This window comes from Mangifera indica, chromosome 6 (genome assembly GCF_011075055.1).
Source record: "Mangifera indica cultivar Alphonso chromosome 6, CATAS_Mindica_2.1, whole genome shotgun sequence".
Classification (NCBI taxonomy): Eukaryota; Viridiplantae; Streptophyta; class Magnoliopsida; order Sapindales; family Anacardiaceae; genus Mangifera; species Mangifera indica.
The window spans coordinates 15,244,703-15,316,791 of NC_058142.1; the positions used below are offsets into that span (position 1 = coordinate 15,244,703).

The window sequence follows — 72,089 nt, forward strand, 5'->3', positions numbered from 1 at the left end:
TTGTACAAAGAATTGCCCAAGCCCAAAAGAAATCCAAGTTTGGCCCAATTTCCTAATCCGAAATTAAAAAGAATATATATATATATATATATATATACACACACACACAAATTCATTAATTATCTATATAAATAAAAGTATAAATATTAACATATTATTATACAATTAAATGTTATTTTATATCTAATTTAAAATTAATAAATCAAATTATAATATCCTAATATTTATTGATATATTTATATTTATTATTAGTGTATAAATTATTATTATTATTATTATTATTAAAACTTGTGTCACCTTTGCTCTTATTTTAGAAACAATTCATTTAACGAGAAAATACATATAAAACAGTATTATTGAATAGACATATTGGTAATTTGATATGCCAATTTCTCTGTAAAATATGAATAGATTGCATTTCTTGTATATAAAACTATATGAATGAAATATGAATTTATACATACTTTAAATCTTATGTAAGAAAATAAAAATTAATATATAATAATGTATAACAGAAATACATATATTTAGAATACATGCTAATATAAAAATTATATATTTAAAATTACTAGGAAGTAGATGAGATTATTACGTGCAGTTCATTGTTAAATACATTGAATAATTTTTTTTAAAAATAAAACCAATAACTCAGATGTAAAAATAAAACAATATTTTTAAGACTATATGTTCCTTTTGAATTTTGACATTAATCAACATTTCAATATTGCTTTTCCTACATGTTTTATGGTATATGACAAGAGTAGAGTCTCACCAAAATCACCCAAAAAAAGTAATTCCCTACCTGTGGGCTTCTTCTTAATAAGTGATCATATGCATAAGTAACAATTTATATCTTCACTAGTAGGTAGGTAGATATTCTTAAAAAAGAGAATATAATTCACTAATTGACATCTCTTTCATGTCATCCGCTCAGGATGGGAAAAAAATAATTTTTTTTCTTATTTGTATTGATTGTAATTTTATCTCTAAAATAATCATTTCGAAAGTTAATAAAGGGAAAAAGAGGAGACACAAAAAAACACAAATAGATTCAGACATCTTATTTATATTAGGATCAATTCTACTTCATCATCGACGATAAGTCTCTCAAATCCAACAATTCCTTTAAATGTTTCATTTGAAATCAAGTCCTTCTCATGACATTACTCTATAATCTTTGTGCTCACCTTGTTGAAGCATTCTTCCAAAGTCATTAACACCATAAACATTGACATCGGCTCTCAAATAGTAAGTCGAACTATGTTAAAAAACTATTCTATGTAACATCTCTCTCCAGAAGTATTACCTACCGAAGGAGAAATGTTATGAATGAATATCCGAAGCGTCTATTTTAAAAAAAAAAGAACTACATTGAACTAAACTCATTACTGAAAGTGTTTAGAAATTATTCTAAGAAAATTGAAAATCTAGAAGCAAACAAAATATGTATATATCTCATATGAAAACTCATCTGAAAGCATCTGAAAACATGGAGTAATCATATACAACTATATAATCATCTTCAAAAGGTCAAAAGTCTTCAAGAACATGCAGTTGTATGCATGTAATATAAACCAGAGATAACCTGCTTCAGCCAAATCTATCTTCGCTAATTTGACCTTGCCTCACAGCTATCACGATCACCTGTACCTGCAATCATGAAAGAAAAGGAAGTGAGAGATAAAAATACTCAACAAGGGAAAAAAATTAAGTAAACTATCTCTTTTCCTGTTTTAACTCACTCTTGGGACTCAATCTCACATTATAACCTCCATAAGAAATCGATGGGATAATCTAGTTTATTCTTTACTGTTTGGGTTATACTTTGTCTCATCTGGTGTCTATTTGATACTTTCTGAAAGTTGACTATAAGGATTTGATACTTTTCTAAGCTTGAGCTCTCTTCCTTTCTCTTACTATACCATTTTTGAATCTGAATTGTGTTCTACTACGAGTATACTCTACTGCGAACGAACCCTATTGTTAGTCTATATCCTACTACGAATGTGCCCTATTATAGACGGTATAGTGTAAAATGCCCCTCATAGTTCATAGCATGTATGCGTGCATTATATCTTACTAATCTTGCTTCCATCTAAAACTATTCATAACTCATCAAACTATACTCTTGGGATGACCCCTGAATCTTGAGCCTCAAATTCCTTTTCTTGCTTTTCTTCTTCTTCTTTTCTTTTTTTCTCTCCTTTATTTCCTTTCATTTTTCTTCCCCTTTTCTTTCTTTCTTTCTTTCCAAAAACTGTGAAATACTGTTCACGGGACTGTTCATTTGGTAGGATAGTCTTTTTGTTCATACAATTTAACAATCTAAACGGTCTCTAATTCATATAAACTATATATCGTTGGAAAGAAGATTCAAAGAGATTTCCAACAAGCTATAATAGCACTTATGATTAATTAGATAAGACAGTCAAAACGTGAGATGAAATCAGTGGCAACAACTTGTATTTCCTGTTTATTTGGGTAAAATAGTCTTTTTGGTTCATACAATATTTAATAGTTCAAACGATCTCTAATTCATACAAACTATATATCATTAAAAAGAGAATTCAAAGAGCTTTTCAACAAGCTATAATAACACCCATGATTTATTAGATAAGACAACCAAAACATGGGATGAAGTCAGCGGCAAAAAACTATTTTCATTGTTTATTTTGTAAGATAGTTTTTTTGTTCATGCAATTTAGTAGTCCAAACAGTCTTTAATTCATACAAGCTATATATCATTGAAAATAAGATTCAAAAAGATTTACAAAAAGCTATAATAGCATTTATGATTCATCAGATAAAACAACCAAAACATAGGATGAAGTCAGTGGTAAAACTATAAATATTATCAAATTCTCTGTCATGAACAAAATCACACATATAGATACCACAAATGGCAAAACAATATTTCTCAACTTCAAAATCATCATTCATAATATAGAGCCAAGGAACCAAAAATATAAAACATGAAATATATCAAAGATAATACCTCTTACCTTATTTTAAGTCAATCTTTGCTAAATTGACTGCCTCTTTTTTGTCTTCCTTCTTTAATCTCCAAACCCACCTTAAATCAACACCAAAACACGCTAACATCTTATATAACATACATCCAATATATATAAAAATAGGAAAAGGAAAAAAGAAAGAGATATTTTGGTTACTAAGGCTCCAAAAGTATTTCCTCTTCTTTTCTTTCAAACCTTTCAAATCATCCATTTTTCTTCTAAAAACAAAGAAAAAAAGTATGAAGAAAGCTGCTTTTTCTTAAAGAGACGGAGAAGATGATGGAAGAAGGTAGAAGTTGCTTTATTTTTACTTTTCTCTCTTTATATATATATATATATATATATATATATATATATATATCTTTGTTTTTCTTTTATAATTGTTTTGTATATAACACACACATACATTTCAACATATACATTTATAACTGGAAATGTCTCAAAGTAGGACAAAAAAACACAAACACCCCTGAAACTTACCTGAGGGTATCACACTCTCTGTGTAACTTCTCTTTACATTTACTTTATACAATTGTAGTGGATGCATTACAAAAAAAAAAAAGCAATAGTAAGAGGAAAAAAAATTATCTGGTCGTTATAAGTGTTATTTTCATGATTTTAGCGATCAATTTTTTATATTCTTGTTAAAAATAAGTAAATTTATAATTTTAACAAGGAAAAAATAGTTGTTAAAATTTATTTCTTGTCATTAAAAAATTTTAGCAATAAGAAAAATTTCATCATCTCTAATCGTTATGGTTAATAATTTTATCAGGAAAATTATAATGACAAACAATAACTAGAGTTTTTTCGTCATTAAGACTTTTTAACGGTAAAAAATAAACTTTTAACAATAATTTTTTTATTGTTAAAGTCGTAAATTTATTTAGTTTTAATAAAAATATAAATAATTGACCACTAAAATCATGAAAATATAACTTATAACGACAAAATATTTCTCTACTCGTTATTTTCTTTTCACTATTATCAATTTTTTTCCTAAATGAAATTTGGTTTTGTATAAGAAATTGATTTATGCATTTTGATCGATAACAAAAAGAAACTAATCAACAGTAAGCACAAACATGAACAATGTATTGAAGCCAGACATAAATCATGGCGAATGGAAAATTTTTATGAGAATAATTAATCGTTTACACCACTAGTCTTGGCCATATGACTTTAAATATAACTAAAACAAAAGAAAGCAATCATTACACTAAGCATGCATTTTAGGTTGTTGTGTACCGATTGTTGTGAAACTAAAATTCGGACTTTGAATTCTTGTATGTAATATTTAATTTTTGCACATGAGAGTTGATTATATAAGTCAATTGTGTTAATTTCATTAGTTAGTTTTACTTTTAAATAAGTTGGTCTAATCGGTTTGTCATTTCATTATAATTTATTATTATTCATCACGAATAAAATAAATAATAAAGATGTAAAATCTTAAAGACAGATTCAAAAGTATTCAAGTTTTACTTCACATTCTTATGAATAAATTTGAATGCATTTATCTACATCTTCTAATAAACTTGAATTGAAGTAAGAGATAGTAAATATAGATTATTAAGCTAATCTTCTTAGGATTTACTAATTTGATGGTCAAATTCTACTAACAAGGTTCCTTGTCACAAAAAAAAATTATTTATAGGGTTTTCTTTCTTCTAAAATAATAGTTTTTTTTTTTAAGTAACTAAGGACTTAGTCTGTATTTGTTAGATAGATTAATCTGAGATACAGTGATTGAATCCATAATTATTATATTAAATAAATTAAGGTTTCACAAGCATAAAAAAGACTTGAATTTAAGTTTTTTTTTTAATTATAATATTTTACAGTTTTATTAACTCTTGGATTAAAAAAAAAAAGATAGTTCTTGTGGTGGGTTTAATCCATTTTTTTTCATAATTCTATGATTATCTTTTTGTGGATTCGGTAGTTATCATTCATAGATTCAAACCACTATATTAAAGTATATTTAGTGCTAATATAAATTCTATGGCATAATTGATTATTAGCCAACAATAATTCACAAGATCTTTTTTCTTTTTTTTTTGGGGGTAAATACATATTGTAGAGACAAAATCAAACAGGACTTAAAGAAAAGTATTCAAAAATAACCTTAAACTCGGTACGCCTGTCTACCAGAGAGACGAATTTTATATTTTTATATGTGATAATCATATATTTTTTAATAAGAAGTTAAATAATATGTATTTAATATTATGTTATCTTGTGACATTAAAGAATCTTATTAGGGCTGAAACATCATTCTTACCATTAGAATATGAAATATTGTAAAGATAAAAATGGCTTTATAAGATTTTAGTAAATAAAATTTTATTAAAAAATGTTAAGAGTAATTTATTGAAATGATTTTTAGATCGTAATTTTTTATTCGGAATAAACATATACCATTATATTTGATAAATAAACTTGGTAATTTTCATCACAAATGAAAGAGAATGTGGACATTATCAAAAACACTTGACACACTAACTATAAATACAAATATTAACGTGTCATTATATAATTGAATGATTTTAAATTAGTGATAAAATAATATCTAATTATATAATAACACGTTAACGTTTGAACTATATTTGTACTTACTATTAATGCATGTAGTATTACTCTAAAATTAATACCAATCAAATATGAAGGTGATGAAGGTAGAAGAAAAGCAAAAGGGAAAAAAAATTACAGATAAAATGGTGTGGTTAGAATTATGAGTAATACTTCCTATATTAATGGGTAAATTTTAATTGATATTAAAAAATATAGTGTTATTATTTGATAAAAATTTTAAATTAAGATATATGTAATTAAATAATTTAATAATATTATGATATGTCTCAATTCTTATTATAGATTTCATGTTTATAGAAGCCTCAAGCTCAAACAACACAGGGATGCTGTGTGAGTCCCTTTCTCAGCCAAAATGATGGCCAGTTTTTTGTTTTTTCCTTTCTTTTGCTTCATTTAAAACATTTTAAACCAAAAATTCATTATTATTGAATTTTATTTCCATGCAAAAGGGCCATGCAATTTCAGTCTCGAAAACCGAGGAGCTAATAAATATGGGGTCCTCTTGAAACTATTGGAAGTGTTCATTGACCTCATTCTGCTTTCATATTTCTCCCTCAGTGCTTGTCGTTGTCTCATCATTTGAGCTTTCACATTGATCAAAAGTCCTTTCAATCATTATTGTAGTAGATTTAGAGATCAATGAAAGCAATAATTTTTAGGGTTTATAAGGAAAACTCTTTCATTATGAGACAATGTGTTTCATTTATAATTACTCGTCCACTATCCCATGTTACAATGTCATGATAATATGTTCATATTTCTCATAATTATACAAGACAAATTGTTAAGCAAGTCTCATCATTTGTGGCTCAAATTCATTTGCAACACCCCCTTTTATGTCTTTTGAATGAATTTATGCAAAGCCAATCCTCTAGGGTTTGACCTTTGCTTACCAAAAATATTCAATTTTTCATAGAAATTATACTGCACACAGTGAGCCTATTGCCTTCTCAATTTCCTCCTCATTCGGCATAATTTTTCATCAGAAAAAGAAAAACAATTAAGATTACCTAGATATGAGCAAGGACCTATAACGATTTAGTCGACTGATTGAATCTATGATTACTCCTATAAGTTTGAGATTTATATTTATTCATATTGTCAAATGTTGAAGGGTTATGTTGTACCGTCACACTTAATTCCTTCAAAAAATACATAACAATGATTAGATATATCACTTATATAGAAATCAATTTGAAGTGTGGCTAAAACCTCTTTATCTAGATATAACTGAAAAAATAACTCTTAATAATTTTAATCATTTTCATGATCTCAATACAATTGTTGTGTTTTATAGATAATTAGGTTCATTGTAAATCAAAGTGTATGTCCTTAGGTATATACATCATTATTCTTCAATTCTATCCTATTATAAGGATAATATTGTACAAAAGTAAAAAAAATAGCAAATTATATTTCCATATTATCACTCTATAGTGGATATAAGTTTTTAAGTAATAGGTCGAACTACTTTAAAAATTCTTTTTTGTTTATGATTACTTGTATAAGATTACTCTATTGGTATTGTATACTTTCCTTCTTAAGTAAAATTTTTCTTGTCAATATGTTCAATATAGTACAAGAAAATAAAAGTCTGTAGACATTGTAATGTTTATTGTTAAGTCATCTTTCACAACATATATCATATGTATATCTTGTGAAATCTTAATTTTTCTTGTACATGACCTTAAGTTCCGAACTCAAACTTGTGAGCAATTACCAATGTTAAATCTTGTTATTATATTAATCAATCAACAAATTGACCATGTATCCTTCCTCCTAAATAATCCAATACGCATGAGATCAATAACATAAGACCCAATCAGCAAATAATTAAAATAGGGAAATTTTAAAAATTAGGCAAAATTAAAGGGGTCTAAGCGAAATTGCCCAAAAAATTCAGGTTTAAGCAAAAATGCCCAGGTTTTGTGAAATGACGAAAATGCCCCCATATATAAACACAGCAAATTTTCACTGTGCAATTCAAAGAAAATTCGAATTTTTAACGCATCCCACGGCGAACGTCATTTTCGCCGATTTGCTTGCTTTCCGGCAACCGAAAATGGAAAATAATGTTATCACATCTCCCGTAATCTTGTTTGGATCAAGTTATTGCTCATATTATTGAGATTTGATTGAGATTTTTCGGTTTGAAATTTTAGGGTTTACGGTTTGAACAATGCTTAAAATGTTTTGATTCTTGGTTGTTTTTGTTGAATTAATTGAGGGGTTTTGTGTTATACAACGTGTAGATTCGATTTATGTGAAAATCGGTGGCTAAAACGACCAAAATTTGGCCAGAAATGACTGCCGAAGAGATCGGCAGTCCGACTGGGAACAGTGTTTCCCACGTCAAAATCAATAATCTCACGTTCAGCCTAATTTAGGGGGGGAACTTAGCTTTTTAAAACAATTGGGGTGACGTGGGAAGTTCTTAGCCCACGTGGGGTTTTTTTGAAATTTATTACGTCAACGCGAGTTTTGCGAAATTACGAAAATGTCCATATATATAACACAGAAAAAAATTGCTATTTCCCACGTTAATATTAGCGAATTTACTGTGCATTTCTCTCAAATTTCAAAACATTTTCACGTCACCACGTTCATCCCACGGGCGATCTGATTTCCGTCGATTTTCTTGATTTCCGGCACCCACAAATGGCAAAGAAGGTTAGTATATCTCCCTTAATCTTGTTTGGATCAAATTATTGCTCATATTATTGAGATTTGATTGAGATTTTTCGGTTTGAAATTTTAGGATTTACGGTTTGAATAATGCTTAAAATGTTTTGATTCTTGGTTGTTTTTGTTGAATTGATTGAGGGGTTTTGTGTTAGATAACGTGTAGATTTGATTTATGTGAAAATCGGAGGCTGAAACGACCAAAATTTGGCCGAAAATGACTGCCGAAGAGATCGGCAGTCCGACGTGGGAACAGTGTTTCCCACGTCAAAATCGTGCATCCCACGTTCAGCCAAGATTGGCTGTTTTTGGGGGGGAAAAGTAGCTTTTTTAAAATATTGGGAAGCTGGGGAAATTCCTTAGAACACAGTGGACCTTTCAGAGTTTCAGTTTTCATGAGGGGGTAAATTGATATTTTTCTTATCTAGGGTTTTTGATTGTGTATTTTTTGAATTTTATATCCGTTTTTTCTGTTCTAGGGTTTTTCAACTTTTAGAATTCGAATTTCAATTTCGTTTTTTCGAATTTTATCGTTTTACGAGATATGGACTCGTATTTTTCAGATTTCTGAAGGATTTTTCGATTGTTCCCATTATAGGGTTTTTCAACTTTTAGAATTCGAATTTCAATTCCGTTTTTTCGGATTTCATCTTTTTACGAGGTATGGACTCGTATTTTTCAGATTTCCGAAGGATTTTTTGATTGTTTCCATTCTAGGGTTTTTCAACTTTTAGAATTCGAATTTTAATTCCGTTTTTTTGGATTTCATCGTTTTACGAGATATGGACTCGTATTTTTCAGATTTTGGAACGATTTTTCGATTGTTCCCATTCTAGGGTTTTTCAACTTTTAGAATTCGAATTTTAATTCCGTTTTTTTGGATTTCATCGTTTTACGAGATATGGACTCATATTTTTCAGATTTCTGAAGGATTTTTTGATTGTTTCCATTCTAGGGTTTTTCAACATTTAGAATTCGAATTTCAATTCTGTTTTTTCAGATTTCATCGTTTTACGAGATATGGACTCTTATCTTTTAGATTTTCGAAGGATTTTCTGATTGTTTTCGTTCTAGGGTTTTTCAACTTTTAGAATTCGAATTTCAATTCTATTTTTTCAGATTTCATCGTTTTATGAGATATGAACTCGTATTTTTCAGATTTCTGAAGGATTTTTTGATTGTTTCCATTCTAGGGTTTTTCAACTTTTAAAATTCGAATTTCAATTTCGTTTCTTCAGATTTCACCGTTTTATGAGATATGGACTCTTATCTTTCAGATTTCTGAAGGATTTTTCGATTGTTGCCATTCTAGGTTATTTCAACTTTTAAAATTGGAATTTCAATTTCATTTTTTTCGAATTTCACCGTTTTACAAGATATGGACTCGTATTTCCCAAATTTTTGAAGGATTTTTCGATTGCTTTCATTCTAGGGTTTTTCAACTTTTAGAATTCGAATTTCAGTTTCATTTTTTAAGATTTCACTGTTTTTAGATATATCGACTCGTATTTTTCAGATTTTTGAAAGATTTTTTGATTGTTCTCATTTTAGGGTTTTTCAATTTTCAGAATTCAAATTTCAATTCCGTTATCAGGTAGTTAAATCTTGTTTTTTAAGTTTTGTCATTTCCTTTTTGATTATTTGGTATTTTTCATCTTTTTATGTTTTTTTCACGTATTCATTTGTTTACATATTTGTTTTTCCTCATGTCTAACGAATTTTTTACATTGTCTCAAGATATTTCTCGCAAAAGAAGACGGGTTGACAGCGAGCTGCGAATCCCCGACGAGACCAGACACTTCCGGGCAGAGGCGATATGTCGTGCACAACGTGCCGCATTATCTCGGATTACTGCTACATTGACCCCAAATCAGCTACGACTATTTGAGAGGACATGTTTCGGGTATCTTCTTCGTTTACCCGAAACCAAATTCTCCGGGATGTTGGTTCATGCGTTTCTACTCTGATAGTTACATCGACCCTCTGCCAGAGACGAGTTTTGGTTCAGGGTTAGTGGGGTTGATGTCAGATTTAGTCCGTTCGAGTTTGCACTAGTCATAGGTCTATCGTTTAGTCGACGGACTGATGTCTCTTCATATATGCCTCGCTCTTCCGGACATCGAATCAGAGATACTTACTTTCGAGGTTTTTCGACAGTGCAGTATCACGACTTAGAGCGTATTTTCTTGTCGAGGCCATGAAGGGCTGACGATATTGACGCTGTCAAGATGGCCTTGTTGTATATTCTTCACATTGTTTTGTTGGGGAATGATCGACGAAAGAAGGTGTCCACGGATTACTTCCAGTTAGTTGATCATTTGGACGAGTTTAATTCCTACCTGTGGGGCGTTGTTGTGTGGCAGATGACATACGATTCTATGTCACAGGCGAGTGAGAGAGTCTGTTCTGGACGGATGCCGAAATTCCGTAAATACGACCTTTACAGATTTTCGTTCGCATTTCAGGTAAGTTTTATATTATCATTTATATATATTAATTGACAAAAATATAAATTGATTTATTTACATCGTAAATGATTATATTACAGTTTTGGATATACGAGACTCTAGAGACGTTACACGATTGGATTGACCTTGTCGATCTCTATTCGTCCCCCCGGATGTTGAGGTGGCGTACGCGAGACGTCCCTAGTTGGACTCATATAGGGCGTATTTTCAGTGGTGATCCGGTATGTACTAGTTAATTAATAAGTCGATTAATTCATTATATGTTACAATTATTTTGACTTATATATCTTCATCATTAGGAGGATGTTACATTCCCTCTTGAGCCATCATCGATCGAGGAGCGTTTACCGTGGTACGCTGAGATTCGTGAGTACATCGGTTTACCCAATGCTAATTCTTCCTCATCTTCTTCGGTTTCGATCGCTACTACCGACGGGGCTTCTCCATCCTCAAGCCCTTCAGATGTACCCGTGGAGACTTCTGAGACACATGAGGAGCCCATTCAGCATCCTGTTATGGATCAGTCGATATGTTCCCCTGTTGTTCAGAGTCCACAGACAGACCATCCTGCAGTGGAGGACCACCCTGGACTACAGGACGATTCCACCCATCATGCCACCGAGCAATGTCCCTCATTCGTATCACCCAGTTTTGCTACATTAGATGCTACATTAGCACACTGGAGTGCTACGATTTTACGTGAGATATCGAGTTTTCGTGACGATATCTCTTCCCAGATGACCCGATTACGTGACGATGTCTCTTCCCAGATGACTCGATTAGAGGATCGTATGACTCGTTTGGAGGACATCATCACGCGTACATATCCAGCCTCCATCGCTCAGGTTGTAAAACCACTTTTAATTTATTACTTACATAAAATGTCTACAGTGTTATTATTCTGATAACTATTATTACATTCGCACAGGAGAGGGACGAGGATATCCTACCGACATCCCCTGTTGATACCGCAATACCATCCCGTCACCCACACGAGGTCCGTATGATATTTTAAATTTATATTTATTGTTAAATGTCATTATTATATTATAGTATTGTTATATATGAAATATCACTAATTAAGTTATTATTACTAATATCTTAGGGTAGTGACCCAGAGGACGCACCGGTTAGTCCTTCTGTTGCATCGATCGAGGGTTCTGTCCGAACACCTTCCCCAGAAGTTCAGGTTAACTTTATTTTTAAATTGTCATTGATTGATCTGTCTTTTCAATTATATTATTTATTTAATGATGTTTTGACTGTTTTTTCAGGACGAGCGATTATGGTTACTTGCTGATATCCTGAGCTCGACCAAAAAAATTGTGGATATTGGTTCACAGGAGGAGGACTTCCAGGAGGACGATTTTGAGGCCATCCCTATTGAGGTATATCAATTATACTTAGTATATAAATAGTTGTATATACTGATCATTGAGATGTTCAAAATTTGTATTTTCTAGTCTGCCGAGGGAGCACGCGTGGTGGACTTGACTGTGTTTCAAGATTCTCCAGCTAAACCTCCTCCCGCATACGTGGAGAAGGTAAGATAAATCGATTAATGCTAATTGTTGCGTAAGATGAATGATGAATTAATTATTTTTTTGGGATCATGCAGATGATTCGTACAGCACGTGGCCGGATCATCCGGAAGGGTCCGTTGGTTCACACCCCGTATACGAATCCACTCAAAGGGAGGGCGAAACGGCGACCTACGGCCATTCCATCCTCTGCCTCTGAGCGTGAGGAATCTTTCCTCACGTGGTACACCAGCGCCGTGGCTTCCGACTCACATGATGTCTACTTCATCGGGTCGAAGTCAAAGGACAGCTTCTGGAGGCTTGTTGTAGAGTTGCGCGAATGGTTGACCGACGATGTGAGTTGTCTATACTATATAATTTGATAAAAAGCTAGATATATTTATTAATAACTAACACGTGAACTTGTTTATACTATTTTAGCATGTGGATTCCTTTTTGGCTTTATTACGTCGACAGCAGGATGATCACCAGTCGACTATCTCACAGCGTTGGACGACTGCCCACACATTCTTCGGAGGCCATATTGAGATGGCCTGGAAGAGTTGGCAGACCACACCGATTGGAGAGTTTGAGTTTTCGGGGCTCTTCACGAGGATGGTTGATGCATCGTACACCCCGGGATTGTTGTACAAACCATGGGGGATGGTCGATCAGGTAGAATTTATATATATTTCTATTATATTCAATTGGTTAACGACAACGATAAGTAACTAAAATGTCTCATTGTTTATAGGTTTTCATCTCTATAAACTTCGAGAACGCACATTGGGTCGCCGGAGTTATAGATTTCCGTGAGTAGTCGATTACGGTGTACGATTCAAATGTTTCATATTCGGGGAATATAGGGACTCTGGAGCAGCGCATGCGACCGTACATGACCTTTATTCCCGCGTTATTAGAGGCGACGACTTTTTGGACAGCTTCTAGGAGGACTCCACGATGTGATCCCCTCACTTTACATCGAGCGTCGGATGTCCCTCAGCAGGGGTTGGGCTCCGGTGACTGTGGCGTCTTTATGTTGTGATTTTTTGAGTGTTTGGCGTTGGCACGGAGCTACGTTTTTCCCCGAGAGTCGTCTACCTCTATGCGTCGACAATTAGCGACACAATTGTATTTTCATTGTATCGAGTAGCTCACGGATGTATATTTATAGTTATTCCTATGTTTAGATGTATATATTTAGTGTATTTCATATGTATATGATATACTTTATTTGTGGTTATATATGGATGTGTATCGTATTTGAGTTCATTTTTTAAATAATCTTGTCATGAAAAAACAATAAAAACGTATAATTACTCAAACATTTACACAATTGAAACAATTAGAGAAAATAAAGTAATACTGAAATAAAGTAACACTAAATTTATTACATCAAATGACAATACAATTACACATTTGAAACATAATAAAAATACATCGGTTACATAAACCTGAAGTACAACAATGAAGAATCATATAAAAAATAAAATTTAGTAGCAGCATGTCAAGATCTCGTCCTTTGCCTTTTGTATGTGAACGCTGGGGAGCAAAGCTCGGGACCGGTGATGGGGATTTACATTGGGTTCGTGTATGCCCCGGTTCATGGCAACGACTACAAATCCTCGGTGTAACAATTTTTCCTTGTGATGGACGTCGATTTCTATTGGCTGGACGACCTGGATGACGACTATCGAGGACGGGGGGCAATATAACTCTGTCTTCCGGTGAGTGTAACCAATCATATTGATTTCCAAGAGGATTGATTGGTTCCTGGTATATTGCACGATAAATATCGATGCGGAAGAATGGATGAACCCATGCGTGCACATTCGTCAGTCTCATATGTCATGCAACGACAATGGCATGCTTGCATGGAATACGTGAAAGCTGAAACTTTCTACACGTGCATGACATATCACCAAAGTCCACAATACCCATGATCCACCAAATCCAACAACCTGATACCGAGTAGGTGTAATCGGTCGAACATCAAGACTTGCAGACTTTGAAAGACGATTACTGATTTTATCTTCCGCCCAAGGGGTGAGGAAGTTATGACATTCACCTGTAATTCAGAAAAAATATTAAGAACACATTTGGTAATATGATTAACAAAGTGGAAAAAAATATATGAGACAACTTTTAATTAATATCGATTTGATACTTACTTGCATGGGTTCTCCTCTCGTAAAACCATCGTTACATTGTACCACGAATAAACTCCAAGAGCATGGTTATAGGTAGGCCCCGTGCATGCCTGACAAGGGCATTAAATGACTCAGCAATATTTATGGTCATGATATTGTATCGATGCCCTGGAAAGTACGCTCTACTCCAATGGGAAAAGCCGACATCCCGTAGATAAGCTCCAGCTTGGGGGTTCATTGAGTCAATGGATTGCATCATCTGCCCAAATTCAGACTCTGTGTATGATTTAGCGGCTTTCCAATATGCACCGGCGACCTGTAAGAGGAAAAAAAATATGAAAACTCATTGTAAGCAAAATGTTTGAAAATGATAAACTGTTATAAATGTAATAACTTGTTTACAATATACCTTTGAGTCTCGTTTATAATTTGTCCGCATGTTACACAGAAGGTGATGACAATAGCATCCATGGTGGACATCTGGAAAGACTTCAGCCATTGTCGAGTAGATAGCATGATGTCGATCGGAGATTATTGCAAGCTCAGAGAGGTCAGGGATGCATTCTTTAATTCTCATAAGAAACCAACACCACGTGTCGTGATCTTCTTTTTTGCCGACACCGAAACCAATAGGGTATATTTGATTATTACCATCAAGAGCCACCGCAATAAATAAATGCCCCAGATATCGACCTTTAAGGAAAGCAACGTCAATGCAAATAACGGGGCGAAGATATTGACTAAACGCACGAACGGAACATCTTAACGCCATGAAAAAAATTGTAAATCGATGCTCATCGTCTATTTCAATAGCAGTAATGGTGCCCGGATTAGTACGTTGTAAATTTTAGCAATAATCTGGTAACAACATAAAAGATTCCTTCGGTGAACCCCTCAATGAATTGATAGCCCAATTTCTTGCCCGCCAAGCCTGTGAGTAGGAAATATCAATTTTATATCGGTCGACGATGTCTACAATTATTTCTTTAGGTCGATAAATTCGATCAATCATCACAAACTTTGATCTCATTAATTGACCTAAAGCTCGGGCCCCAGCTTGTCTGTGATGTGGCATGATTTGATCAACTAAACATGTGTGGGTAGGATTCATAGAGTTGATCCCCCACACATCACCGACAGTGGACTTGGTTGCATGTATATACCACTTACAATTTTCAGCCTTGCATTTAATTTCCCACCGTTTCTTGTCAGACTTTTTGACACCAAATTGAAATCCTTTTAGTAAGGCGAATTGTCTCATGGCGTCAATCAATTGGACTTTACTGTGAAAAATATCATCAATCTTGACCCCATTCTCCTCTCGGATTGATCTGGAACCACTTGATGATGCTGATGGTTGTGGAGAAAAATCAGGAAGCCACCTAAATGGATCAGTGGGGACATTGTCAAAAAACGGCCCAGAATAATTTCCACCACCTGAAGTAGGATCTTCAAGCCGTAAACTATCTATACCCTCGGTTACTGATGCCATATACTCAGGCTCTACATCGTCTGAAAGAATGTCGGGCATATCATTTTCATCGAAGTCACCCCAATAGGGAACTATATCTTTTTCTCCATGAGCCCATGAGTTTGCAATATATAATGGGTCATTACTGAAATCAATCAACTTTTCCAAATCGTATTCTTTTTTGACCCAACTGCTTTCTTTTTCATCTTCATCCTCATCTTCATCTTCATCTTCATCTTCTTCCTTTTGCCCTTCAATTGGGGTACATGTAACAAAAACAGGAATACATTCCTGAAAGTACTGGGGCATATCAAGAAGACCTTGCACATCTTCATCATTTTGGATCTGGATGGGACAGTTGAGCTCAATTTTTCTTGGCTTCATTGATACTTGAATGTAGTTTTTCATTGGATCAATACTGCAATACTCCGGAAAAGCTCAATAAATCTCTCGAATGTTGTTCCATAAGGGATTTTAATCAATTGTTTGGCTCCTCCAACATATTTCATTGTATTGTTGCGACCTTGAATCCATTCTCCCTGGTAACGAACCGATGCATAACCCTCCATTTTAAATATCAATCCTGCAATGACAAGTTTTTGAAGATAATTATTTAGGTATAAAAAAAAATCAATAATAACTATGTAAATCAGTCGTACAATTATTAATAATTAAAAAAAACTCTTCATATTTTTCTAATATGTTGTTTATCCCCCTATAATTATTTAACAATTTATATAACACTTTCGTATGTTATCTTATATCAAAATGCATCTATCTGTTTGTAACGTTCTATTTAAAACGTTTTTATAATATCTATACTTTGAAATAGATATTCAAATTCTATACTTTGAATTACTTTAAAATGTCAATAATAAATAATTTCTGCAGAAATCTGAAAAATACTAGTGGATATATCCTAAAACGATAAATTTAAAAAAAAACTGAGCTTAAATTCGAATTCTAAAAATTGAAATACCCTAAAATGGTAATAATCGAACAATTCTAAAAAAATCTGAAAAATACGAGTTGATATATGCTAAAACGGTGAAATTCAAAAAAACAAAACTGAAATTTGTATCCTAAAAGTTGAAATACCATAGAATGACAACAATCGAAAAATTCTTCAGAAATAAGAAAAATGTGCATTGATATATCCTAAAGCGGTGAAACTCAAAAAAACCTATAATTTTAATTATAATGCGCCTACAATGTTTAATATGAAAATACGCCCTAATTTTAATAACATTTCATTTGACACTCTTGTATGTCGTCTTGTATCAAAGCAATCCCTATATATTTTTAACATGTTATATAAATCCTGTATATATTGTAAAATATCTAAAACCCCCATAACAATCTAAAATATCTAAAAACCCCATATATTTATCCTAAATTACATTTAACCCCCCATACTTGTCAAATATTACATTTAACCCCCTAATTACGACATAAAAACTTTACTTAACAAATAAAATAAAGTTTTAAGGTAAGATTGGCATAAATACCTTTTTTTGATGAATAGTATTTTTCGAATCGAATTCAGAAATACGAACTTCCTTCATCCGAACGAATCCCTACTAATTGATGTTAACAAAAAAAATGAAAGTGAGAGTGAGTGTTTGAGTGATATGAGAAGTGTGTGGAAATAAAATGAGTGAGGAGGGTTTATATAGATGAGGGGAAGGGTAATTTTGGCATTTTAGAAAAAGTAATGAAATATATAAATAAATATGAAAATGCCTTTACAATGTAAAATATCCAAAAACCCCACATATTTATCCTAAATTACATTTAACCCCCAATACTTGTCAAATATTACATTTAACCCCCATATTACGACATAAAAACTATACTTAACAAATAAAATGAAGTTTTAGGATAAGATTGACATAAATACCTTTTTTTGATGAATAGTATTTTTTCGAGTCGAATTCAAAAATACGAACTTCCTTCGTCCGAACGAATCCCTACTAATTGATGTTAACAAAAAAAAATGAAAGTGAGAGTGAGTGTTTGAGTGATATGAGAAGTGTGTGGAAATAAAATGAGTGAGGTGGATTTATATAGATGAAGGGAAGGGTATTTTTGATATTTTAGAAAAAGTAATGAAATATATAAATAAATATGAAAATGCCTTTACAATGTAAAATATCCAAAAACCCCCCATATTTATCCTAAATTACATTTAACCCCCAATACTTGTCACATATTGTATTTAACCCCCATATTACGACATAAAAACTATACTTAACAAATAAAATGAAGTTTTAGGATAAGATTGACATAAATACCTTTTTTTGATGAATAGTATTTTTTCGAATCGAATTCAAAAATACGAACTTCCTTCGTCCGAACGAATCCCTATTAATTGATATTGAAAAAAAATGAAAATGAGAGTGAATGTTTGAGTGATATGAGAAGTGTGTGGAAATAAAATGAGTGAGGAGAGTTTATATAGATGAGGGGAAGGTATTTTTGACATTTTAAAAAAAGTAATAAAATATATAAATAAATATGAAAATGTCTTTACAATGTAAAATATCTAAAAACCCCCCATATTTATCCTAAATTACATTTAACCTTATAGTGAGTGAGGAGAGTTATATAAATGAAGGGAGGGGTAATTTTGTCATTTTAGAAAAAGTTTTAAATAAATAAATAAATATCAAAATCTTTTATAATATAAAATATCTAAAAACCCCCCATATTTATCTAAAATTTTATTAAAACCCCTATAGTGAGTGGGAGAGTTATATAAATATGAGGGAAAGGGTAATTTCGGTATTTAAAAAAAGTCATAGGCATTTTTTTTTGGAACAGTGATTTTGGGCATTTTGGCTTGGAAATAGTGATTTTGGGCATTTTGGCTTAATGGAAGGGCATTTTGGCTATTTTTTAAAATTTCCCATTAAAATACAACAATATGGGAGACAGAAATTCTGCATGCAGGTGGTTACAACAATGCCTGATGAGGTCTAGTTCCTTTTTGCCTTGGAAATGATAACCAAAAACAATGACTGAGACTCTATAAAACCTTAGGTTTTCATTGTAAGGGTGTAATTATCAAGTTTTCACTCCTACAAGAAGCTTGTAGGAATCTCTGCACATGTTTTTTAAATTACGGGGAAAGGTTTGAAATAAGCCTGACCTTAAAAATTTTTAATGAATAAGTCTTAAATAAAAAACTAAACCTGGTTATAAAAAAAATCTAAACCCCTAAAAACTAGTTTGAATGACAAAAGACGAAACATCATATATAAAAATGTATGAGTTCAAGTCTCTTATGATAATATTTTAATATCAAATTTTTTATTTATCTAATTTAGTAGTTATAAAGTTGGTGACTTGAAATTTTTTCACAAACCTGGTTGACAACCCTACTCAGAGCAAACATTGATCCAATCTAATGACCGCTCTAGAGGGCTTAATTGGTCCGAGCAGTTCAACCACGACAGTTCAGTCCAGAGTTAATAAAACTGGTGAGGTGTATTTTTTTATTAAATTAATTTTATTTTGTAAGAACTAATTATAAATTTGTTTTATTAAGACAAAAGCTCAAGTGAGGAGAGACATTGAAACAAACAAGCCCATTTGGGCTCATGCAGCAACAATCTGGCAGCAAACTCTTGAGGATAAATGGATCAGAAGATTCATTGTGGGCTCAAAGGGAATCAAAGCCCAAATGAAAATTAACCTATTGGCTGAACTTTCATCTTTCACCATTTATATGTATATAGTAATTTTGAATATTTAATTAAATATTTAAATAATTTATCTTTATGTAAATCATTTAATACTATCATATCATATAAAAACATATTATATGAATATCAAATTGAGTTTTCAAAACTAAATGTATATAACATTGATATATTTTATGTTGTTTATTCACTGAATTATTCAAATTAATTTTTTAAAGTTTCAAGAATCATAGATTTTGTCTTAAAATTTTAAAAATATGGGAAGTAAATTCTTATTTTATAATTTAAATAACTTATTTTCTTTTCAAAGTGGTTTGATGTCCCAAAGGTTTAAGATTTTTTTCTTGCAATTTAGTTTGGATTTTAAATCTAAACTTTGATATTGGAAAGTTGCTTATATAAGACATTTAAAATATATAAAAAAAAAAAATCATATTATTATTATTATATCTTGAGTCACCAGATTTTTTTTTGAGTGAACTTACCACTTTCGAAAATTCTTTGATGTTTTTAATCTTTATCAAACCTCAATGAGGAAATAATAGTTCTTGTTTTTTGATTAAAAAAAAAAACCCCAATTCATTATATCATGCTTGTTTTAAATATGATTTTGAAATTTAAACTAGATCAATTAGTTCAATCAGTTTAATAGAGATCTAATAATCAATCCAATCTAAATCAAGTTTTATTTAAACAATTATCATTTGACTGAATTGACTTGGTGGTTAAACTATAACACTAAAATGCGGTCAAATTTTTTAATTATTGAAATTCAAGTCAACACAACTAAATTCAATTTTGATAAATGTAAATTGGATTTCATAATTAAGAATTATATAGTTAAAATTGTTTCAAATATTATTATAATAATTATTTAAATGATTCACTAATTCAACATTCAGTAGAAGTGGTTTAGGGTCATGTTAACGTGTAGACTAGTGTTTCTTAAAAATTTACGAATAATGTCAATATTTGTGAATAAAACAGATGATGTCAAAACCTCTTAAAAAATGTTATAGGTCTACATAGTACAACCCACAAAATTTAAATTTTTTTTTAAAATTATAATATTTTGATAGATTAACTTATAAAAACACATATGATAGCATGACTCGTCATTTCATGAGTCTTGAGGTTTGGTGGGTGGACACAAACTATCAAAACTTTAATTTTTATAGGTCTTAACAAGATATGATCTATGATATATTAGACTTTGTCATTTTAAACTTGATACAGCACAATTCAACCAATTACCACCTTTAACCGTCAATCAAACCAAGATAGACCAGATTGACCCCTGAACATTGGTGTAATTTTTCAAATGAAGTTTCATTTTCTTATGAATTTTGAATAAAAAGTTATTTATATAATTAGTTGCTCAGATTTTCTAATATCCTGTCTTTTGCTTCCCTCCCCGCCATTTACCGTTTAAACTTTAAAATTGCTAGCTTCTTGCACAACAAACTCGCAAATACTCGACAGTTCCTTCAATCAAGATGCTCTGTAATTTCTGCAAGTCATAATGTACCAAAGAATCAGAATTATCATTCCATCACACGATTTTATTTTTTCATTTAAACCCAAATTCATACACGCAATCACGAACTCTAAACCCTTGTGTCAAAACACCAAAACTCCACTGGCAACTCATTTAGGGTCAATCTTGGAGGCTTTTTCTGATTACCCTTTTGCTCTTCAACGAGCTAATAAACAAGTCCATGCTCAGTTCATTGTCAATAAAATCAGCACCAATGCTTCACTGGGTGCAAAGATTTTGGGTATGTATGTTCTTTGTGGGAGTTTTGTTGATGCCATTAACTTGTTTTATTGTCTTGAATTGAGGACTAGTTTGCCTTGGAATAGGATGATCAGAGTGCTTGTTCAAATGGGTTGGTTTGATTTTGCCTTGTTGTTTTATTTTAAGATGTTGAGTTTTGGAGTTGTTCCTGATAATCATACTTTTCCTTCTGTGATTAAAGCTTGTGGTTCTTTGGATGATGTTAGATTAGGGAGAATCGTTCATGAAACGATTCGTGAACTGGGTTGTGAGTTTGATGTGTTTGTGGGGAGTTCTTTGGTTAAGTTCTATGCAGAGAAAGGCTGCATTGATGAGGCGCATTGTTTGTTTGATGAAATGTCTGAGAGAGATTGCGTTTTGTGGAATGTGATGCTTAATGGGTATGTAAAATCTGGGGAACTAGGTAATGCTATTAAGTTGTTTAAAGAAATGAGAAGAAGTGAGATTAAACCGAATTCTGTGACATTTGCTTGTGTTTTGTCCATCTGTGCTGTGGAAGGAATGATTGAGTTTGGTATGCAACTTCATGGTTTTGCAATAGGTTGTGGACTGGAGTTTGACTCGCCTGTGTCTAATTCACTGTTGACTATGTATTCGAAGTGTGAGCAGCTGTCTGATGCATGTAAATTGTTTGAACTGATGCCTCTGATTGATTTGGTGACGTGGAATGGGATGATTGCTGGACATGTACAAAATGGGTTTATGGGTGAGGCTTTGGATTTGTTTTCTAAGATGATATCTTCTGGTGTCAAACCAGACCCGATCACCTTTTCAAGTTTTCTTCCTTCAGTTGCTAAATTAGCAAGTCTTAGGCAAGGTAAGGAAATTCATGGTTATATAATACGAAATGGTGTGCCTTTGGATGCATTCTTGAAGAGTGCACTTATTGATTTATACTTAAAGTGCAGGGATGTGAAAATGGCGTGCAAGATTTTTAACTTGAGCTCCACAAGTGATGTTGCAATGTGCACAGCAATGATTTCTGGCTTTGTACTTAATGGGATGAACAGTGATGCTTTAAAGAAATTTCGGTTTTTAATTCATGAAAACATGACTCCAAATGCTGTAACCCTAGCAAGTATATTACCAGCAATAGCCGGTTTGGCTGCTCTGAAATTGGGAAAGGAATTACATGGTAATGTCTTGAAGAACGGGCTTGATAGGAAATGCCAAGTAGGAAGTGCAATTGCAGTCACGTATGCAAAGTGTGGAAGACTGGATCTTGCTCATAAAATTTTTGGAGGAATGTTAGAAAAGGATGTTATTTGTTGGAATTCAATGATCACAAGTTGTTCCCAAAATGGCAAATCAGAGGAGGCCATTGATCTTTTTCGTCAAATGGGGTTGGAAGGAATGAAATATGACCATGTGAGCATATCAGCTGCTCTTTCTGCTTGTGCAAACTTACCTGCGCTGCATTTTGGGAAAGAAATTCATGGTTTCATGATCAAAGGTTCTTGCCGCTTTGATCTCTTTGTAGAGGGTGCACTGATAGACATGTATGCTAAATGTGGAAAGTTGGATTTTTCCCGTGCCGTGTTTGACATGATGAGGGGAAAGAATGAAGTGGCATGGAATAGCATCATTGCTGCTTATGGAAGCCATGGACACCTTAAGGAATCTCTTGCTCTTTTCCATGAAATGTTGGAAAATAAAATTCAGCCTGATCATGTCACCTTTCTTGCAATAATCTCTGCTTGTGCTCATGCTGGCCAAGTTGATGATGGAATTCACTACTTCCATTGCATGACCCAAGAATATGGTATCCCAGCTCATCTGGAGCATTATGCATGCATGGTAGATTTGTTTGGGCGTGCGGGTTGTTTGGATAAAGCATTTGAAACTATAAATAGTATGCCATTTTCACCAGATGCAGGTGTATGGGGAACATTGCTTGGAGCATGTCGGGTCCATGGCAATGTTGAGCTAGCTGAATTTGCTTCAAAACATCTTTTTGATTTGGACCCACAGAACTCTGGCTACTATGTGTTGCTTTCAAATATACACGCTGATGCCGGACAGTGGGGAAATGTGCTTAAGATAAGATGTATGATGAAAGAAAGAGGAGTTGAAAAGGTTCCAGGGTATAGCTGGATTGAGGTTAACAATACAACTCATATTTTCGTCGCTGCCGATGAAAGTCACCTTGAGTCTGCTCAGATTTATAAATTGCTAAAGAGTCTTCTTATTGAGCTGAGAAAAGAGGGTTATGTTCCTCAACCCTATCTTCCAATGCATCCACAAACCTTGAAGTTGTGATTACTGGAGAATGACCACTTCTTCTTCTCTTTTGGTCACCAAAGCAATGTTCTTCCATCAAACTAAGGTACTGCACATCCATCTACTCAAACCATTTTTTTTATTTATAAACTTGTAAATTCTATGTTCTACTGTAATATTATGTTGAAAATATATATCAATTCTATTAAGATTCTTTTATCTTAGCAAACATGAGATCTGGTCTTTTTAATAGAAAGTTAATTTTTAGGAACATGACAAGAACTACCAAAAATTGATAATAACTGAGATCACATGTAATCAGATTTTTCAAGCCAGGTTAATGGATTAAACTTATAAACAGATTTTCTAGGTACATAAGAATAATTGTGTTGTCAATAATTAGATTAAAGATAGATTTGAGTTGAGTCTAACTCAAAAAAGGGCCAATTTCAGCTTGACTCACTTGATTTGGTGAATAATAATGCTAGAGAAGGTGAACATTAATGCTAGAGAAGAAAAAAAGAATTGTTAGTGAAACGAGAGTTGACACAAGTGTCAATTGTAAGTTGAGCTCGAGCTTAACTAGAGAAAGTCTTTTAGTTTGAGTTTGACTTGTTTGAGCCAAATTGCGAGCCGAGCCTAGGCCAACTTGGCTCAAATCTACTTTTAAGTTAAATACTCAGGTTTCTTTTCTAACAGGATAATCTTAACTCAAACAAATCTAAGGAAAACTTCTAGTGAATGATACAAACATTCATACACCTAAACTCTTTCCTCTTAAACTTAATCTAATACTTTACAGAACAGAGATGTTTGAAGTCAATAGAAAAGCATTTAATTTTGCCAACTGAATTATTGAACAACTTACTTGGCTGCTGGATTAAATTAGAAGAACAATAAGCATTTGTAACACATTTTGAATCTAATACTTGAGCTTGCGTACTATGACCTCACTCATTCTTAATTGAGGTTTCTTCAGGAATCTTTGTGCATATTTCTTCTGGAATTTCATTTACTGTGTGATGAATTTGATTATTGCAGTAAGAAATAATTGTTGATTTGTTGGCATTAATTCTGCATCTTCCTGTTGTTAACATATCTTGAGCTATAATACTTGTTTGTGATTCGATTTGTATGCCTGAGTAAGTTGAGGACATAAATGCATATTCCGAGGCACTATGCTGAATCTTTTTGTGCATTTCTCATTTCTATATAGTAAATTCTAAAGATTCATGGAGAAAGTCAGCTTTAAAATGTGGTGTGCAGGGCAGAGGTGTCAAATGGGTTGAATTGACCTAACACGATGACACATTACTCATTAGTCTCATTATCTCTACACATTACATGAAATAATACATCATTTAGGCCATGTTGGTTGGGATATAACTCTTAATTGTATCAACATTCTTGCATCAATCTTGTCGTATTGCATGCATCAACCCTAGTCTAGAAGGAAAAACCAAAAACAACAGGAAAACACTTGAAATCCTTACGTAGTTCGCCCAAAAATCGCATCTGAAGCAACATAAAACAATACGACACAAACCTAATTTGTAGAGATGAGTAGGTCTGGGTATCTTGATAAAAAACAGAGAACCAGAACCAAAATAAATCGATTTCAAGAAATAGAAATGGGGTCGAGCGATTGATCGGGTATCTTAAATATAGTTTCATATCTGGTTCTCAAGTTAGTTTCGATTCTTTGTGGGTGGAATCGGAATTGGCTAATTATACAAAAATTGAAACTGAAACCTACTAAATATTGGTCAATTCCAAGTAGAAACTGAAAGTAAAAGTCTAGTACCTAACAATTTCGATTCCATGTGGGTCTTTTACTCATCCCTACTAGTTTGCATCTTGGACTAGACCAACATAAAACTCTCTAGATATGAAAAATTATGAAAAATCTTTCTTTCACCAATCTACACAAACGAAGCAAGTTGTATGTAAATACTGGAAGAAAAGCTTGGTCCCCACGAAAGCTCAAGTCTTTCTCTATCACTTCTTTGTTGAGAAAATTGTTGAAAATGAAACTGATAATGGCCCTTCAAAGGTCTTGGTCTTGGTATAATTAAAGCCAAGTTGTGGCTGCAAAAAGATGTCTCTAAAGCAAGTAACACCTGCTTGGGAAAATCAGGTCTTATCTTGAAATGGGATTTTCATCATGTAATCAACCATAACAGTGGTATTAATGATTGATTAATAAATCAAAATTTTGTTCTTTGATTGAGATTTTCTTAATTAGCTAGCTAGCATAAATGGAAATCATGGTGTTGATGGTGACACATAAATTATTTGGCACTATTGTTACACCAAAACATACTTGAATGTGGTGTTTTAAACCTTGAAATGGTGTCTGTCACTCCAATCCGTTCAATTAAGATATAATGGTTAATTTATTCTAAATTAATCATATAACAATATATTATCTAAATATTTAATTAAATAAATATATATAATATTATTGTTTTCCTAAATTATTTGTGTTATCTGATTACTTGATGCTCATACAAACTGCCCAGAAATTAACCAAATAAATTAGAGAACACTTAACCTTTGTGTACGAAGAGTTGATTGGTGAACCTGGGGCTGGATTTAAATCGAATCGAATCAAACATAACTTGATTTGTATGAAATTGAGTTTGAGCTTGAGCTTGAACTCGTTTCAAATAAGCTTAAGTTCAACTCGTTTCAAAAGAGCAGAACTTGAGTTTGAATTGAGTTTTTAACTAATTCGTTATTAAAACGATATCGTTTTAATATATATTGATCAAAATAATATTATTTTATATCAAAATTTTTAATTCATAAGTTTGATAAGTTAAACACTTTAAAGTTTAAATTCAAAAATATTGAACTTTTAAACTTAAATTTGAATTCAAACTGGTTTGAATTTAATTTATTTTAAATTTAGTTGAATCAAATTCAACCTCAAAGCTCAGTTCAAAGCATAACCCCTGTGAACCAAATTGAGAACTGTTCAGAATATTTTTGGGCGTGGAAGATACACCTGTCACACAATCCTTTCACTGCATGTACATCCCAACAAGGAAAAGTAATATGCTCATGACACGACTTACAAAAATAAAAAAATATAAAATATAAATATATAATTAATATTTGATAGAATGACCCCCTAAAAGGATTTATAGAGGCAGAACTCAGGGGTTTGGACCATGCTATGAACCTTTTCGACAAATCGGCATAGCTCATAATTTCATGGGTCTTGGTCTGGTATGGCTTATGGGCCCAAGGTTACACCAAATAAGATATAATATGACCCAATTTGGTTTAGAAACATGTCTCTTCCCAATATTGTTTTGAAAATCAGATCTATTGGTTTAATCAATTGAATCAAAAATTAACTTCAAATATAGTCTAATTAATATTAAAAAGTGGTTTACTTATTAATTCAATTAAACTTAGTTAAAACCAATGAATTAAATGAACCGATTAAAATCGATAAAACTAAGTTATAAAAATTTAGAGTATTTTTAAAAATTTTAATTATTTTTGAATAATTTGATTAGTTTATATTAGAGTAGATGAATTTTTAAATGTTTGTAAGGAAAACATAAGTTCAAAAATAAATTTAAAAAAAATCTCATATCCATTGAAATATTTTCTTTAAACAATAATTTGTAGAATTATATGTTTTTCTGTATTATGAAATAGAGACTTTTTTAAATCTAATTATTTTATTGAAATCTGGTAAATAATTGTCGGGATATTAATTAAAATCGAAAAAATTTTTTTTGCCTAAACCTTTTTAGACAAACGTATAACAATTTTATTTTTATAAGCAAATTTACTTTTAATTCCAAAAATACTCTTCTCGACTTATTACGTGACTTTTAGCAACTTATGTATGCGTATCACAGTATATGGGTGCGTACAAGGTGTGTAAGTACATATATGGTGCGTGCAGGGTGGGTAGGGTGAGTACAAGGTGCGTGCAGGGTGTGTACGGTGCGTAGGTGCATGCAGGGTGCGTACAAAGTGCGTGGATGCGTGTGGGTGCGTACAAAGTGTGTGGATGCGTGTGGGTGCGTACAAAGTGTGTGGATGCGTACAAAGTGTGTGGATGCGTGTGGGTGCGTACAGAGTGTTTGGGTGTGTGTGGAGTGCGTACAGAGTGCGTGGGTGTATGCGGAGTACGTACAAGGTGCGTGAGTGAGTAAATAAATAAATAAATAAATAAATAAATAAATAAATATATATATATATATATATATATATATATATATATATATATATATATATATATATATATATATATATATATATATATATATATATATATATATATATATATACAGGGTGCGCGTAACTGTTGTATATAGATATATAGTTATATATAATAATATAATATAATATTTAAAAAATATAATAAATATATATAATAATATAATATATATATTTAAAAATTATTATTATTATTTATATATATTATATTAAATTAATAATATTATAATATTTAATATAATATATAAAAATAATAATAATAATAATTTTTAAATATATATATATGTTATATTGTTATATATATTTATTATATTTTTTATATATTATATTATTATATATAACTATATATATTTATTTATTTATATTTTTCACGCACCCACGCACCTGTACGCACCCACACACTCTGTATGTACTCCACACGCACCCACATACTCTGTATGCACCCGCACGCACCCTACACGCACCCTTCATGTACTCATGCACCCTATGTGCACTACGCACCCTGTACAACCCTTCATATCCCACACACGGAATTGTTGAAAATGACGTAATAAGCGAGAAGGGTATTTTTGAAATTACAAATAAATTTGCTTATAAAGGTAAAACCGCTATATGTTTGCCTAAAAAGGTTTACGCGAAAAAATTTTTGTCAATTTTAATTAATATCCCTTGTCACTATGTAGAGATGATATATTCTAATAATTATAGGTCTGGATATTTGATTTATTTATTTTTTATAAATTTTTAAACAAAATATGTTGACTAATATGATATTATTTAAAAATTTTATTATAATTTAATAATAAGTTGAATCATGAACTAGTAAGACAACTATTTCAATCACCATTCTGATTTTAAAAATATTACTTTCCAATTAACTTGTGTTTTTCTCTTTGGTATTTAATTCGTTTTTTTTTTTCATTTATTTGTTTATTTTAATTATTAACGCATAACAAATCTTCCTTTGATCCAAAAACACAACATTGTAGTCAACACAAGCCCAAACACTAATATTTTGATACTTGGACTTATTTGACCGTAGATTAATTTGAAAATTCTATTAGAATAACAAAAATATCCTTCTATATAAAATAATAATTATAAATGTATTACACAATTCAGTTGGGCCAATTTGAGCAATTCAACCTAGGGTCAAAGCATATATGATAACATCCACATGACAACTACAACAACTTTTGGGATTTGAATTCTTACCCAGATTAGGTTTTTTATTAAATCTCATTCATTTTTTTTAATATAATGATGGTAAAAAAATTATTTTATATATTATTTTAAATGTTAATTCAAACATTAGCCCAATTCAAGTTGAACTACATCTACAGGAATGAAAACATTGTTTTTAGGGTGCGTTTTTGTGAACAATCACAATTACAAGTGCATTTTTACAAAGGTGGCCAGAAAGTCATGATGTGACGTAACGTAACGCTCAACATCATAGTTATATTTCTTGTAACCCTATAAACCAAAAATTAATTTGTATCGGACATAAGCATTATTAGATGAATCACACAAATTTGTATTGTTCTAAGTAAATGATTTTGATTTCTAATTTCTTTTTTTCATTTGATTCGTTTCTTGACAACATAATTGTCACACTTGTGACATTTACAGGTCAAACTAATATTTTCATGTCAAAAAAACTAGTGTCTATAACAAAACTCTCTTGCATGATAGCCAATCTGATATCGTTTGTTTATGTGAAATTTATTGAGATGGTACGCCAAAATATTTTTCATAAATAAAACTATATGTATAAACAAATCATACAAATTTCTTCATATTAACGTGGTAACGTATGATTAGATGATATAATTATTTATTTTTTCTTTTACTTCAAATTTACTTAATCATATATTATCACATCAATTTGTATGGATAAATAATGAGATTTATTTGTATATGTAGTATTTCTTATTTTTCATTCACTCTCTCTGTATTTACTTTTTGTTAAAATGGTGAGCAATATTGCAGAAGTTCCTCAAATGCATGCATGGTTTCTACATCAAATCCTCCTGCAAACTGCATCAAAAATTGAAGAAATCAATCAGTCATTTTTCTTCATGATCAACCAAAAACCATATTTTCCTGAAACATTTAAGACTGTTCATGATCTATCAACAGTAGACATATGTCACTTAAGACTGTTCAATTTTACAAATTTCTGAAACATTTTACAAAATTTTTTATATATTTATGTGGAGTCAGAAGCATCAAGTTATTTATGCAACAAACCTGATGAATTCTGAAAGCAAATCTTACTCCTTGAAGAAGCATATAGTCCATTGCAGGATCCTTTTCCAATCCAGTCTTTGATTGAAGTTCCATAGCAACCCTCTTCACATATTTCTTAGCCAACTTGACTGTGCCAAACTTTATCTGAATTCAAGCAGTGCTCAATGATAAATGGACTAAATTCTTAGGAATTACAAGTAAATATTTTCTCTAGCCTACTCTGACTATCCCAAAATTTATCAAGATATCAAGTTTTACCTTGATAATGATTCCATTGTCAAGCATCCAATCTGTAGGAATTTTGAAATTCTTGCAATTTTGTATAAGGGATTCTCTCATCTGGAGAAGGTTGTAAACAGTTCTGTCCATCCTGGCAGTAGATATCAGAAACCATTATGAACAAGAGAGATTTGCTTGGTAGAGTAAAATAATTTTTGGAGAGCCGATCCATTTGTCTAGAGAAAATTGATCTTACTTCTCAGACAAGGCAACCATTTTCTTTAGTGCCATATCACAAGGCACTCTTGGATCATCTTTGTAATAAGACACTTCAGTCTCTGGTTTCTTGAGATCTCTACACCCGAAAGCTGCCTTGCGTAATGTGTCAGCTTTCTTCTCTGGCTAATCAAAACGCTTTAGAACTGCCGTTTCATCCACTTATTGGTAATATGCAAACATGATTATCAGGGACGATAAAGATTTGGTTGTTCTTTCTTATGGTAATATATTTTCTAGGATACAGTTAGAATCTCCTTTTACTCAGAATAGAATCAAAGCTATTCCTAATCAGGACATCAGCTATTGCAATGAGTACATGGGAATCATTATAATTTGCTGACAAAGTTTTATAAATTGAAGTGCTTACTAGTAGGAGTTCAATCAACTTACAAGGAAGCAAAGTTCATCATCAGGCCATTTCACAAATGCCACAACATCTTCAATGTTTTGATAATTGCCTTGTTCACCTCCCTTATTGATGACTTCACAAATTCTCCTTATGTGGCACCATCAGCCTTTATCTACACAACAAATGACAATGACAATATTTAAGGATTGCGAACAATGCCAGAACTCAAAGAGTTTTAAACAAATTTGCTATAATAATTGTTTATACTACAACATAGACAGATAAGAAGACAAGAAAAGAGCATTTGACCTCATAATAATAATTTGAATTTCCATCCAACTTTCTATGAGACTTCATGATCCCAAAGCTTTTTGCCCTTACCTATACAAATATCAAACTGCATATAGGATTCAGGAGCTCAACCAAATTATAAAAGTTTAAAGTTATATGATATAGTTAATGATGTCATATTAACAATGCATAAATACTTATTGCAAGCAAATAGGAGGACCGATTTTCAATTTCACCAATCCTGCTGCTACGAACATTTGCTATATCTGAGGCCTTAGCGATACCTCCATTTGAGGAGACTTTTCTAGAATCTCTCTTCATAAGTGAGTGGTAAAACTCAACTACTTGTGAAGCTCTTTGCACCACCACGGTAGTACTACTCACTAAGAACTTTAGAGGAGGTGGTGGAAGAGGCAAAGGTGGAGGTGGTAGAGGTAGAGAAATTTGAGCTGAACCTTCCTCTTTAGGCCTATTGGATATAGAACAAGAAGGCCTTGAAGGGGGATTGGGTATGCACAAAGCTCTTTTCTTGACATTATTCACTTGCAAACAGTTTTTAGAAAGTTGTTGGGATCTTTGAAATATACCAAGATCATACTTTTGAGAAGCTAGTAAATCTGCTTCCCTTTCCATGTCTTTTGTATACATAAAGCCATCAGATTGCCTTTTCATACTTAGAGTCAACTCTTCCGCACTGTATTTTGATCTGCTTATATAATGTCTTCTTCTAGGACTTTTCTCTTTCTCTAATTAGACCTAAGTCTTATCTAAAAGATTATCAGGGTCAGCTTGGTGCTTCCTCACCAAAATTAAGCCATTTCTTCAACTTTTCAATCAAATTTAGCCTCTTGCCAACATTATATTCCAAGCATTCATTGTTTTGAGAAGGCTAAAAACCAATAATTTCACACATACTCTTAGCTGAATCAGGGCTTGATGTTTTTTCTATTGAACCCAAATTGTGCAACTCATCCCTTAAACATGAATTGACCCCCTAAGGTACACAAGCTCTTCAACCTCATTTAATCTACTTATCTGTAGACCTTCAACTTGTTTACACAAATCTTCATTTGTGTGTTTTAGTAGAGATGCCTCTGCCTTGAATTTTGCAACAATATCCTCTAAATGACCACCATAACCACAACCCAAGTCAATGAAACAAAAAAAATCAAACAACATAACTCTATACAATTAATAATTTCAGTTTTAAGATAATGCAACGTGAAATACAACAAACAATTAGTTAGTCACATTCATATACCTTAGAAGCTTTAGCAAGAGAAGTTAGTTGAGACTCCATGGAAGAGAGTTTGCAAGCAAGATTCCTTTTTTGCATCTGCAACTCTTTATTCAATCTTCTCAACTCAACCACTTCCATCTCTAAATTCTTTGAACTCGATCCCATGGACATATTTTCTCCGTTCTTTTTCTCAACAATCAAACTCAATTGCTTGGCTAAAATTGTCTTCTTTTCTTCTAACACTCTAACTCTCTGAACAAGCTTATCAACCCTAGTTTTCCTCACTTCTAGCTCTCTCTCAATCTCCAAAATCTCTGGACTCCTTTTCAACTTTGACAACTCTGCCTGTAATTTAAACTCTCTCTCTTTAGATTCTTGAAGCAAGGTCCTCAAACTATCCAACTTAAGAAATAAGTCATGTGACCCTGAAGATTGTCTTTTGTGAGTTTGATATGAATGTGGTTGAATTTGAGCTAAGTTCATCGAGCAAGACAAGTCTCTAGTTAACGATCTTTTTACTCACAATGAAACAATTGAGCCCTTTTGGCTACTGACATCTGAGTTTGATAAAAGAAGCTTCTTGCTCACAATAATTGTGTTTTGCAATTTAGTTTTCTTATCAGCTGTGAACCCTTTAACTATGTTTGACCCCCATAAAGCCCGAGGTTTTGAATGATTTACTCCTCTATTTTTGCCACTTTGAGGCTTATTTGGAGCTTGGTTTTGGTTAGCAAACCTTCACCATTTTTGTTTGATTTTGATTTTCCTCTTTCATTTAGAAGAAAGTACATAAACTTCAAACTCAGAATTTTTTAAAACTACAAGAACAAAAATAACTAGACTAAAACAAAAACCCAGAGGCAAAAAAGAATTTTTCAACAATCTAAAAAATAGAAAATCTATAAAAGCTCAAGCTTGAGTATGGAATTACACAAATTTCAAACTCAAAACTATCTAAAATTGTAAGAAAAATCTAAACAAACTAACATGAAACCCAAAACAAAAAAACCAATAACAAAAAGGGATTCTCTAAAAATCTGAAAGAGAAGCTCAACCTTTAAAAACTCAATCTTTAATACAGAACTACACAAATTTCTAACTTAAAACTATCTAAAACTACAAGAAAAATCAAAACAAACTTGCCTGAAACAAAAAAACCCAAAAACAAAAAGGGATTTTCTGACAATCTGAAACATAAACTTAAACTGTAAAACCTTTATGTTAATTACTGTTGGGAACAATCATGCCGAAAATCAATAGTCTATGAATAATCGTAAATAGAAATTTGTGTACCTAGATTTGAGTTCCGATGAAGCCTATTCGAATATGATGTGAAGTGTTGACGTTAATCATTTTCACGATGTCATTTCATTCGGAGACAAGATCTCTTTGTTATATTGTTTTTGGTTTTGTGTTTTTGTTTTTCTCAAGAGAATAAGCAAATATTCTTCTATTAAAATGTAATAGTGTGTCTTATCTTTGGGGAGGTAGTTTGGACTTTAAATAAGAGTCCAACTACCAATAATTGCCCATAACAGTCAAAGCAAATTGGGTCAAGTCGACTTGTCATAGGTGAATCCAGACCCGATATCTCCCACTCACACATGATGAAAGATTCAAACCAAATACTTAGCCATAGAAATTCCATTTACAGTATTTTTCATACTTGCAAATGTGTCATGCGACCTTGCGAGTAACCTGCATTTGGGAGCTAAATACTATGCATCTATTAAAAATAGCATAGTCGTTTCAACCTGAATAAAACAAAATAAAGCATTTGTAACATCCCTCCCTAGAAGTACTACCCACCAAAGGAGAAATGTTGCGAATTAATATCCAGAGTGTTTATTTTTTTTTCTTTTAAAATACTTTAACATGAACGCATCACTAAAAGTGTTTAAAAATTATTTTAAGAAAACTGAAAATTTGAAAGCGAACAAAAGATGTATATACTCATGTGAAAACTCATCTGAAAGCATCTGAATACGTGGAGTAATCATATACAGTTGTACCATCATCTCAAAAAGGTCAAAAGTCAATAAAAACATGCCACTAGATGCATGTAATATAAACCAGAGATAACTTGCTCTAGCCGGATTTACCTACGCTGATCTGACCCTGCCTCATAGCTACCTCGATCATCTGTACCTACAATCATGAAAGAAAAGGAAGTGAGTGAAAAGAACACTCAGTAAGGAAAAAGAATTAAGTAAACTATTTCTTTTTCTGTTCTAACTCACTTTCGGGACTCAACCTCACTTATAACTCTTATAAGAAATAAAGGGGATAATCTAGTTCATGCTTTACTATTTGGGTCATACTTTGTCCCATCTGATGTCTATTTGATACTTTCTAGAAGTTGACTATAGGGATTTGGCATTTTTCTAAGTTACAGCTCTCTTCCTTTCTTTCATTACACCATTTCTAAATCTGAATTGAGCTCTACTACGAGCATGCTCTACTATGAGCGGACCTTATTGTGGGTCTATGTCCTACTACGAACGTGTCCTACTATGAATATGTCCTACTACGGGCTGTGTAGTGTAAACTTGAAGCTTTATTGTTTTTGTCTTCTTCCTTTCTCTTTATATACATCTTTATCTCTTTCTCTTTTTCTTTTTCTTTTTTCTTTTTTTTTTAATTTCTTTATATATATATCTAGAGAGTTATATATATATACATATATAAATAAAAACACACATATACATGTGAATATATATATATATATATGACGTAATTGCCCCTAGAACATACCTGAAAGTATTACAACTCTTCCCCCCTCACAAGAATTCTGTCCTCGAAATTCATAAAAACAACCTTGGATACCTCTCCTTCATGGTTTGCTCCATTTCCCAGGTAGCCTCCTCTATCTTCTGGTTTCTCCATAAGACTTTTACTAAAGGAATCTGTCGATTCCTTAGTTGCTTAATTCTTCTGTCAAGTATCTGAATTGGTCTTTCTTCATAACTAAGGTCTTTTGATAACTTAATATCATCTGTATTCACAACCTGAGAATGATCACCAAGGCATTTCCTCAATGATGAGACATGAAATACATCATGAATCCGGTTCATACTCGCTGGTAAGGCTAATCTGTAAGCCACTTTACTAACTATCTCAATTATCTTATATGGACCAATAAATCTGGGAGCTAGCTTTCCTTTCTTTCTGAATCTTATCAAATGCTTGAATGAAGCAACCTTTACAAATAAAAATTCACCTACATTGAATTCCAAGTCTCGACGTCGATGATTTGTATAGCTTTTCTGTTGATCCTGGGCTTGTTTTATTCTCTGCCTGATTAGTTGGACATCATTAATCATTTTCTGGGTCAATTCGGGCCCAAGGGATCTAGATAACACATCTCTCTCTCCTATCTCATCCTAGTGAAGAGGAGAATGACACCTCCTACCATATAATGCCTCATAAGGTGCCATTTGAATAGTCATCTGGTAGCTATTATTATAAGCAAACTCCACCAAGGACAACATTTCTACCCATGTAGCTTTATGATCCAGGCAACAAGCTCTCAACATGTCCTCTAAAATTTGATTAACCTTCTCCGTCTGAGGATGATAGGCCATACTAAATGCCAAATTAGTACCCAAGGATCTTTGGAGACTCATCCAAAAAGTTGATACAAATCTTGTATCACGATCAGATACTATAGTTCTGGGTACACCATATAATCTAATAATCTTCCTAACATATAATCTCCCCAGCTGGTCTGTGGCAGTAGTATCTTTGATGAGCAGGAAATGAGCTGACTTGGCTAATCTATCAACAATCACCCAAATAACATTACATCCATTCTGAGCTCTAAGGAGTCCACTGATAAAGTCCATGAAGATATGCTCTTATTTCCATTCTGGAATAGGTAGAGGCTGAAGCAACCTTGAAGGTCTCTGGTGTTCGACCTTAATTTGTTGACAGGTGAGACATCTAGTAACAAACTCACCTATATCCTTTTTTCATGCCTGACCACTAAAAATATCTTTTTAAATCCTAATACATCTTTACACCCCAGGGTGGGTAGTGTAAAGAGAACTATGAGCCTCTGTAAGAATTCTCTGTCTCAACTCAGTCATCTGAGAAGCATATACTCAATCTCTGAATTTGAGAATTCCATTCGATACTTGAAAATCTATCTCGAAACCCTCATCCACTTACTGAATTTTCTGTTGACACTACTCATCTTTTGTCTAAGCCTCTCGAATCTTATTTATGAGAGTGGGCTAAATCTCTAATATGGCGAAGGCTCCAATCATAAGCTCAATCTGCTATCGGTCCATATCTCTCTGAATTTCTCTCTGGACCGTCAATTGTGATATCATCACGTTCTTACTAAGGGCGTCTATAACCACATTAGCCTTGCTTGGATAGTATTTAATATCACAATCATAGTCTTTTACTAACTCGAGTCATCGCCTCTGCCTCATATTTAATTCCTTCTGAGTGAAGAAATATCTGAAGCTCTTATAGCTAGTATAAATATTACATTTTACCCCTTACAAATAGTGTCTCCAGATTTTCAAAGCAAAAATCATCGCTACTAGCTCCAAATCATGAGTAGGGTATCAGGTTTCGAATTCTTTCAACTGTCTTGAGGCATATGCTATCACCTTACCTCGTTGCATCAATACTACTTCTAAACCACCGTATGAGGCAGCAGTGTATAAATCATACTCAACTCCCTCCTCTGGGAGTGCTAACAAAGGAGCAGTAGTCAATCTTCTTTTCAATTCTTGGAAGCTTGCCTCACAAGCATCTGACCACTGAAATGGCATTGCTTTCTTTGTAAAGGTTGTAAGAGGTCTAGCTAATCTGGCAAATCCCTCCACAAACCTTCGATAATACCCTGCCAAACCCAAGAAACTATAAACCTCCTTAACTGTCTTTGGTCTCTGCCACTCGACCATAGCCTCAATCTTACTTAGATCCACGAATATACCCTCTGTTGAAATCACATGCCCCAAAAAGGTAACTCTATCTAGCCAAAATTCACATTTCGAGAATTTGACATATAATTGTTTCTCTCTCAACCTTTGGAGGGTAAACCTCAAGTACTGCTTATGCTCCTCTCGACTACAAGAATACACTAAGATATCATCAATGAATACCACAATAAATTTATCCAAGTAGTCGTGGAATACCCTGTTCATCAAATCCATAAATATCGCAAGGGCATTTGTCAATCTGAACGATATCACCACAAACTCAAAGTGGCCATACCTCATTCGAAAAGTTGTCTTGGGTATATTCTTCTCTGCCACTCTCACTTGGTGATAACCAGATCTCAAATCTATCTTGGAGAATACCACGGATCCCCTCAACTGATCAAATAAGTTACCAATCCAGGGTAATGGGTACTTGTTCTTAACTGTGACTTTATTTAGCTCTTTGTAATCAATGCACATCCTCATAGACCCGTCTTTCATTTTCACAAATAGGATGAGAGCTCCCTAAGAAGAATGGCTCGATCTGATAAAACCATGATCTAATAACTCTTGAAGCTGCTTCTTCAATTCTTGTAACTCGACAGGGGTCATTCGATAGGGTGTTCTTGAAATAGGTATTATGCCAAGTGCCAACTCTATACTAAACTCAATTTCTCACTCGGGAGCTAATCTCGGTAGCTTACTTGGAAACATATCTAGAAACTTACATACCACTAGCGTCTCATCAATAGTTGGGTCTGACTCAACCTTGCTCACTGCATGAGCCAAATATCCTGTACACCCTTTCTTCAACATTTTACTAGCTTTCAACATACTGATCATCAAACTCCAGATATGACCCTCACTGAACTCGAATTGATCTTCAGAGTCCAAGTTAAATCTCACTTTCTTCCTTTTACAATCAATCTTAGCTCCATATCTCTCCAAAAAGTCCGTCCTTAAAATCATGTCAAAATCTGGCATTTCAAACACAATCAGGTCCACTAGTAACTATCGACCCTGAATCATAATACTTTGTCATAGCAGTATCATCTCACTAATGATTGACCCCCCATCAGGCAACTCGATCATAATCCTTTGGGTTATTCTAACGGGTTGCAACTTTACCCTCTCAAGCAAACTCTTGGCTACAAAACAATGAGTAGCCCCACAATCAACTAAAACATAAATAGGAGTATCAAGATAGAGAATCTGACCCGTGACTGTTGATGGGTTAGCCTCTACTAGTCCTTGGGTAATCGTATAAACTTTGGCTATGACCCCTTCTATAGGTTGCTATTGCTCTACTCTCACTAGGGTAACTGTACAAAAATGAGCAATATGTCCAGGCTGACGACATCTGAAACAAACTGACTGGCCTGTCAAACACTCTCTTCTATGTTATTTCCTACATTTCTGGGAAGCTGGTATCTTAGGTCATTTTTGTTTCTTTCCACTCTTCTAGTTCTTTTTCATGTTTTTGAACTGAAGAGATAGTTTACCTTTTTTGTCTCGGTCTGGAGGAAGGCCTCTCTGTGCTGAAGCTAAACCACTGCTCATCGAGGGAACTAGCATGGCAGTAAGGGGTGTAACATTTTACCCTATCGTCTAACCAAACCTCTTCCTCACAAAAACCACTGCCCTCAAAGCTCTATCGAAGGCCTCTACATATATCTTGGGTGGTTGCGCTCCTGTCATAACATCTCGAGCTATCTCTGGATCTAGCCCATACACGAACTTTTGCATATGCCCCATCTCTGTACTAGCTATCTTGGGGGCATATTGAGACAACTGATTAAACTTTATGAAATATTCCTTTACTGAGTCTATCCCCTGTATTAGATTAATGAACTTTTGGGCCTTAATACAAGTAACATCAACGCCCCTATTCTCTGCCTCAAATCGATGCCTGAACTCGGACCATGTCATCTCTGAGACATTGACCGTCTCCCTAACTAAATTTCACCTTATTCTTGCCCCTGACTTGAAAAGATAGGTGGCATATCTCACTCTCTCCTTACCAGTCATATCAAATAGGGCCATTGCACTCTCTACTGATTCCAACCACTCTTCAATTGCTATTGGGTCCTTTGCACCATCAAAATTTTGAGGTTGGTGCATACTAGGACGGTTGAAAATAGGATGCACCTGAGTCCTCACTGGGGCTGCTATAGATGTTGAAGTAACCTCCTTCATATCATGTCCCTAGATTGGCGACGTATGCGTTATCTCACTTCCCTGTGTAGGAGCACCTCTATGCTCTCTTATCATCTTTATGAAAATCTCTCACACATCATATACACTGAGTGCCCTCTAGGGTACCTGGGGGCCTACTCCTTCACTTTGGCTCCTCTAAGAGGCATCTACTGGTGTTCAACTCATAGGTCCTGAAAATGAACACATTAGTCTCATAAAACTTAGCAGGTATAAGTGAAAACTTAACTTACAGTAATCGGCTGCAAGGGTGGTCAGCGTGGTTGGAGGGTATTCCATATCTGTGTTACTTTAGATTACTCCATTTTGTTTTTAGAAAACATCTTTTAGGTTCCTAAAATCATGCTCTGCTACCAACTTGTAACATCCCTCCCTAGAAGTATTACCCACCAAAGGAGAAATGTTACGAATTAATATCCGAAGCATCTATTTTTTTCTTTTAAAATACTTTAACATGAACGCATCACTAAAAGTGTTTAGAAATTATTTTAAGAAAACTGAAAATTTGGAAGTGAACAAAAGATGTATATACTCATGTGAATACTCATTTGAAAGCATCTAAATATGTGGAGTAATCATATACAATTGTACCATCATCTCAAAAAGGTTAAAAGTCGATAAGAACATGCCACTGTATGTATGTAATATAAACCAGAGATAACCTGTTCTAACCGGATCTACCTACGCTGACCTAACCCTGCCTCGCAGCTACCTCGATCACTTGTACCTGTAATCATGAAAGAAAAGGAAATGAGTGATAAGAGCACTCAGTAAGGGAAAAGAATTAAGTAAATTGTTTCCTTTCCTGTTCTAACTCACTCTCGGGACTCAACCTCACTCATAACCCCTATAAGAAATCGAGGGGATAATCTGGTTCATGCTTTACTATTTGGGTCATACTTTGTCCCATCTGATGTCTATTTGATACTTTCTGAAAGTTGACTATTAGGATTTGGCACTTTTCTAAGCTCGAGCTCTTTTCCTTTCTCTCACTACACTATTTCTGAATCTAAATTGAACTCTACTACGAGCATACTCTACTACGAACGGACTCTACTGTGGGTCTATATCCTACTACGGACGTGCCCTACTACGGGCGGTGTAGTGTAAAGTGCCCCCTTATAGTTCATAGCATGCATGCGGACCTTATATCTTACTAATTTTGCTTTCATTTAAATTTATTCATAACTCACTAGACCATACTTCTGGGACGACCCCTAAATCTTAAGCCCCAAATTCCTTTTCTTGCTTTTTTTTCTTTTCTTTTTCTCTCGTTTCTTTCCTTTCCTTTCTTCTCTTTTCTTTCTTTTCCTTTCCAAAACTGTGAAATACTGTTCACAACCCTGTTCATTTGACAGGGTAGCCTTATTTTTCATACAATTTCATAGTCCAAATGGTTTCTAATTCATAGAAGCTATATATCGTTGAAAAGAGGATTCAAAGAGCTTTCCAAAAAGCTATAATAACACTCATAATTCATTAGATAAGGTAGTCAAAACGTGAGATGAAATCAGTGGCAAAAAATGCCTCCTTTGTTTATTTAGTAAAACAGTCCTTGTGGTTCATACAATATTTAACAGTCCAAATGATCCCTAATTCATACAAGCTATATATTACTGAAAAGAGAATTCAAAGAGATTTCCAACAAGATATAATAGCACTTATAACTCATTAGATAAGATAGTCAAAACATGAGATGAAATCAGTGGCAAAAACTGTTTTCACTGTTTATTTGGTAAAACAGTCCTTTTGGTTCATACAATATTTAATAGTCCAAATAATCTCAAATTCATACAAAATATATATCGTTGGAAAGAGGATTCAAAGAGCTTTCCAACAAGCTATAATAGTACCCATTATTCATAAGATAAAGTAATCAAAACATGGGACAAATACAGTGGCAAAACTGTAAATATTGTCTAACTCTCTGCCATCAACAAAATCACACACATAGACACCCCAAATGGCAAAACAACATTTCTCAACTTCAAAATCATCATTTATAACATAGATCCAAGGAACCAAAGGCCTACAACATGCAATATATCAAGGATGATACCCCTTACCTTATTTTAAGCCAATTTTTGCAAGCTGACTTCCTTTTCCTTGTGTTGCTTCCTTTATCACTAAAATACACTAACATATTCATATAACATGTATCAAATATATATAATCATAGGTAAAGGGAAAGGAAGGAGATCTTTTGGTTACCAAAGCTTCCAAAGTGCTTCTTTTTTTTCTCTTCTTATTTTATCTTCCAAAATCCCTTCAATTCCTCCCTTTGGCTTCACAAAACAAAAGAAAATAACATGAAGGAGGCTGGCTGCTGGAGCGGGAGAAGAAGATGCTAGAAAAACTTGAAGCTTTATTGTGTTTGTCTTCTTCATTTCTGTTTATATACATATTTATCTCTTTCTCTTTCTCTTTTTTTTTTTTTTTTTCTTTTTTTTTTAATTTCTTTATATATATATATATATATCTAGAGAGTTATATATATATACATATATAAATAAAAACACACACATACATGTGAATATATATATATATATATATATATATATATATATATATATATATATATATATATATATATAAATATTCGAAACAGGGTCAAAAGACATAATTGCCCTTAGAACATACCTGAGGGTATTACAACATTAGACTCATAGTACCCCAGACTTACTCGATAACACTAGCTCTCTTTAATCGGTAATTTATTATTGTGTTATTTTCCTATGTATCTATGATCAAGTCCATTCTCTCATATGAGCGATATGATAGGCCAGCCAATGGACATACGTAATATATAAGTCTTCCTCTTCTACTTGAAATTCTCAATTTAAACTTACCTGTTTTTCTAGTCATGTTCCATAAACCGAATTTAATTCATGCCTAAAATTTGAATTTAAACATAATTCAATCACAAATCGAAATTTCAGATTATAAAAATCACATAATGCAGAATCTAATTTACATAAAACATGACATATACATAACCTAGGCTTTGATACTAATGTTGGAAACAATCATGCCGAAAATTAATGGTCTATGAATTACAATAGATAGAAAGTTGCGTACCCGAATTTGAGTTCCAACAAGGCCTATTCGAATACGGCACGGGGTGTTGACATTAGTCGTTTCCACGACACCATTTGCATCATGTATTGCATTTCATTGGGAGACAAAATCTCTTTGCTATATGGTTTCTGGTTCTGTGTTTTTGTTTTTCCTAGGAAAAGAAGCAAATATTCTTCTATTAAACGTGTCTTATCTTTGGGGAGGTAGTTTGGACTTTAAATAAAAGTCTGACTACCAATAATTACCCTTGACAATTAAAACAAATCGGGTTAGATCGACCTATCATGGGTGGACTCATACCCAATAATTATCTTTGTTGAACCCATTAAGACATACTCTTCGAAACAGCAACTCAAGCCATGGGAAATTTAGCTTTCGTACAGAGAAAAAGGAGAGAGCCATCAAAGAAATTGCATTTGAAATTTGAAGTTGCAATGGTGAAGGGGAATGCTTGTATAACGTGGCGTAGAGTCATGAAAGCTCAAATTTTGAGAAGAAGAGAGAACAAGGGATATTCTAGAATAGTGGGAAACAACTTTTTCTTTTAGTATTCTTCGGTAAAATTTGAATTCTTGAATTTGAACGGAAAATTGAGACAGCCAGAGGCCAATACAACGGTCGAGTTCTGTGTTACGGGGTCCCATAAGTTTTTTCTTTGTTAAGAAAATTTACTCTAAAAAGAGTATTAGTTAAAGGAGATTAAATAGTACTTTAATAATTTATCGTTTAATAATTATATTATTTTGTTTGATTTATTTTATTATTTTATTTAAATATCTTTAATTATTCTAAAATATTTTTAAGGGAAATTAATTAAATTGCCACAAAGTCAAGGAGACAAAACAAAATTACCTCTGTATTTGAATTTTAAACCAAAATGCCATTGTCAAGATGTTTTGATTTCATGTTTACCTGAATGTTAAATATCTTTCAATCTATATTATATTTGTCACTCACCATTTGGATTAATTCCTCGAATGTCGTGTGTTTTGGAATTTTAATCAATTTTCTGTTACCTCCAACATATTTTATAACATTGTCATCTATTTCTATCCATTTCCCCCCGTATCTAATTAAAACATTTTCAGTCATTTAGATTAATCCTACAATAAAATATATAATCAATATAAATAATATGATTGAAAATACTATTTACAGATTTTTATTGTACAATTATACTTATTTCATAATTCAATTATATATTATAACTATTAATATATTTTGATTAATGTGATATAAATTTGTGAAAATATCACTTTATCCTTATATTGTAAAATGTCATTTTATCCCAAATATTATATAACTTATCTCTAATACTTTTCATTGTAAAATATCATTTTACCCTCTAATATTATCTAATCTAACTTTTAATATCATTTATTGTAAAATATCATTTCACCATATACTACTATATTATTTACAACATAGCCCATATAATTGTTATTATTTTACTTTTTACACACAACTATAATTTATTATATAAAACATCATATATAATTGCATTATTAGTAAAATAATAACGATTGAAATTACAACTGGTATAAATACTTCGATATCACGAATTTTTTTTTCTCGCTTGAAATCCTAAACATGAACTTCTTTTCTCTTTCCAGAAATCTCTCTTAGATATGTTAAAAATGAAGGAAGATGTATGATTTATATAAAATAAAATAAGGGTAGTTTTGGTATTATTTTAGAGCATTTTTGTTTAAATCCCTTAAAATAAAGGTATTTTGTTTAAATCCCAAAATTAGGGGTAAATTTGTTTATTACCCTAAAAAAGGGTAATTTAATTAATTTCCCTTAAATAGGGAAAAACGAAGGGTAGTTTTGGTATTTTATAGGATATTTAGGGTATTTTCGTTTAAATCCTTAAATATAGAGGTATTTTCGTTTATACCCCAAAATTAAAGGCAAATTTTTTATTACCCAAAAAAGGGTAATTATTTTAATTTCCTTATTTTTAATGTTATTTGTTATATTAATTAAAAATGAGATTATTTCTACTCAAAAAAAATTAATAAATAAGGATATACTTATAATAAAATCAAGATTATCTTGATAATCTATTAATACCTAATGGTGGAGATGGTAATTAAATTACTTTTTATGTTATCTACTATATCACTATTGATAATAAAAAATTACTATAATATTTTATTACTTATAAATTAAACAAAATAATGTAAGTAATAAAAGATATATTACTATAGTAATTGGCACATGTTGTCATCGATACTCAAATTAAAATCTTAAATTTATACAACAAAACTATAGTAAAAGAAAGTAGGGATCATTTCCTCAAAGAGTTTTAATTAGTACGTTATTATAAATCAATCAAACAAGAAAATAAGGGGGATTTTGAATTGAATGCGATTTATAATTAAAAATAAATAAATAAAAATTCGGTAAAGTAATCTGAAAGAATTAATCAATTTAACAAATTTTGGTCTACGGTCACATCCACCATTGGAACTACGATTGATCATCGATAACCAAAAATATCAAATTAATTATTCAAATATTTGTTGTGGTATTAAATTTACCTGTCCTTTTTTATAATTAATTAATCAAAAACATGTATTTTAGTTAACCTTTACTAATTAACAACTCGGATACGATCTCGAATTTAATTAAACAATAGCATTAAGACTTAGAAAGACCAACGAAGCAAGACAACGCAAACGTATGACATTGCACTTAATCTAATTGAATATTTTTCCTAGGAATTATAGTTTTTGACGCAGCAAACAATAAATCTCAGTTGCCACATCGATTAGATGGATTGAACAATTACAGATTCAGCATTATATTTTATTAATCAATAAACAAATCGCACGCCTTAACAATCAACTAATACAATCATAGTAAATAATCCAGGAAAATAATCAATACTTAAATAATTAAAAGAAGCATTAAAGAACAAAACTTAATTTCACAATTCTTGTAATCCCATGGTTTCAGATCCCTTTAACCAAGAGAAAATATTCAGCCATTGTAAACCATATTTAGCTTTCTAATCCTCCAAATTACAATGATCGATCCCAACAAACTAAAAATAAAAATATATATATTTTCTCCCTACTAAAATATGGAAATAAAAAGTAATACTAATCTTCTAATCCAGCCAAGTAACGGTGATATATATTTTCCCAAAAAGAAAAGAAAAGATATATATTTTAATGTATATTCTTCCTCCAAAAATATTATTCTTTATCTATCTCAATTAATCCTTTTTTGCAGCTAATAATTATCCATTTTTTAATAGGCAAATCTTGACTTTTGTAGAAGATCTTAGCTAATCTGGACATCCAAATTTAATTTTTGAAATCTGTTCTCATCATTCACGTGCCTATGCCTAGTGAGCATCACGGATTTTGTAGATTAATGGGCCTGCTCCAATTTTTAATCTTCTTGGCCTAGCTTACTCCAAAAAATATTCAAAGCTTCTTAAATGCAAAAAGATAAATAATTTCATTAGATTGAATTAAATTTTCACACAACATAAGAGAATTAGAACTCAAAATAATAACAATTAACGAGGTTATCAGTAATCTTTATAAACCTTTAACTAAACGTCCCCTAAGAGGTAATTTGATTATCATCTCCACCTTAAGTATTAAAATATATTCAAGATAATCTTGATTTTATTATAACTATATCTTTATTTATTAATTTTTTAAGACAAAAATAATCTCATTTGTAATTAATATCACAAATAACATAAAAAATATTTTAGAATAATTATGCCCAAAGACATTTAAATAAAATATTATATTAATATTTTTTATTATCTCTCATCAAATAAAATAATTATTTATATCTACCAATTTTTATCAAATTTTATTAAATACAGTAATAATTTATACTTAGTATTCTTTAAAGTAATATATCTTTAAGACAATCGTTTAATTTTGATAATAAAACATTTTTCAAATCAAATGCCCCTAAATGTGGTTTTTTTTTTTCAAATTTAAATCTAATTTAGGTTAAAATTTTTAAAATGATGTATTAATATTAATTTGTTTTATAAAGCTAATATTAATTACTTTGGTAAATTTATAAACACCAAAACATTCATTCTCACTCAAGGTTTAACATATTTTTAAACTTTCATTTATAAAATTTTAAAAACTTAAAAACTTATCTGTCTGTTAAATTTTGCAGTTATTGTTAGAGGTAAAATTGTTATTTATGGATTTTGTTTAAAGATAGAAAAATTTATTCTTTTTATCCCTTTTTTTTTTTAAACCAACAATTTTTCTCTAGTTTAGTTTTAAAAAGTTAAATTTTCACCCTCACCATCTAGGGTTTCCATATTTTAAGGTTAACAGTGACCCCCTCGAAGTTCAAATATTGCAATTACACCTCAAAAAAATGTATTTTCTCTTTTTAGTGATCATTCCTTTTGATGATTCATTTCAACACGTCCACTGACAACCTTTCTCTTTCCCTAGTGGTTTCTCATATTGAAAATTGCTTGTTGTTCGACCAAAATGGTTGGATGATATTGAATAGGTTTGTGTGACAAATTTATGTATCGGTCAATGCATAGATCTATTGAACAACGTCGCATGAATCTATTCATCATTTGACCATCTTTGTGTTGGTCTACACATAGATCCATTGCACAAATGTGTGCAATGGATCACACATATTTGTGCAATGTTGTCCAACCATTTTGGTTGAACAATAGGTTGTTTCTGTGTGAAAAAACTACTAGAGAGAGAAAGAGGGTGCCGATGGATGTATCAGAGTGAATTACCAAAAAAAACGGTTCTAAAAAAAAAGAAAATACTTTTTTTTTGGGATATAAGTGTAATATTTTAAACTTTGAGGAGAGCAACTGTTAGCCTTAAAATATGAAAACCTTAGATGGTAGGGTGAAAAAGTAACTTTATAAAATTAAGCTTGGGCAAAATTGTTTGTTTTCAAAATTGAGGTGGAAGATGAGAATAAATTTTTCTTTTTTAAAATAAAACCTATAAATGATGATTCCACTCTTGATATTAACTACAAATTTAACAGATGGATAAATATTTGAATTTTTAAAACTTTCTGAGTCAAAATTTAAATATACATTAAACTTTATATGAGAATAAATCTTTTAGCCATTTATAAATTATGATACAATTTTGGCATATATATCTTTTTAGAATTATTCTACAGTTAGATTTTTTCTTAGTAAAAATAGAGGAGTGTCTCAAACTAACTAAGAAACATCTAATCATTTCATAGGGAATGACCAATTATACTGATAATGATTAAATATGTCATCTACCTGATAGATAATTTAAAATATGGGTTAAAAAATAGTAAGAGCAAGCTTGATAATTTTAATTATTTTCATGATCTCCAACATAACTCTTTCATCTTCTATTTTCACAATAAAACATGTTTTAACCCTATTTTTTATTTTCCGAGATAATAATTATCTTCTACTATTGTAAGATGGTACAATAAATTGATTTTCTTAAATATCTAAATGCAATATAATTGTATAAGATTCTAACCATGCATTTGGTTAAAGTTTTTTTATAGAAAAAAATTAAAAATTACAACAAATATAAATTATTTGAAAGATTATTAGGTATTTAATTATGACTATATTCAATAAATTTGATATATATAAATAAATATTATATTTGATTGATAATAATAAATATTATTTAACTTAAATTTCTTTAAAAGATTATGGCATTAATTAGTATTTTTATGGTTAAACTAACATATTTTATACAAAGGTATATATTTTAAGTTTATTTTAAAATATTATTTATATTAATAATATATTAAGATCCTTTCATATATATAAAATTTGAAATTAAATAATTAAATTATTTTTTCAAATTATCATCTTATTGTGAATATATTTTTTTCAAAATATTTGTGAAATTACTTATTATTTCAATTGAAAACCAGATATTTTTGTTTTAAAATTTTTCATGAGTAAAAGATAAAATTAATATTATTTGATAATCTTTTACTAATTAAAGTGGAATGGTAATTAGATTACTTGTATAATTATTCACATTCTTTTATCATATAAGAGTAATGTAACATATATACATTTTGAGTATATAAAATAAGTGTACAGATAATATATTATCATATAATTGAATTCAATTATATGATAATATATTATTTATATATTTATTTTATATATTTAAAATATATACATATAATTTTACGGATCTTATCAATATAAGATAATACAGAGATAAAAAATATGAAATAAGTCAACAAGAAATTTTTTCTTAAAATTTTTTAAGATCGTAACCCCCAATATCGTTAGTTCATAAATTGCATAGTTTCTAACAGTCCATAAATTTAGAAGGATTATTACTTCCAAAATATCAGGGTGATTGTTGATAGTATAACATAACCTAGGGGTATGCCTGACCTTAAAATTAATTTGGGAAAACTAAAAATCTGACGGATGGAGATCACTGAATTTCGCTCTCACACCAGCATGCTTGTCGCTCAATAAGCAGTCTAAAGAGTGGCTGCTCTAATCTCTCAAACCTGAGTGGAAATTCTGAGGCAAAGCTGGAAGCTGTGGAATTTATTCCCTGTAAGTTTCTTTGGAGACCAAAGTTTGAAGTTTTTGTTGCGGTAGTTTGTGTAATTTGAATTTTGTTCAGATATGTGAAATCTAGTAAGTAGTAGTTGAAATTGACTTTAATTTGAGTCTTTTGTAGTTTAAACCGAAATGGGTTTGTTAATTATGATGAATAGCCAAATCGGTATTTCTAGTTTTGGAAAAAATGAGACTTTTTCTTTAGATTATCGGTGTCAAGGGTTTCCATTATTGAAATCTTGCAAACCCCTTTTTGGTGCTCATTTGAAGAGTAAGAATGTGAAAAGGGTTAAAAGTGTTGTTGTGAGGAAGAGTTGTTGTGGGAGAATTTATGCTGTGGTGAAAGAAGATTCTGATAAGAGGGTGGTTGGAAGTGAAGGTGGGGCTTTTGAGAATGAGTTTGAGTTTAAGCCATCTTTTAGTGAGTATTTGAAGGCTATGGAGTCAGTTAAAAGTAACCAAGGGATGCAACAAGCTAGTAAGTTGGGTAGAGATAGAATGAGGGATGCTTTAAAGGGAAAGTATATGTCAAAAACAATGTCTTTGGGGAGAGATGATGAAAATGTTAAATTGATGGATGAAAAAGCGATTTCGAAAAATGTTGGGTGTAAAGAGTTGGGTAAGTTTCATCATGAGGGGAACGTAATTAGAAAGACAAAGGATAAATTTAGTGGCAACGAGAGTTGGGTAGATGCGAAGGTGAAGAGGACATTGAAAGGGGAGAGAGATGGTAGAAGATGGTCGCATTATCAAAATAATACTGTAGATCCAGAGTTAAAAAACTCTTATGCTTTGAAGGGAAAGTATATGTCAAAAACGACATCTTTGGGGAGAGATGATGAAAATGTTAAATTGATGGATGAAAAAGTGATTTCGGAAGATGTCAAGTGTGAAGAGTTGGGTAGAAATGGTGATGGTGTAGCTTGGGGTGAAGGTGCGGACAGAGGTAAGCTTCCTTGTAAGGGGAGTGTAATTAGAAAGTCAAAGGATAAATTTAGTGGCAATGAGAGCTGGGTAGATGTGAAGGTGAAGAGGACATTGAAAGGAGAGACAGGAGGTAGAAGATGGTCACGTTATCAAAATAATACCGTAGAACCAGAGTTAAAAGATTCTTATTCTGAGGAGCGTAAAAAGCTACAGAAAGCACGAGATAATCCTGTGGTATTGCTCAATGATAACAGGAATGCCAGTAGTGGTAATATAACAGCAGACCTAGTTCAGGGCAAAATTTCCTCAGAAATGTTTGGAACGAAAGGGGAAAACTTTGAAAATGACAAGGTTGCTGCTAGAAGCCATGTTGTGAGGAATCACATCCGAGTTCAGGAAACTATTGCTGGTGAATATTGGCAGCGGAGTGAAAAATTAACTTATAGCAGAAAGTACATCCCTGAAAAAGATGATGACAGAAGTTGGGAGATGGAAAGAGCTGCCTTCAAGTTTGTGGAAGAAGGAAATGATTTTATGGACAAGCCAAGAGTTGCACGGGTGGATATGGAGGAGAGAATTCAGAAACTAGCGAGGCAGTACGTAATCTAAGCACTTTGTCTTCTTTGTTATTTCATTTCTGAGCTTAATATCTCTTCATTCATTATGCTTCACCTTTTTTTAAGATGTGCAACATATTTGATAGTTCATTAATGTGACTTATGGCGTGGTTGTACCCTTTTGTTGGTGTAGATTTGTGTTCTGAATAACAGTGGTACGATTAGCTCGTTTATAGGTCCTATGGTAAGTCAGGTATTGGCCTTGTGCATCATGTGAACCTAGTCATCTCTATATGTTTAGATTACAAAGCATATGCCTAGGCCTTTAGTAAGAAACAAAATTACTTGGCTGTTTTACCAGGGTATACATCTGGTTAAGAAAGAAGTTTGTGACCTCTTCACGTTAGTCTTTTTAATGTTTTTGCCACTTGCCAGGCAGAGAAGATCCTTGGGACCGTGGGACTTGCATTATGAAGCATATATTTATGGGTGAATAAGAAGTAATATTAGTAGATACAAAATAGGATCAAGTATAATGGAATTGTATCGAGTCAGAAAAGTGGAGGGAGACCTATACTTCTTGCAATTGAAGACACCTTCTTTTACTTCATAATCAGCTTTAACATCTGTGATTGAAGCCTTGAGTGCCATGAAAAAGTTGATGTTTACTCTTCACTCCATGCCTGGATCAATCATCTGTGTGCATAAAAAACTAATTAACTAGGGCAATATCCAACTCTTCCAGGCATCTTGAAGGAAGTACACAAAGATGGGACTCAGAGCACTAGAAATATGGTCTACTGGCTGGGTTCTAGCCTTGTGCGTAATGAACGGGGAATCTCTTAATGTTAGATTAAAAGAAAAGAATCTTGTAATGTTGGATTAATAGAAAAACAAAAGCTTCCTTTCAGTAGAAGTCCAATGTAGTGGGAATATGGTTGCATTTCTCTGTGGTATCTGCAATTGTATCATTTATGTCATACTAAATTGGGATGAAAGATTACAGTCCAAGAAATCTCCACTCTATCCTTGTAACTGGTCTCTGTAGGTTACTTAAAACTGCATTAAAAGGAATCCATGTCACATTTATGTCAATCCTGAGAGATTGGCATGAAATTATGGGCTAATTAGTAAGAGTTTAAATGAATTTGCGACTAATACTGTACTATGTTTTAAGAAGCAAATTACTCTTTGAGGAATCAGAATGTCATAGAATCCATGTTACATTTACTATTCTAAAATGTCAACAAATGTTACATAGAAGGCATTAAAACACCAGTAGTAAGGATACAATACCTCACTGAATGAATGTACAAGAAACCTCAGTTGAAAATTTTTCTTGTAATTTACCTTTCTTTGCCTTTGTGTGATTTAGCTTTGTTGATATTTCTTTTCGATTGCAAATTTAACAAATTACTGTTGCTATTTAAGCTAAATTATTGTTTAACAGGTTAAATGGTACAGATATTGATGTGCCGGAGTGGATGTTCTCTAAGATGATGCGGAGTGCAAGGATCAGGTTTTCAGATCATTCAATATTGAGGGTTATCCAGATATTGGGTAAATTGAGAAACTGGAGGCGGGTTCTTCAAGTAATTGAGTGGCTGCAGATGCGAGAACGCTTCAAATCCCACAGGCTCAAGTAATGACATTTTCCTAGCGTCTTTCTTCTGCTCAATTTTAATAATTACAGGTTTAGTCTGCATTATAAACTCAGGTTTTTGGGTCTATATGGTCTTGCTGTGCTAAGTGTGTCAGAATTTTGAAAGAAGTTAGATCTCACGTTAGAAACTTCTGCCTAAGAACAACACTTTGATTTTTCGCCATCAGTCCTAGCTGATATTCATTGTATATTGCCTGAGACTTCATGATCATTTTGTAAAAACATTTTTCTTGGTAGATTCATTTACACAACTGCACTTAATGTACTTGGAAAGGCAAGGAGACCTGTGGAGGCACTCAATGTATTTCATGCAATGCAGGTAATGCCCGTTAATTGTATGTATGTGGCATGCACCTGCTCATGAAACTCTGTAACAGAGAATGAAAGCTTTACCAACCCATTTAATCTTTTCTTCTTTGCAGCAACAAATCTCCTCATATCCAGACTTGGTGGCTTATCACAGCATTGCTGTCACTCTGGGACAGGCTGGCCATATTAGGGAACTTTTTTATGTGATAGATACCATGCGATCTCTTCCCAAGAAAAAGTTCAGAACTGGAATACATGAGGGATGGGACCCACGACTGGAACCTAATATTGTTGTCTACAATGCGGTGAGTAATAATCAGACAGCCATTACTAATCTTGTTGGCGAGATAGTGGGCTCTAACAACTGTACATGTTATTTTATGACCCATCTTCATGATTGATGATGGTCTCACTCAGTCAAATCTCAACTAATTTGGTTTCCTTAAGTCGTTTCCATGTTGATGCCAGCATTGTTTAACACAGCTTGTGAATGTGTAAGATAAATATCACAACTATTTAAAAAATTGTTAAACTTGCCAACTGATAATATTATTTTAGTGTTTGACAATATCAATTACATAATATTATCAATCTGAACTAAAGGGTTAGGTTGAGTGGTTTTAAATGAAGGATTCAGACATTCAAGTCCCTGTGATATCATATCCCACATGGTCCACAGCTACCAAGGTTGTAGCAATTTATATATCCCCAGTTTATTTGATGAATTCATAAGAATGATAGGAGAATCATTGGATAATAGGAAAAAGGAAAGATAATAGAATAATATATGTTTCTTGTCAATGAAGAAATAATCATTTTGCACTCTTCAGATGTCAAATCTGAATCAATTTGGAATCTGAAAGTTTTTCTACATAGATACTGAGTTGATTTTATGAAAATAGGAAGTGAATGTGATAATATTTCATAATGGTTAAGCCTGCATAGTAATCATACGAACATTATAGTTTATGACATGATAAGCCTCTTCTCAAAAACTGCTGGATGAAAAGGTCCTTTCTTTACTACACTTTTCTTGACTTGAAGTATCAAAAGTAAAGCTTGTTAACTTTACCATGCATATTAGAGACCAATATCTGAGGAAATTTTTTGCAAAGCTAGTTTGGGATTGGTTTTGTGCTCACTTGTCCCTGAAAGAAATCTATGGGAGACCTAAACTAAGCTGATATAATTTATGCATTATATAATAGTGCTTGCATATTTATTATGTCAGTCATTGCTGCCGTTCCTCCCAATGACTATTGATCATATTATCAAGGATGGTTCTGTGCCTTGATAGTTGAAATGCTTATTCAAAGAGATGCAGATTGTAGTATTTCTATTTGGATACTCAGATATACTATATGTGAAAACTTTTAACGTAATGCTGAGATATATATGTCTTGTGTTTCAAGGTCTTAAATGCTTGTGTCAAGCGGAAAAACTGGGAAGGAGCATTTTGGGTTTTGCAGCAAATAAAAGAAAAAGGTCAGAAGCCTTCTGCTTCAACATATGGACTCGTTATGGAGGTAATAGTCTTCAAGTGTCTCTCTAACTGCTGTTGTTCTATTATCTCTTATTTATTTAAGTAGTTATATGCTCTAGTAATGGTTTAATGTATATGTTACATTGTAGTGAATAAAAACAGGTGATTAACAGGGTTTACTTTTAAAATATATTTTCAACATGGAAATACAAATCCTTTTACAATCTTCATTCTTCATTTTTGTTTAGAAAATTGCAATATAACTTATTTGAGTAAATTTCTTTTTTGAAGATGTAAAATGTAAGAATGTAATAGAAAGGAAAATTTTAGAGCCATAGTTTATTATTTGCTTAAAACCAAAGCTCAAAATTTTTTAATCATCCTTAGATTCATTACCCTAGTGAAAACGCCCTTCTCGTCACTTTCAGCTGTGCTGCGATGTAGTGTTTGATGAAATATATGCTTGTTTATTATCGGACTTTTACTTTTGTATGTTTACAAATTGATATTTTCTGTTGGAATTTTATTTATGAAGTTTTCCTGATTTACAAATATGAATCTAACCTTGCAGTTATGAAAGAATTAGGGATTTTGAACATTAAAGAGAACAGAAAAGTGATTTTAGGTTTGAGATGTGATTGTGTTTCAAAACAATGTGGGCAAATAACAAGTAACAATCTTCCTATAACTCTTGGACAATTATTGTTATTTGTTCCTTCAAACCTCTTATCATGATATATTTATTTATATATCTGTGTGTATTTAATTGTGAATCGTGCAGTATGTTTCCACTGAACTGCTACACTTGTCAAATAATCTTTTTGTGAAGTTTTGTTTCATAGTAGTAACATAATTTGAGGAACTGATCATAGGTTAGCTTGGTTTTCTTCAGCTTTACTCATTTCAATTGTGGCAATCATCAGGAAAATGTGACAATTTATATCCAACAATATTTTTGCGTAAGCAGGTGATGTTGGCATGTGGCAAGTACAACTTGGTGCATGAATTTTTCAGGAAAGTGCAGAAGTCCTTTATTCCAAATGCTTTAGTATATAAAGGTATTTTGGTGATCTAACCTGTTTCTGCATGCTGTTACGTGCAATTTCATTTCATAATTGACTGTCCATTATATGCAGTTCTTGTGAATACTCTTTGGAGAGAAGGTAAAATAGATGAGGCTGTTTTGGCTGTTCAAGACATGGAAAGACAAGGAATTGTGGGTTCAGCTGCTCTTTATTATGACCTTGCAAGATGTCTTTGTAGTGCTGGGAGGTGCCAAGAAGCACTAATGCAGGTAGATATGTTGTATGCTACTCTGTTAGTTATACGTTTTTCTTTATTGCCTTTTATTGTCTCATTATATAGCTTTTTGACTTTGATAACTTCAATATGAATTCATAGATGTAATATTCGATTAGTGGGTACAAGTTGAAAGAACTCACACTCAAGAAACGTTGGTAATAAAGGCAGACTGCCTGAGTCATGAGATATGAATTGGTAATCAAGGTAGATCCGGGTCATTCTTTCACTATTCCAGCTATTCTCGTGTAAAAGTTTGATATGGATTTACAATTATTCCAATAAGATTTCTTACTTGCCATGGATTTTTTTGCCACTACGCCAATAATTTGACTTTGCCAGAAAAGTTTTTACTATGAAAAGGACTTCAGAATACCCTGGCTCACAACCAATCCATTGAAAATTTTGTTAGTCTTTCCAGAGTCAAAAGTTCGACAAGGAAAAGAACCTTTTCATATGGTGTTGAATTGATTTTACAAATCAGTTTTGGGAACCATCACAGAATTTTGTAAGTCTTCCCTGTAAGTTGAAAATGCTTCAGTGTCTCTCCCCGGAGCCCAGACTGTGCCAAAAGATCTAATCACCGTTAGAACTGAAGCATTTAGGCCTAAATTTCATTAAGAACATGAGTTGCCTAATTTTCGTGGTGAATTTAATTTCTGTAAATTATACAATCCTTATCAGCTATGACATACCGGATACCAAGTTTATGATTCCTGTATCATCACTAAGAAAAGCCCAAATGTTTTGCTACTTCTCATACATAAAAAGCTTAGTAGATGGTTAAGGTTTCAATCTTTCTATCATGTCTAAGACTATATCTCTGTGGTTTATTATATTACAACTAAATAAGATTACAACATGAAGCTGATCTGTTGACCTTACAATCAAAATGTAGACACTTTTATTTTATTTTTTGACTTGGTTCTTTCCTTCTACAGATAGAGAAGATATGTAAGGTGGCGAACAAGCCTTTGGTGGTAACTTATACTGGATTAATTCAAGCTTGTTTGGACTCTGGGAACATTGAAAATGCTGCTGAGATTTTCAACCAAATGAAGGATTTCTGCTCTCCGAATCTTGTTACTTGCAACATAATGCTGAAAGCTTATCTGGAAAATGGTTTCTTTGAGGAAGCAAAGAAGCTCTTCCAGCGGATGTCTGAAGATAGCAGCCGTCATAGCTGGGAACCTGATAACAGGGGTCTAGTGGTACCAGATATCTACACATTCAACACCATGTTAGATGCATGCATTGTGGAGAAGAGATGGGATGACCTTGAGCATGTATATAAAAAAATGCTGCAGCATGGATTCCATTTCAATGCAAAACGCCATGTCCGAATAATATTGGATGCTTCAAGAGCTGGAAGGGTATATTCTGAGTTCTTCTCTTAAAATTAATTTCATTTAGAGTGCTTATGTATACCTGCTGCAATGGGTTTCACACACCGATATGCCATACTTGGACATCATTTGACTAAGTCATGTAGAGCCATTGAGATGATTGTCTCCAAATTTGTGATATAATTGTCTTGATGGTATCTGTTGTTGCTGATTTCTGTAATAATAATACAATTCAAAAAGTTTCTTTATTCTGGATTGCAAGTTTTCTGTTTTTTTAAATTTTTTTTTGTTTTTGCCCTCCGTAGAAGCTATGAAATCACTGTTTTTTGCTATTTCTGCTGACAGGTAGAGCTACTGGAAACAGCTTGGAAGCACCTTGTGCAGGCGAACCGGGTACCGCCACCTCCTCTCATCAAAGAGCGGTTTCGAATCTTTGTCGAGAAAGAAGACTACATTTCTGCTCTTTCTTGTATAACCAGTCATCCAGTTAGTGATCTGCCAGAGTTTTCCAAGACTGCATGGATGAATTTATTCAAGGAAAATTCTCGAGGCTTGAAGGACGATACTTTTGTTCAATTAATACACGGGGCAAGTATCCAAACCACCAGAATTGATTCAGTGAATTCAGTTTTGCATAATCTTATATCATCCTGTAAAGAATTTTTGAGGACTCACACCAGAGCTCCTAAAATGATAGATAGACAAACTCTTAATGCAAGTGCATGAAATAATATATATATATATATATATATATATATATATTGGTTCTGTGTTTCACTAAGTATATTGTATCCACATATTCAATTAGTTATTTGGTCCGGAGATGAATTGTATCGAAAAGCCTTCGAATAAGTCTTAAATTTATGAGCAATCAACATGGAAATTATGTTTATTTGTTTCAATAATGTTTTCTAATTGAACAATGTTATATATACATATTTTTAAATACATAATTATGTATTCAAATGATATGTTATTGTGTGATTGAGTTACATTCAATTGCATAATGATACATTATTTGAAAATCTAATTGAATACTAAAAAGCTAGGTTTACTGTTTTATTATTTCAAAATATGCTAAAATACTTATTACCACCTAAGGTTTAGTCTATTGGCAAATTTTCATTAATTAATTTTGAAAAATTTAAATATTCAACCGTTATTTAATTATGTTAGTATTTTTTGTTAATTTAATTTTAAATTATGAATTTACCCTTTTTTGAATATAATGAAAAAAATTAGACATGACAGTTCATATCATTGGGTCATGTTCGTGTCATGTTAGTTTGGGTTTTTGTGTTAATAACCTTCAATTCTAACTCGATTCGAATTAGAATCATGTCAAAAATTTTTAATCATAATCCAATCGTTTAATATTCAAGTTGACTTGATCCGACTCAAATTGACTCGAAATTATATATTGTTTTTACTTTTCAAAATGTTTTTATTGTTTTAATTTTTTCACTAAATTACTTCAACGTCTATTAATAAAACATATAATATAATATTTTGTTTTATTAACAAATTTTCTAAAAATTTATATACTAAAACTTTTAAAACATACCAATAATTTGACTAATAAAATCAAATTCTTACTACTTAGTGATAAAATAAAATATTTAAATAAAAATAAAAATAATATGAGTAATTATAATTATACAAAGAGACAATTATATGTAATCTGTAAATATTTTAAATTTTTATTGTTACTGTGTGAAATTTCATATTTTTCTACATTTAATTTCCTTGATTTGTGGTATTTAATTCATTAATTATTCGATTTATTACTTGTTTTAGGAAATTGGACATTAATTGCATTATTATGAGAAAAAATGTGGAATAAAAGGAATTTAGAGTTGTTAAGTATCAAGACAGAAAGACAACAAAATACATAGGAGACGACTGATTGTGGAAAGGAGATAATCTCGCTATTTGTTGAGAAATTCACAGTTAAGGACTTAATTGACAATTGGAGGAAGTTCAGGGTCTTTGGATGATATTTGGCACAAAAAAAAAAATTTCTCAATGACTGAAGCAAACTTGACACTATAAAAGGGAAAACTGTTCCCTATTTTAGGGATCTGCTTAGCATCCTTTTCTTTCAAAAAGAAACACAGCCGTAGTCCTTGGCTGGTTCTTCTTCAATTAGCATAGAATTTTTTATTTTAATTTTCTGTGAAGCTATGAACATGAACATGAGTGGCTAACTCTTTTCTTTAGTTGAGTAATCGGGATTATGGTTCTACAATGATTGTGAGATCTTCTTTACTCGTTCTTTTCTTTTAAATATTTAATATATTCTTGATTTTATTTATTGTTGCCTTGTTCAATTAAATAAGAGACGTCTTATTTATTTTGGATTAAAAACAACTTTGCTAAATTAAATTATTGAATCCGTAATTGTTTGATAATTTACTCATAAGTGACTAACTAGCATATTTGGTGAAGTATCATAGCTTCTGTATGTTAGTGGCATTGGTTAATCTAATTTAAACAAAAACAATATTTGTGTTTTGTTGATTAAAATCAGTGGTTTTCTAATTCTTAATTCTGTTTTCAATTTAAATTCTAAGATCGTATCTAAAACTGATTGAAAAACAAGAGAAGTAATTAAAGAATGTTTCTTAATTATCGACACCCAAGGAAAAGCAAAACAACAAGCGTCTTGATGTTTCATAACAGGTTTATTTAAAAGAAAATATTAATCTTTTTATCAATGATTAATTGAACTGAACCATACCTAAATTACTTGGTTAGAACTTGCCTTATTATTGTTTCAATCTAATTTTTTGATTGCTTTGATTATTTAATTCTGAATTAATTTATTTTTGTTTATTTGGTAAGATTTGAAACAACAAAATCCACCTTACTTTATTTTGTTAGATTTCAGATAAATATTTCAATTTCTATGGATACAACTCTATTTACTCTATCTACAAGTTTTCATTGAGAGAGTAAAAAATTTTATTTTTGGTGGATTCGACACCCATCACTTACTATAAAGATACAACATATAATTATAAAAATAAGAACTTTAAAAGACGTTTATAATTTGACAAATTAAATTAAATTCTTACTACTCAATAATAAAATATAAATATTTAAATAAAATAAACAATAATAAGAGTAATTATAATTATATAAAAATGTAACTATATACGATCTATAAATATTTCAACTACTGTTAATATTGTTTTTTAACATTTTTATAATTTATCCTTAACAAATTCTATTAAAATAACATCTCTCCAAAATATTCGAGTTAATTCAGATCGTATCAAATTACTTTTGTATAAACTCTAATATTATTTGATTTAATTTTGTGTAGTATCGGATTGATCTAAAATAAATTGTGTCAAAAAATTCAATTTTAACCCAATATTTTTTGTGTCATATTATATCAAATTAATAGATCATATTGAAAATTGCCAACTCAAAAAAAAAAAATTCTCAGAAATTTATTCTTCCCTCCCTCGTTTCTCAAATGAAAATCAAATTTATTCAAATGCAAATTATGCAACCACAACACATTCATAGCCGACAAACTAATTTTCTCCAACTTCAGTCTAAGAATCATCTGAGGCAGGGACAGACATCGGAGCTCTTGTCAGAGAGAGAGAGAGAGAGAGAGATCTGAGCTCTTTATAGCCAGCAAAGCATTTCTTTGCTTTGTTTTTAGACCTGGACCTCCCTCTACCTTGATTGCTTCCACCCCCTTTCTGGTTCTTTTCGAATCTTCCCCAAACATTAAGAGTTTCACCATCAGTGTGAGACTTTTCAAATGTCTTAAAAGTCATTATTCTTTGCAACTATGGCCGTAACCACCTCTTCAAGTTTAAGTGATTGTCTTCCATATTTTAAAATGTCAACAAAAAATGTATAAGCTTTAGTAAAGGAATTTAACAGTTTAACAGTCTGGTCATCATCAGTACCCACAACTGACATACTCTCTAAATTTTGTTTTCCTAAATTCATGCAAATTATCAATAAGAAATTTTTGCTCAACCATTTTAAATGCAAATAACCTTTGTTTTAGAAAAAATATGTTAGGTACAACTTTAGACAAATACAATGAATCTAACTTGCCCCAAATACTAGCTATGGAAGTCTCTTCACGAAGGACTTTGTCTCCCAAACCAAGAATCAAAGAAATATGTACCTTACCCATAAACTCCTTCTCCTCATCTTTAATCATGTCTGGCATTTTAACTTCACCTTCCGGCACTAAAGCTATACCTTCTTTGATGAGAATAGCCTTCATCTTTATTTTCCAAAGCTCGAAATCGTTTGATCCCATAAAATTTTCGACTTCAAACTTTGACATCTTTGAAGATGATGTTTCTCTCTCGACTTGATTTGAGAAATGAACCTACATTAGCTTTGATACCAATTATTGAAATTGTAACCTGAGTAATACCTAGTAGAGCAACAAGATAACAAAAAAACAAAGATAAATTTGAAACAAACAATAAGGGGACTAGTATTTATAGTGGTTCAACTATCAATTTGATAACCTACATCAACTCTTAGGGCAACCAAAGAGATTTCCATTAAAAATTAAGAAGAAAATTATAGTGAATATACGAAAGAAAAATACTCTACAAAACACTCAAGCTCCTCTTCCTCACAATGTCTTTTTCTTCTTTATCACTCCTCACTCTTATCTATCCATGCAATTAAAAGATTATTAATCAGGTGAATAACATTATCTCACCCAGCTTATTTTAGATACTTTGCTAAAACCCGGCTTACAAAATAGATTTCTTTCTTATCCTTTCAGTTGACTATTATGATAAGATGGAGTCTCATTTCACTATAACAAAAAGAGTTTTTAGTGGCATTTTTATAATTTTTAGTGACATTTATAAATGATACTATTATTTTTACTGACATTAAGACAATTTCGGTGAATCTAGTGTCGCTATAAGTTTCAGCGACAATTATTTGCAGTACCAATATAAATACAAAAAAAATGCCGGTAAAAGTTTGACAATATTTCAACATTTATTGGTGGCATTTAGAATTGTGATTAAATTAAATTTTCTTTTTTTGAAAGTTAATTAACATATAATTTAGTGCCATTTTCAATTGTGGATAAAGAGTAAATGTCATAATTTATACCAACATTTGCAATTGTAGCTAAAACGTGACTACATAATTTATACCAATATTTGCAATTGTTATTAAAAAGCAATTATTATAATTTATACTATCATTTATAATTTTTGTTAAAAATTATTATCATAATTTTTACTTACGTGTGCAATTGCCATTAAAAACTCAAAAATATTCTTTTCTCCCCAATTATTATAGTATTTAATGATAATTGTAATTGTCATTAAATTTTTAAAAATTAATCAATAAATTATTGTGATATTTATAATAGTCACAAAAGACTTTTTCTTTTGTCAATGATAGTCTTCTATATTATTTTTAATTATTGATAAAATATATAATTTTATATATATACGAACAACAAAGCTTTTGATTCAAACTTTAACTTTTTATTATAAATAACAAAAATTACATAAGGTCAAACACATCCGAGATTATTATCAAACTCACTAAACTCTCATAATTGATTAAATATAGTTTTAAACGATCAGTCAATTCATACTATATAACCTTAAGAAAAAAAAAGAGAAAACTATAAAAGATGATTAAAAAAAACTACAACAATTCAATTTATATTATTTAACTTAAAATGAAACAATTTTTATGATAATACCATAAATTAAACGGGATAATATATTAGATAGAAAGACAATGTTCAATAGAGCTAAATAAATCTTCTACAACGATGCCACATACATTTTATAAAAAAAGAAATTATATCGAAATCAATACCTTATTTTTCAATTAAATAATTTTATTAAATTATACATCAACCTAACTACTTTCAAATTTGAATTGCTAATCTAGAAATGAATTGATGCCACCTCATCAAGTGATTTAATAATTCATTAACATATACATTCATTGAAACTGAGATAGGTTTTAGATATTGAAATAATATTGTAACTACTAAACATAACCTTGTTTTGTGTATGATTATTTGTTTTATTAATTTGACACACCCTCTAATTTGTTCATGAGTGGCAAGTCTTAAATAGTAAAACTAATTAACTTCAAGCATTTAGATTATATATAATATCGAAGCAAGAAAAATCCAAGCTTGTGGTAGCAAGAAGCTGAACCAGAAGTAAACTTCCATTCAAAATAAGAATCCCCTGTCATTTGCTTCCACATAATTCGACTGCAAGATGCTTGCAATGATACCATCATCAAATCCTCTATATGGGGATAAGCTTCACTTGCGGGTGAGGAAGCACAAAAACGCACTCCATGGTGTGTTTTTGTGTCCTCGAAACGTGCTAAAACTAGTACGAAATATTTTGGGGAAAATAAAAAAATTAAAACACATTTTAGGAAAAGAAAAATCCCCGTCCTTGTCCTCTCCCTACGAAGAAAAATCCTCTCCCCATCCCCTTGCTATCCCCACGGAAAAAAATCTTCTCTTTGTACCCGAAAAAAAATTTTTTTTTAACCTTTTAAACACAATATAAATATAATAAATAAAATTAAAATTAACCCATTATTTCAAATATCACAAATATAATATATTAACTATTTTAATATATACAATAAAAACTTAAATAAATTTGAAAAACATAAATAATTTAAAACTATAAAAAATATATTAATATTTTAAATAAATATATTAATATAAAAGAATAGAGATAAGGGTGGGGAGGGGACACATGTATCCCCATCCTCGGCGTATCCCTGATTGCGGGGATTTTTTTTATCTCCGTCCCCGTCCCTGTCCCTGTCCCTACCCCCTTTCTCATTTCTATCAGGGAATTTCCTCCCTGTTAGGGTCGAGGCCCCTAAAGTCAGACCCAAATTTCCATCCCTAAACGCAACCATTAAACAAAGTAATTAAGCCAATAAAAAATTAATGCATAATTGGTGCAGCAATTGAAGTGCTTTACCTTTGTAAGCAAATACCATAATCAACAATATTGTGCTTTAGAATATTCGATCATGCATATAGCAATAGCACTTACAAAAGACTTATTCTCACACAAAGTTTAGTATATTCTCAAACTTTCACCTTTAACGTTTTAAAAATCCAAAGTACCACCTATCAACTGTTACTGTTAATAAAAGCTATTAATATCAAGGTATAGTTGTCATTATGCTCTATCAAATCAACGTCATTTTAAACAGATTTAATATTTAAAAATAAAATATTATCCATTTAGTTGCACCCTTTTAGGGTTTCTTTTTTACTTGTTGTATAGCCACCCTACAACTATACCATATCTATCTTGTCGGCTCCTTTTTCTCCCCTTGCGGCTGTGTGAGAGGATCTTTGCTCTCGCTCATTTTTCTAGTGTTGTCGACTTTCTCCTTCGATGGTTGACCTTCCTCCTTCACTATAACAAGTGTTTTTTCTCTCTATTCGAAATTTCTCCAACAATGGACTCTTCTTCTATCGACTGTTGCCTTTCTGTGAAGTGGTGCTCTCTGACACTCTCTCTCACTCTCAACCGCTGTGCTGGTGCTCGTGCTCAAAGGCTTTCAAGTTGTTTTTGATTTTTTAAGTTTGCTCAAAGGCTCATAAACTTGTAAATCTCTTGATGTTGAATTTTTTGTATAGGTTTTTTTTTTTTAATGCTTTCTCTTGAATTTTATCTTTCTAGGATCTTAGAGAGGCTTTTAATGTAATTTAGTTCAAATATTTAACCTATAATACAAATTTATATGGGTAATTTATTGTTAATTATATTGTCTAAATTTTCATTTTAACATAAGGGGTAATTTAGTCATTTAGACCTTAAACTAATAGAATGCATGGATAGAATTGGATGATGGGTGGCATTTTGGGTTTTTAAAACATTACAGGTGGGACATGGGTATGCACTAAGCCTTGGGTGGGAACAAGTCTTTTGGCCTTTGACAAGTACAAGATGTTGAAACTACCTGGCCAAATTGCTACTTAAGACACAGGATAAAACAAACTTGTCAATATAAAAACTATGGATATAACGATAAACTTGAGTCTTTTTTATCTGGCCGTTATTGATTTTTTTTTAATTTTGGAGCCAATTTTAACATTGAGCAAGGGCCAGAAAAATTAAAAGGGAGGAACCTCATTCCATTGCAAGAGCTTGCCTGCTGTTCTAACGTGAGTTTGCGTCACAAAGCCGCTCTTTTAAGGCCCCATCTGTCAGTTACTTGTCTTCTACACGGTCAAGCAGATTTTCAGTCATTCTCAACTTTGTTTTGAGCTCTTCTAGCTCTGAATCTACCACTCCAATGCATGAAAATCTACAACAGAATAACTAGCTAGTGGTTGAAATTCATTGAAAGAAATGTTATCCGAAAAGAAGGAATTGAAAACTATTAGATATTATCAAATTTTATAGTAGGTAAAGAATCGTGTTTTAATTTAGGAGAATTGAAGAGTTTAAATTTTCTTAAAGGTAACTTACATACTATCATGTAATTAAGATTATTTAATTTTTTATCTAATCTCTAATTTAAAAATTATCTAATTACATAATAACACATTAATTTTTTAATATCTATTAGTAGTCATCTATTATTACATGTAGTATTGCTCACAACAAAAGCCTTTCAAAATTTTTGAAGATAACATAAAGCTCTCATCATTGAGTTAATAATAAAACTACGTGTATAAATAATGATTATTAATTTATATACTAACGATGATATATAACTATGTATTCATTGTTAGTGATTTTATAATACAGATAAAATATTATTCAATTATATAATTAAATTATTATTAATACATAAATTAATAATTATATAATGACACAATATTATTATTACAAAAGTTAGTATTTACATAATGACACGCTATCATTAATATATAAAATAACATAATAGCTCATAATTATTGGTTGGTTAATTATTTATGGATTGGGGGGCTTAGGGTTTGTTAATTTGACAAATAGTCAAATGGGTATTTCTAGTTTTGGACAAAAACGAAACTATCACTAAAGAATATAGGTGTCAAGACACATTTATTACTTTGTTCTACCTAGTGAGGATTTTTTTTTTGAGTTAAATTATTATTTTTTAGATTAAATTAATTATATTGAATAGAATAAATTTTAGCTCTAACAACTGATTCTATAATCATTAAATTAAATAAATTAAAAGTTTAATTTTGATATATCATCAAAAGAGATTTAAACTTATATTTTATTATATATAAACTTTTCTCTTTTATCACTCAAACTATATTTCAAAAGTTACTTAATTAGAAAATTATGGTAAACTAAAAGTAGTTACTAACAATTTATTGACGTGGATGGAGGATATGTTAATGGTGATTGAAAACTTGGGTTCGACCACTTTTAAGAACTGCTTAAACATTATCTCTATATCAGGTAGGCTGCTTTGTTTGATGAAAGGAAATTAAATTGTTGAGTTGTACAATGAATTATAAAGACAAGGAAATTAAATAATGAAGGCAAAATATAAATAGTTTGTGATCAGGTTAACGATGCAAAGTGTGCTGCAATTAATATAAATATGTTTGTCTTGTAAATACAATATTATAGATAAGTAAATGGCATCAAATTTTTTATATGTCATGCAGTTACTTTATTAAAATTCTCCACAAAAATCAATAACATTAAGCAACATTTGGTTTAAATAATATTTTATTTTAAAAAATGAAATATTATCATAAATATATATTATTAGATATAAATTAAAAATTAGTAAATATAAATAATTATTATGTTTGGTTGGACATAATAAAATATTAGTAAAATATTATTTTACTTCAATAACTTTGGTATAATTATTATAAAATATTTTTCATATTACTTATGATATTAATTGAAAATAAAAGTATTTTTTAAAAAAATTAATAAATAAATGTAAATATATAACAAAATAAAAATTATTTTTATAATTTTTTAATATTTATGATAGAATTAGTTTATCTTTTATGTTATCTGTCATATTATCATTGATAATAAAAAATTATTATAATATTTTATTACTATTAACTTAAACAAAATAATATAAATAATAAAAGATAAATTTTCATAATAATATTTTTGTCCATTGAACCAAAAACCCCCTATTAAAGTAGAAATAGGTTTTAGGTAATCTAAACCATTTAAAAATATCTCATTACAAATCATTGCTTGTTCCTCTAGTTTTCTGTTCTCAATGGTATTTACCTTGTCTACTCCGTCTCCCTCGTTTATTCTATCCTAAACACAGCTACACTAAGTTATGAACAGTTTTTTCACAAATTTCAACTCAAAATCAAATTAATTTTTCATAACAACACAGATAACTTGAGTGATGTTAGCTTGGGATCCCCAAGAAGGAGGTCTTGGGTGCAAAACTTGGCAAACTCATATTAAGAATAAATCTTAACTTACTTGATATAGTGATTGTAGAGTTGGTCACTAGATCCAGAATTTGATCTATTTAATGTAGTCAATACAACCCCAAAAAGGAAGATTTTGCTTGATAAAATTTATCTAGTGTAGTGGGTATAGAATCGATCATTAGATTCGAAATTTAACTTGTTTAATATGGTCAATACAAAATAAAAAAACATTCTTAAATATAAAAGTAACTACAAAACAACAAAAATTAACGAAACAATGAGGTGGAATTGATCACTCAAATTAATCCTATCTTAATTTTTCGACCAAAGAGCTTAAAAGTGTGCATAATTTAGTTCAAATCATAAAATCAGATCAAATTACTTAAAAATTATGATTTGATTTTGTTTGGTTTGTAAAATGGTTTGGGTTGATAAATTTTTAAAAAACAAATTTCAATTTAGGTTATAGTTTAGGTGATTTTTAAACCAAATCAAACAGTAAACTGTATTTTTTTTAATTACATATATATAATTATATTTGATAGAACTTTTTAATAAATAATTAAATATACAATTTGCCTTTTTTTATATTTATTTCATCATTTTTTTTTACATGTATATGATATATATATTTCATATTTTATTTTATATGTTTATAGTATGTTCTAGAAAATTAAAATTTAATTAAATATATTTATGAGTGAATGATTTAATAGGTTCAAATTGTAATATAAATTAAATCAAATCATATTTTTTTGATTTAATTTGAAACTTAAAATGATTTAGTTTAAAATTTTTTTAAACTAATTTTTTAGTTTGGTTTGAAAAAACTTTATAAAATTTAAAATTCAGGCTATGAATTACATAGTTAAAAATTTAAAATCATAGCAAATCTGTTTGAAAGTTTTATAAAATTTTGAACTATGGAATTCATAGCCGGCTCAAATCAGAGTTCAATGCATGGAAGTTTTGCCCTTCCCACATCATTAGATTTTAAACTCAAATTCAGGCTCTACTCAAGCTACCTCTTTTTACGCCCCAAGAATTCTTACCCAAAGGCCTTGCAATTTTAACCCCAAAGGCCCGAAAATAGTAGTCAAATCAACTCGTAGCATAAATTAAATCAAAATTAGTCAAATCAACTTTTCACATCAAAATAATTCAGTTAAGCGAGGCTAAATCTAGACTCTTTATGTCACAAAAATAGCAGCAAGAATAGTGGGTCTATTCTCCTCACCCGAAGCCAGCAGGGTCCGAAAGAAAAAGCCCGTCACAGCTCGTAGCATTACTCTGGTTGGAAGCTGTGGAATTCATTCCTTGTAAGTTTCTTTGGAGACCAAAGTTTTAAATTTTTGTTGGGGTAGTTTGTGTAATTTGAATTTTCTTCAGATATGTGAAAGCTAGTAGGTAGTAGTTGAAATTGACTTTAATTAATTTGAGTGTTTTGTAGTTTAAGCCGAAATACGAAATGGGGTTGTTAAATTTGACGAATGGCCAAATGGGTATTTCTAGTTTTGGAAAAAATGAGACTTTTACTTTAGATTGCAGGTGTCAAGGGTTTCCCTTATTGAATTATTGGAAACACGCTTTTGGTGCAGGTTTGAAGAGTAAGAACGTGAAGAGGGTTAGAAGTGTTGTTGTTGGAGAATTTATGCTGTGGTGAAAAAAGAGTCTGATAAAAGGGCGGTTGGAAGTGAAGCTGGGGTTTTTGAGAATGAGTTTGAGTTTAAGCCATTTTTTAGTGAGTATTTGAACGCTATGGAGTCGATTAAAAGTGACCGTGGGATGCAACAAGCTAGTAAGTTGGGTAGAGGTAGAATGAGGGATGCTTTGAAGGGAAAGTATATGTCAAAAATAGCGTCTTTGGGGAGAGATGGTGAAAAGGTTATTTCTAAGGATGTTGGGTGTGAAGACTTGGGTGGAAATGGTGATGGAGTAGCTTGGGGTTAAGTTGCGGATAGAGGTAAGTTTCATCGTGAGGGGAGTGTAACTAGAAAATCAAAGGATAAATTTAGTGGCAATGAGAGTTGGGTAGATGCGAATGTGAAGAGGACAATGAAAAAGGAGATAGAAGGTAGAAGATAGTCACGTTATCAAAATAATACTGTAAAGCCAGAGTTAAAAGACTCTTATGCTTTGAGGGGAAGTATATGTCAAAAACAACGTTTTTGGGGAGAGATGATGAAATGGTTAAACTGATGGATGAACAAGTGATTTTGAAAGATGTTAGGTGTGAGGAGTTGGGTGGAAATGGTGATGGTGTAGCTCGGGGTGAAGGTGTAAACAGGGGTAAGTTTCATCGTGAGGGAAGCGTAATTAGAAAGTCAAAGGATAAATTTAGTGGCATTGAGAGCTGGGTACATGCAAAAGGGAAGAGGACATGAAAGGGGAGACAGAAGGTAGAAGATGGCTGTGTTATCAAAATAATACTGTAGAGTCAGAGTTAAAAGACTCATATTCTGATAAAGGTAAAAAGTTTCAGAAGGCATGCGATAATCCTGTGGTATTGCTCAATGAAAACTGGAGTGCTGGTACTGGTAATATAAAAGCAGGCCTACTTCATGGCAAAATTTCCTCAGAAATGTTTGGAACAAAGGGAAAAACTTTGGAAAGGACAAAATTGCTGCTAGAAGCCATGTTATGAGGAATCACATCCAAGTTCAGAAAACACTGATGGTGAATATTGATAGAGGAGTGAAAAATTAACTAATAACAGAAAGTAACTTCCCTGAAAAATCGGTTCAAGCCTCTGTCACGCTTGTAAAACTTTGAAAAAATTGCTTACAAAAGAAAAAAAAATTCCTTAAAAGAGACAATGACAGAAGTTGGGAGATGGAAAGTGCTGCCTTTTGAGTTTGTGGAAGAAGGAAATGATTTTATGGACAAACCAAGAGTTCCATGGGTGGATATGGAGGAGAGAATTCAGGAATCAGCAAGGCAGTATGTGATCTATGCACATTGTCTTCTTGTTTATTTCATTTCTAAGCTTAATATCTCTTTATTCATTATGCTTCACCTTTATTTAAGATTTGCAACATGTTTGATAGTTCATCAATGTGACTTATGGCATGGTAGTACCCTTTTGTTGGTGTAGATTTGTGTTGAGAATAACAATGGTATAGTTAGCTTGTTCTCAGGTCTTATGGTCAGACAGGCAATTTGCATTGGTGATATACTCATTCATGAGCACTTCCATTGGCCTTGTGCATCATGTGAACCTAAACATCTTTATACGTTTAGATTACAAAGCCTATGCTTAGGCCTTGAGTAAGAAATAAAATTACTTGGCTGTATTACCAGGGTATACATCTGATTAAGAAAGAAGTTTGTGGCCTCTTGACATTAGTCTTTTTAATGTTGTTGCCACTTGCCAGGCAGAGAAGATCTTTGGAACCATGGGAACGTGGGACTTGCATTATGTAGCATATATTTATGGGTGAATAAGAAGTAAAATTACTAGATACAGAATAAGATAAAGTAGAATGGAATTGTATCGAGTCAGGAAAGTGGAAGGAGACTTATCCTTCTTTCAATTTAAGACACTATCTTTTACTTCATAATCAGCTTTCACATCTGTGATTGAAGCCTTAAGTGCCATGAAAAAGTTGATGTTAACTGTTTACTTCATGCTTGGATCAATTATCTGGTACATAAAAAAACTAATTAACTAGGGCCATACCCAACCCTTCCAGGCATCTTGAAGGAAGTACTAGAATATTGTCTACTAGCTCGTTTCTAGCCTTGTGAGTAATGTTCTAGGAATCCTTAATATTAGATTAATAGAAAAACAAAAGCTTCCTTTCATGTAGAAGTCTAGTGTAGTGGAAATATGGTTGCAATCCTCTGTGGTATCTGTAATTGTCTTACTTATAGCATACTAAATTGGGATGAAGGATCACGGTCCAAGAAATCTCCGTTCTATCCTTATAACTGGTCTCTGCAGGTTACTTAAAACTGCATTAAAAGGTGAAAGAAGAAAACTTATAGAAAATGGAGAAAAGTCAAAGGGAAGAAATGGGGAGGGAGAGAGAGTTAAAAAAATAAAGTTGTAACAGCTGACATTTATGAAATGGTTGTAACAGTTGGCTAAAAAAATTTTGAAAGTAGGGATGGGTTAGGTAGTGGCAGGAGGCGGAGAAATGAAAAGTAAAAAAAGTGGGACAAAAGTGCAGAAAATAAGGGGAAAAAAGTTGTTTTTTGTAGCAGCTTTAAAAGACAAGTTAAAAAAAAAAAGTGGATAAAGATGAAAACAAGAGAAAATAACACAAAAAACATTAATTTGAAAAAAAAAAAAATACATATATATATATCCAGTAAAAAATATATATATTAAAAAAAATTCTCACCTTGAGAAATAGGGGGTTTTCAAGGAGAGAAAAATGTTAGGATTAGGATATTTGTTCTCAAACTATAAAATAGTTTTATTATAAAAAAGGTGTTTAGGTTTAAAAAAGGGAAGGAAAAAAAATTAGGGTTTCTAGTTTTGAGGGCAGCCACTTTGACTGGATGTAGGAGGTTTTCGATGCATCAAACAGTTGGAAATAGGAGGCTCCAGACTCCTCGAATTGTTCGGATTGAGAGGCCTCAAATTCCTCAAATTATCTAAATTATCTTTGTAACCCCCTATTAATGAAATAATTTTCATTTCATTTTTTTTTAATTGAATAAGGGTTGGGTTCCTAACAAACAGGTTAAATGGTGCAGATATTGATGTGCCTGAGTGGATGTTCTCTAAGATAATGCGGAGTGCAAGGATCAAGTTTTCAGATCATTCTACATTGAGGGTTAGCCAGATATTGGGTAAA

General features: G+C 31.7%; 2 protein-coding genes and 2 pseudogenes across 2 annotated transcripts; 3 read left to right on the top strand and 1 right to left on the bottom strand.

Moving 5' to 3' along the window:
- Positions 1-20,850: 20,850 nt before the first annotated feature.
- Positions 20,851-23,836, top strand: LOC123218409 (pentatricopeptide repeat-containing protein At4g21300-like). The gene has a single exon (XM_044639865.1). The coding sequence runs from the start codon at positions 21,127-21,129 to the stop codon at positions 23,659-23,661; it is 2,535 nt and encodes an 844-aa protein (XP_044495800.1). The 5' UTR covers positions 20,851-21,126; the 3' UTR covers positions 23,662-23,836.
- A 5,999-nt stretch (positions 23,837-29,835) lies between these two features.
- LOC123219704 lies at positions 29,836-35,384 on the bottom strand (annotated as a pseudogene).
- Positions 35,385-49,099: 13,715 nt separating this feature from the next.
- LOC123219180 (pentatricopeptide repeat-containing protein At1g30610, chloroplastic-like) lies at positions 49,100-57,793 on the top strand. Its single transcript, XM_044640966.1, has 9 exons — positions 49,100-50,830; positions 52,242-52,433; positions 52,692-52,773; positions 52,877-53,068; positions 54,176-54,289; positions 55,214-55,304; positions 55,383-55,540; positions 56,487-56,918; positions 57,237-57,793. Exons 1-9 carry the CDS (start codon positions 49,440-49,442, stop codon positions 57,615-57,617), a joined length of 3,033 nt encoding a protein of 1,010 aa, XP_044496901.1. The 5' UTR covers positions 49,100-49,439; the 3' UTR covers positions 57,618-57,793.
- A 12,323-nt stretch (positions 57,794-70,116) lies between these two features.
- Positions 70,117-72,089, top strand: part of LOC123219181 — a 6,331-nt pseudogene continuing 4,358 nt past the window's right edge.

Coding starts and splice junctions, on each gene's coding strand:
- LOC123218409 (XM_044639865.1), top strand. CDS start 21,127: ATGTACCAAAGAATCAGAATTATCATTCCATCACACGATTTTATTTTT.
- LOC123219180 (XM_044640966.1), top strand. CDS start 49,440: ATGGGTTTGTTAATTATGATGAATAGCCAAATCGGTATTTCTAGTTTT. Junction 52,774..52,876: donor ATGTATTTCATGCAATGCAG/GTAATGCCCGTT, acceptor TCTTCTTTGCAG/CAACAAATCTCCTCATATCC. Junction 54,290..55,213: donor CATATGGACTCGTTATGGAG/GTAATAGTCTTC, acceptor TTGCGTAAGCAG/GTGATGTTGGCATGTGGCAA.